The following is a 72,089-nucleotide window of genomic DNA, read 5'->3' as shown; positions in this document are numbered from 1 at the left end:
CACTATAAATACCCAGATATGACATAATATATACATTATGTTGACATGTTTTTATATGTCATTAAGTATGTGGCAATATTTTTGAAATTACCTTTGAAAACTAAAAAAGTAAAATAGCAAAACAAAACCAAAAATGATGATTATGAATGATTAACATGCTCCCGCATGGGGCCAAGAAAAATTGCAGCATAGGGAAATCGTGATGGGGAAAGAAAACACATCCATCTTGGGGAGACCTGCTAATACAGAACATCACGGGTGGATATCTTCTTTCAATTACTGTTGGTGCCATGAGCCAAAAGATTCCAAGTTTGTTTGAACAAAGCCACAGAGGAACTGCTGTTGGGAATCAATTTCAGGCTCTGGAGAAAGCCCTTCAAAAGCCAAAGAATTTGGTCTCATGCAGGGTATGGGATTTTGAAGGCATATTTTGTAGTGTGGGAATGATTTTATACTGACTTGCAGGAAATGGGGAGCAGAGGGAAAGTATTTTTCCTGCGTGCCAGCTGACTTCAGTAACCCGATGCTTTCGCGAATCAGTGAGATACAACACGCCGTATCTTCACATCACTTTGTCTCTCAGATGATTAGGCCCCCTTACCGAATGGATTTGCGTTTTAAAATGCAGTAAAATCTAAGTCAACTTGGTTGCTGTAGCCAGACTTTTGTGTCTGAGCCTCGCAGTCAGCTTAGTTCATTTGTCCCAGCCAAGCTCTTCTCCTTGGGAATGACTAGCAGTCTGATGCAGGGAAACTCAAGTAATATTTACTTTTGCCTAGGTGCTCATTCTTTGAAAAAGTAAGTCTCCTTTCCAAGAATAACCATTTTCTCTGGATGCAGGGAAGCCTGTAGTTTTGGAGACCCTTCTGGCTTCCTTAAGTTTTGGCAGACATCCCGATTTGCTCCCCGGTACACTTAAGAAGTGGACCGAAGAGAGATTAAAGCGTTTCAGTTAAGTCCATGGCAAACAAAGACCAATGACTCACTAGACTTGGTCCTGCAGCCCTTCGGCACGTATGATGCACACATTTCAGTGTTATGATTGATTTGCGACGACTATAATTTAAAATCCCCAAAATGCATAGCATGCATATACTGGATATAAAAACTATCTTTAAATGGAGTGACAACTAATTGAGATATTCAAAATGGTCATAAATTATTATACTAGTGACTCCATTTTATCCTCTGTAGACATTCTTAGATACTGCAAATATCCACAGGAGAATTTTTGGTGTTTCTCCAAAACCACAGAGTCCTTCTTTTGTGGAGCCTCATGAAAGATTAATTCCAAGAAATATTCTTTGGAAAACACCGTTATCAGAAGATGTGACCTTAACGCAAATGAATACCGATGCAAACGTGTGTCTCTAAATTAATCTTTCAAGAAATTAGACAAAATCTCCAAGTGAAATAGCCAAAGCAAGATGTATAACAAAGCATTGAGTAAAGAACTCGGTTAAAATATCTCTTTCTTCCATGACCTCTAGAAAATGTAATCCATATGTCTACCAGTTTTATATTAAATCCTTCCTCTAATATCACAAACTCTTTGTATCTTTTTGCTCTGAAGTAAGATGAAAAGTACAATATTATTGGCTGATGGGAGATTGAGCTACCCGAGGTGTTTCCATCACACTAAATCCAATAAAATACCAAGTAAAATATCTGATGTTACCACCACATGATAACCAAAACCAATATATATATATATATACACACATATATATACACACATACATGTATATATGTATACATATATACACACATGTGTGTATATATACACATATATGTGTGTATATATGTATACATATATATACATGTGTATATATGTGTGTGTGTGTGTGTGTGTAAAAAAGTATAATAAAGAATTCAGAGATTGTCAATATGGATACATATTCTTCCTTTTATCTTGCATCAATACAGATATTCCTAAATGCAATTCCCATAATGTCTTGGAGTATGAAGTAATAATCTCGAAGCCCTGAATAATTTTTATTTTTTCTTTCTAGTTTTCTTTCAGTTTTTTTTTCAATGAGCATGCATCTTGTATAATCACATATAGATTGCATTTCTAGGCATCAGAGTTTAAAACATGTATTACAAAAATTTTATGTATCTCAGTTGGGTACCACACCATATTCCAAAAGATAAATAGCAGCTCTCTCTGTGGTAGGGATATGGTTGAACTTTTAGGAACTGTTTTTTTCATATTGTTTATATTATTTTTGTAACAGAAAGCCATATCTGAGTGTTTAAATATATCATAATCCTTGTGTGGATGGGCTGTGAAGCCCAGATTTCTAAGGTTTGAACCCTGTCTTCCCTACTTCCTCCCTGTGTGATCTTGGGCAAGTTACTTAACCCTTCAGTATCTCAGTTTTAACATCTGTAAAATGAGTGAAAATAATAGATCCACTCTCATCATAGGTTGGTGTGTGGGATAAATGAATCAATATGTTGAAAGTAACTGGAACATGGTTAGTAGCCTGAAAATGTCAGCCAGGACAAGGATTATTCTTTTTAAATTCCTAAAGCATTTTTGTGGAGGACTGGGAAGAGTATATTGTCCCAACGAAACACAATTTAATCCTGGAGGGAACCAATCTCTCAGAAATAGTGTCCTGGGCCTTGGAGTTCTGATTCTGCTTACGCTTGTTCTTTTGTCTTTTATTTTTGGAAGACAAGTTCTTTTTTTAAGTGCTTTTGTAGGCAACATTATTTCTTTAGTTAACAACTCTATATTGTGTTGCATTGCATACTGTCTGGAACACTATGTATTCTAAAATCGAAATTTAGAGTCACCACAATCCCAACCTTATGGGGGCACTTGGACAATTCCTTGCTTCAGATCTTAACTTAGAAATACTTCCTGCAGAAAAGCATCACTGACTCCTGAAGTTTGGATCCTGTGGTCTCGCTGTGGCCTTATAGCTTCCTAACAGAAGCATAATTCAATTCACTGTAATTGTCTACTTAATGACTTAATGTAACCGATGCGGTTGGCTGTAAGGCTGGTCATGATTCTTGGTCCCCACTGGGTTGCACCTAACATCGCATACATAATAAATGCCTGTTAAATAAACGGATGCCTTTAACTTCACATGTAGAGAATCCCAGGCTACTTAATTAATTTATCAGGCTTTGGTCTCTGCCTTAGTAGATTTTGAATAGTCACACAGTGCAGCCCCATTCTGTCAACTGGTGAGTCTGGAGGAGAGATTTTCACAGGATGGCCCCCACCCAGAAGTATGATCATCACCTTGGAACTTGTTAGAGTTGCCTATGCTCACACCGTACCCCAGAGTGAATCAAAACCTGGGGTGAAGCCTGGTAATCTGCGTTTTAACAAGCCCCGCGGGTGATTCTGACCCACCTTAGGCCCTAAAGAATATGATCCAGCAGGTCGGCTTGGGGCCCTGGACAAGCCCAGACCACTGTACCACCAGAGGGAAGCAAAGGGCCACAGAGCAGGAAAGGCAGGCAGTCTCTGGCCAAGGACGTTCCAGGCCAAGTGCAGATGTAGCTTAGAGAGGGAGGTGATCCCCAGGGTAGAGCCTGAATTGCACATGGACACTGGGTCAGATTGGGGACACAGGGTGTGGGTGGACCAGGAGAAGCAGAGGTCTGAATGAAGGATGAGGAGTTAAGAGGAAATCAAATGTGATGTAGATGTCAACTAATCAAGCAAAGCACAGCAATGATGGAAGGATGCATTGGACCCAAGTCAGACCTGCCAGAGTTTCCCCCTGAGGGATCACTTTATAAGGCTCATAAACCCAGCTGCAGAATTTGTATTTCTAATTCTTAAATTTGCAGATAATATCAGAGCAGGGTTTTGTCATAATGTTCTGTCCCTGTTCTCTGTTACTGAGTCCTTTACTTGGCCCTTAGTTTTTTAGCACTAAGCATGGTAAAGGTTGTGGACAATAAAGAATACTGATAATCTGACTTGTGCATTCTCTATTTTAATAAGTCACTTCTCTAAGCTAAGGTACTGTTTTTCTTACTGGGATGTTTATCAAATGATATAATGGATGTAAACATTCTTGTAAATTATATACACTATTATTTTTACTGGGGCTTCCGTGGCTAGATTTTGGGTACCTATGACCCCATGACTGGACCACAGGCTCTTTTGAAAGGTTCGTTTATTTTGTGAAAGGCAGGGTGGTTATTAGGCTGGTCCTGGCCTTTGGAATATAATAGGTTGGTTCAACTCTAGGCCAGTTAATTACTATCTACATGACTCTGGGCTGGTTGCTTATTCTTGTTAGCCTCTAGAGTAAAATTGCGATCATAAAATCCATCACCAAGATTAAATGTGACAATGGACATAATCGCCCTGGCAAAGGAAAGGCACACAACCATATTAACTAACGTTGTTTTGTTTAACTTATTTTTATTTTTGAGAAAGATACAGAGAGCAAGCAGCAGAGGGGCAGAGAGAAGGGGAGAGAATCCTAAGCAGGCTCCACATTGCCAGTGCAGAGCCGGAGGCCTGGCCAAACTCACAAACTATGAGATCATGACCTGAGCGGAAATCAAAAGTCCCACGCTTAACCTACTGAGCCACCCCAGCGCCCTGCTAACATTCTCTTTTTTAAGAAAGAGACAACTCAGTCCAAGGAAGGGCTCAGAACAGCAGACCAAAAGCAACAAAGTTGCACTGTGTGCTATTCCTCCATTTAGAATCCTCTAGGAGCTTCCCATCTTGGTTGGAGTAAAAACCAAAGTCCTGAAAATATCCTCTGAAGCCATACGTTTACCTAATTTGGCAGACATACTCTATGTTAGCACTAATACAGTTTCCCTTGTCAAATCAGCCTTCCCAGGCAGGTTTGATGAGTCAGTTACCCCCAAGGAAGAGGCGTGTCTGTGCCCATCACTCCATGGGAGCCACGGCTGTAGGCACGTGGGTTTTGTCAGTGAAAAAAAGAAGAGAAGATCCCTTGCCCTCATGGAGGAATGGGTTACAGTTAACTAGAAACTCTGTGACCCCTTTTAAAAAACACATATTTTTAGGGGCGCCTGGGTGGCTCAGTCGGTTAAGTTTTGGACTCTGGACTTCGGCATCTCCCTTTGGCAGCAGTGAGCTTGAGGACGGAACGCAAGCCGGTGTGTCTTGCACGCAGGGCCAGCAGGGAACACGAGGATGGGGCTCCCTGGAAGTTTCAAATTTAATCCAAACGTTTGGGAGGGGAGCAGGGATGGGTGCGGTGCATAGATCTCGGTTCTGAACCGACTATAGATAAATCAAGTTCTGTCTGGTAAACCATTGTCTTTGGGCCCCAAACCCACCGGTCTACACTGCTTTTGTCATCTTTGTGGGCTATGTGCAAACTCACTTTCTACTTTGCAGGTTGGTTCTTCTAGGTTGTGCCACTAGGGGGCACTAGAGACAGAAACCTGGGAGGCAGGAGGCGGGCAGAAGGGACTGGGTGCAGTGGTTCCCTTGTGACACCCTTGCAATGACGCTGTGCCCAAGAAGCAGCGGTTGGGGTCAGTCTTCCCGGAAGGGACCGCACTGCGGTCTCTCAGAAATCTCAGCCCACTAACCTGGGAGGCCTGACCCCAGCTCCCCGAGGGCGGACTCAGGAGGCTCAACCGTGCTACCCAGGAGAATTCAACCCCAAGGGCCCAGATCCTTGAGGCTGACAGGCCATTCATCAGACCGCGCTTCTCGGCCTCAGCTGCACATTAGAATCCTGGGGAGCTTTGGAAAACCCCAGTGCCCGACCACCCCCAGCCTAGAACCAGACTCCCAGGCTGGAACTCAGTCTGTCGCCCGGGCTGAGAACCACCCAGGAGGTGGTCATTCAGGAACCAGGTCAGCAGGCTGCTTTAGCCACAATAAATGGTACTCTAGGGAGAGATTCCCTGGGCGTGTTTTGAACCAACTGCTTAGAAATAACTGCCTGACGCTCCCTCGTCCAGGCCTGGATGCCCAGAAGTCGACACGGGCTCAAACCCAGAGGAGAGATGAAGAATCCACCTGGCGGAGCAAAGGGGTTTTCGGCCTGCACCACCCAGCCAGGAGCTGCCAGAAAACAAGCATTACGTCTGCTCTGGGTGGCTGGTAGCCTCAGTCTCCTCGCAGAGCTGCAAATGGCTGAAACCAGCGGCTTATACTGATGGACATTTAGCTGTGACCAGAGCCAGGTCTCCGGCCACCGACCCGTGCCGTCTCGGCTGCGTGGTGCCCACTTCAGGTGAGATTTATGTCGTTTTTCTGGAAGAGAATCGCTCCCCTCACTCACCCAGGCTGAGGAAGCAGCCTCCAGCAATCACCCCGCGCCGTCTGGCTGCCTCCCCCGCCCCAGGACCCCCCTGCCGCTGCCGCAGAGTCCTCCCTCCTCCCACTGGCCCAAGATCCTCCTCCTCCGCTGCACTGTCCTCCCTCCTCCACCCCCAGCCGTCGGGTCACGGCAACTGATCCGCATGAGAGCGCTATGACCCGGGTCGGCAGCCGCTGACTCACTCCTGTACTAGGGACGAGTCAGAGTCTCCGCGCGCCTGGACGCCCCCGTTTCTAAACCTGCAGCCGCCACCGAGCTGTCAAGGTCCAAGCGCCGCCGCAGGAAAGGCCCCGGATGTTCTCGGAATTCCCTCCGGGCGCTGCAATGATTCCCCTGCCCCGCCAGGCAGAGTTGCAACCCCGCCAAGCGGGCGGGTGTAAGGATCACCTCGCTCCACCGCATTCCTAGGAAAGACACGGCGCTCGAAGTGGGGAGCTTTTTCTGTTTCGTTCGGAATAGCACTACCGCTTTTCCGATTATAGAAGTTAATACATTTTGCTTGCTTAGAAACTCAAATGCATATATAAAGACACAATAATTTCTGTAACTCTCAACTTCTGAAGATAATTTCTGACCACGCGCGTGTTTCCTTTCAGGCGGACACACACAGATGTGCTTTAAAAGCAATGATGGGGGCGCCTGGGTGGCTCAGTCGGTTGGGCGTGGGACTTTGGCTCAGGTCATGATCTTGCAATTCGTGAGCTCGAGTCCCATGTCGGGCTCTGTGCTGACAGCTCCGAGCCTGGCGCCTGCCTCGGATTCTGTCTCTCTCTCTCTCTCTCTCTCTCTCAAAAGTAAATAGCATTAAAAAAATAAATAAAACAATAATGGTTTAAACTTTTATTCATAGTGTTTAATTGCTGTACGTGATTCCATCTGCTGTAATCTTTTAAATACAGTTTTGCAAAAGTACTCACTGGTGACTTCTAACATCTTTTCTCCTTTATACCTTTTGTTATTTTTTGACTCTTTGAGAATTGTGTTATGTATTTTGATGGATGTAGAGTGGATTTTTTATTTTTACAGATATGTATTTATTAATCAAATAGCTTCCACAGTTTGCTTGTTTTCCCTCTTGGATTGTTTGCTGGTTAAGTGGTTTCCTTTTTTCTTTAGTATATTCCACCTTCCCATAAATCAATTGAGTTGTGGCCATTGATGTAGGCTTTTCTCCAAATTTGTATTCTGAGTGGTCTCCTCTGTTTCTGCTTCCTCTTCCCCTTCTTCCTGACAGCTCATTCTTGCCACCTTTTTTAGTTTTCTGAGTTATCTGTGACTTTTATTGCCTTCAATCAAAAGAACAAAGAGCACAGGGAGTTAATATGGGCATGAGATGCTTCAGCCTTTTAAACAGACTTATCATTCAGGCTCCCCTCTGCCATGATTTTTTTCTTTCTCCTTTTCTTTTTAAATTGTGGTAAAATATACACAACATAAAATTTGCCATCTTAACCATTAAGTGTACAGTTTAGTGGCATTAACTGCATTCACCTTGTTTGCCACCAACATCACTATTCACCTCCAGGACTTTTTTTTTTTTTTTTTGTCTTGCAAAGGTGAAACTCTGTCTCCATGAAACAGTAACTGCCCATTCTCCTTCCCCCCAGCCCCTGCACCCACCACTCTGCTTTCTGTCTTTGTGAATGAGTACTTTAAATGCTTTATATAAGTGGAATCAGACAGTATCTGTCCTTTTGTGACTGACTTATTTCATTTATCATGATGTCTCCAAGGATTATCCATGTTCTAGTATATGTCAGACTTCTCTTTCTTTAAAAAAAAATTTTTAATGTTTATTTATTTTTGAGAAAGACAGGGTGCGAGAGGGGGAGCGGCAAAGAGAGCGGGACACACAGAATCCGAAGCAGGCTCCAGGCTCTGAGCTGTCAGCACAGAGCCCGACGCGGGGCTCTAACTCACAAGCCGTGAGATCATGACCTGAGCTGAAGCTGGACGCTTAACCGACTGAACCACCCAGATGCCCCACTTCCCTTCCTTTTTAAGACTGAATAATATTCCATTGTTTTTGATAAGGCACATTTATTTATCCATTCATCCAGCAATGCACACTGGGTTGCTTGCATTTCTTGGCCATTGTGAATAAGGCTGTTATGAACATTGGTGTATAAATATCTGTCTGAACACCTGCTTTCACTTCTATTGGGTATATCCCCAGAAGTGAAATTACTGGGCCACGTGATAATCCTATATTTAAGTTTTGGAGGAAATGCCATACTATTTTCCATAGTATCAGTGCCATTTTACTTTCCCACCAAGCACAAGGGCTTTCATTTCTCCACATCCTTGCCAACAATTATTATTTTCTGTTTGTTTATGTCTTTTTTTAGTAATTGCCGTCCTAATGGGTGTGAGGTGATTAGAAGATGTTTTTTGGGCAAGACGAGCCTTATGTGTTGATGAAGTAAGCAGAACGTAGATAGCTATCTGGGGGCTGGTGTCTAAATCGCCAAACCTACAGTGTTTTCCTCTTGACACCTGCAAGTATCAACTGGGCTCCAGAATAAGTGTCTTTGTAGCCTCCCCTTCTCTGTTTTGCTCCAGGTTAGAATTGGTCAAAAGAGAAATTTGGGTGAGATCTGGAGGGTGAAAGGAATGTGGTTAGTTAGCTACCTGAGAGAGAGAGAGAGAGAGACAATGGCGTGGTTGTTCCAGCTTGGCAGCCCTCTCCCTGCACCCCATCTTCCCCGCTGGGGCCCCTCCTGAGCAACAGCGACCAGACCCGCCCCAGGTACAGATTTCTCTGCCTTCTCACCTCCACAGCCTGGGTCTGCAGCCAAGAGGGCCTTGATCCCCAGATTTCCCTGCCAACTCCAGCTTGGCCGCCCATGACAGGTCTTCAGGAGGGCTGGTAGTTACTTCTCTCTGACGCTACAGTTTCCATTTCTGAACTTGACTTAGCCAGCTCCTCTCACAATATGTGAAGTCTAATATCTTATAATAAATCTCTTGTCCTTAATACACATAGTGGATCAACCTCCCTTTGTAGAACCTTGGCTGATGGAATAGCTTCTTCTTAGTTTGGTTAGAAATTACCTTGACAGGAGACAGAATTCTGTCCTTGCAAGATGAGAGATTAGGCTGTAGGTCAATGACTCTCAATCCTGTACATAAAAATCACCTAGAATATTTTTTAAAATATTGATGCTGAGCCCCATCTTAGACAAACTAAGTCAGAATATTTAAGGGTGGAAGGCTCAGATATAGGTACATTTTAAATGATTCTAGCATGATTCCAATGAGCAGCCAGAGATGAAACCTACTTCTTTGAGTTAAATACTTTTAAAACCTTGACACCACGGATTTAATTCACACAGAAGTAGAAATGATTAATGCCTGAATCTTGCCTTGAATATGGGCTGTGCTGAGTAAGCTGGAAGAGAAAAGCATGATTCTAGGGGCATGGGGAATTTAGGTGGGGGACCAGAGCGTGTAAAGCAAAGGTTTGACTTTCTTTTAGGAGAAGTTGCATATAGTGAGCCCAGGAATGAGTGAGAAAGAAACCTCATTTATTTCATTATTTGATAATTTTACCATGGGCTAGATCTATTCCATGAACAAGAGGTTATGGGAGAGAAAATAGTAAATCAGAAGACAAGAATACCTAAAATAAAATAAAAGAGGAGACAGAAATTCAATGGTTGCAATATTCAAAGTGTTTCAGGTCGCTATTTAGCTGTTCATCCTATGGCTAAAGGTTGGCATCAGATACAGATCTAAGTTAATTTGAAAGTTAGCCTTTTTTTATGACAAAATAAGAAAGACTTTGCCTCAGGCAAATCACTACATGAGCAACGGGACTCTGCTGAAAAACGATAACTTGGAAAGAAATTTGGCATTTTGGGGGACAAAATTTACAATAAGAGAGTAAAATTGTCCTTAGAAGCAGGGTCCAAATATGTCCTACTGGATTTGTGTGCTCAAAGAGTCAATCTGCTTTCCCAGAAGTCTCAGATCAAAAATAAATTCTGATCTTTCCCACACTCAGTAGGTTGCAACCAGATTGGAAATGTGCTGCCCATAAATACAGGAAGTTCAAGCATAACAACAATATAATATTCTCTCAAATGACATATTGAACGTTACTTTTCTACCTAAAATATTACTTCCTAAAATTAATAACTTAATGACTTCCCCAGAAGAATGTCCTTTCTTTCTTAATCTTTTTATTTTATAATTTTCCATATCTTTCCCATTTCTATACTTTATTCTCTGCCCACTTACTGGCTTATATCTGTCAGCTTCATGTCTATTATGGCTAATACCTCCTGAACTTTCTTCTCATTATTCTCCTGGCCCTGTTATTCCGGGTTTTGATCATTATTCTAATCACTCATTCACTTGACTTTCATGAAACTTACTGAGTGTCCGTTCAGTCTGGAGACAGAGGAGAGAAGTCCTCAATCCTGAGGTGGGGGAAGATCATGAATAAATAACCAAAAAAATGGGCAAGGTGACTTCAAACACTCGTCAGTATCAGGAGGTAAAGGAACAAGATGATGGGACAGAGAACCTGGCAAGGGATGAGTGAAGGTTGTTTAGATAGGATGGTCTGGAAAGATCTCTGTAGAGGTGGCATTTGAACGAAGAACTGAAGGCTAGGAAAGACTCAGCCACAGAAGAGACTTGAAATATCACAAGAATTAAAGGGAGACCAGAGTGGGCTGGTGTGAATGAGGTTTTGGTTTGTTTGTTTGTTTTGTGTATGTGGATCCACATTTATTCCACAGGCCACTTGCAGATTATTCATATGTAGCTTTTCCTTTTCTATAATAACCTTTGTTTCCACTCCCAAGCCTCCCAGCATCCAACCCCCAAAGGCTGCTTGCTCATTGGTTCCCCTTTAGCCTTCTTGTACCCCACAGGGCAAGGTGAATAATCCTGATTCCTGCAACCTGTGAACAGTCAGTTTATTGGGAACAGACAAGCCCAGAGGCTCATGGCAGAGGCGGTGGCTCCCTAGATGGGTGAGGCTTCTGCCCGAGGCCGCACTAGCCTCTGGGGAGATGGGGTCAGCGCAACACCTTCTTCTGCGCAGCCCCTGAGCCAAAGCCTTCAAGGTGCTGGGCAGCCCCCCCATCATTGTAGCCAAGAAAACACATTTATAACAGACCCAAAGCAAGAGAACCTAAAAGGAGAAGGAGCAGGACCCTGGTTGGCATGGGGGAGGGCGGGGCTGGAGGGGCGGGCCCGGTGGGGGTGGGGGGGCGGGAAGGGCTATATATAGAAGGTGGGGGAGGGGCTTGATTCAATTGAGGAAATAAATAGTGAGTCACTGTAGAAACAGGGGCAAAGAAAGCCTATTATTCCAGGTAAAATGTTTTAAGAGTTTTAAGCTTAAGAGTGATACAGTATTTTTAAAAAGAGAATGATACAACATGATTATTATATTTAAAGATAGTCCAGGGGCGCTTGGGTGGCTCAGTCAGTTAAGTCTCCCACCGACTCTTGATTTTGGCTCAGGTCATGATCTCAGGGATGTGGGATGCAGTCCTGCATCAGGCTCTGCACCACCAGTATGGATTGGGATTCCCTCTCTCTCTTCCCCTCCCCTGCTCATTCTCTCTCTCTCTTTCTCAAAAAGAAATAAAATAAATAAACTTAAAAAAATTTAAAAAGATGGTCCAGTCTGTTTTGTGGAGAATCATTTGTGTAAACTTTCACAGTTTACAAATTTCTTCCCATTCATTTTCTCCCTTGATCCTCACTCCAGACTGAAAAAGTCAGCCCTTCCCGTTCGCAGGAAGCTGCCTGAATGTGGTTCACCGACTCAGCAAAAGTCGCAGCTCAGGTCTTCTGATCAAAGTTGTAGGCATCTGGATGTTCTCAGGTTTATAGTTACTTTCTTGCACACACTTAAGGTTTTGTTCTTTCCATTAGAATTTTAGTTATTTAAGTGAATGGACAAAGCATAGGTCAAATGTCTGCTACCTTAAGAGAACCGTCTTAAATACCGTGTAGAGAGTTTGGTATAAGATAGACTCCACCTGCTTAACCTATTTGTTGTCTAGCTGAGACACCGTATGTATTTCCAAACATGGTTAATAATGTGAGGCATTAAGGCTTTCCAAACATGATTAACAAGGAGCATTAAGGAAATCACTAAAGATTTTCAAGAGTTATTTGCAAGGAGTTAAGACCTGAGGTAGGCTTTATAAAATGAGTAGGCATCAGACAGGTAATAGCATTGAGTGCATTTGGGAAGATAAAACTCGGTAGCCACACCATAGGACAATCTATAATAAAATTTAGCATCTGTAACCCTGTACTCCATAATCATCATATCTGTAGATTACCTCCACACCCAAGTCCCAAAAAATGGAGCTACAATCTCATAAAACCATTGTGTTCTCTTTGCAACTGTAGCTTGAAAAAGCCCTCAGCTCTTCGAATCAGATGGCTGTCCCTCCTTTACAGAAATTTTGCAACTTCTAGTGGACAAGTAGGAATACTTAAAAAAAAAAGGTACTGAGGTTGGAATTTGGAACATGCCATTGGAGGATGGTGGCATTGGTAAAGTAGGCTGAGAACCTTACACTTTGAGGGGGTCGTGAATGGAGCTGTACTTTGGGAAGATTCAGTTTATAGCAGGGACAGTTTGAGGTGTAAGAGACAATGGAATCACTCACGGGGATAAGAAGTTTCCTGGAATAATCCAGGTTAGTTAGGATATAAGCAAGGACGGGGAAAGAAAGAACAAATTGGAGAGCCTGTTATGGTCATGCAGAGATGAATTGAGAAGGCCTGCCAATCAACCATGTTACTACTTGACATTCAGTTTTTCTTAGACAAAAAAAAAAAAAAAAAAAAAGCTGTGTTGGTATGTTGATTCATGCTTTATGGTGGCACAAGCATGTATGGAGCCTGGAACTTGCTCCTTCAAAGCAGGCTGGTTTATAAGGATTTTATTTTGGAGTTTAAAGGAGCATTTTGCACCATAATAGAATCCTTTATAACATTTCTTAAATAGAATTATGATAACACACACACACACACACATTCATTTTGCTTCAGAAACACTAGGATTCATTATTTGGTTCATTATTTAGATTATAACTCAGTGTTGTTAAGTTTTGAACTTCTTGCCAAAACTTAAGACCAAATTCTGCCTTTGGATACAATGATAGATTCCTATTTGTTTTTCAAGGACCAAGACTGAAAGAGCACTTATCTAAACACCATTAGAATTCTTTCATAAACATACAGTGTGTTTTTTCTTTTATTTTAAAACTGTGCCTCATTATGCTCATACAGATCTTTAATTTTGACTTGAAGAGAAATGTGTAGTTTATGGTGGTATGATGTGAGGGGAGGGAGGCGGAGACCGTTTTGAGAGATATAGCCCAGAGAAGAAGCTTCAAAATGTCAGCTTGGGGCGACGAGCTGTGTTAAAATCACCCAGAGAGATTTTTAAAGTAACTATTCACAGAGATCCTGTCTCGATGGGTCTTGGATGGATCCTGGGAACCTATATTTTTAAAAGCGTGGTAGACAATTCTAGATGCTTACATTTTTCCAAAGGAGGTATGTTCAGCTACCCAGAGTATCATGTTGACAATATCCTGCTGAAGCTGTCCTTGGAGACTGTTTTTGTTGTTGCTGTTGTTTGTTTGCTTGTTTGTTTTGTAGACCAAGAAACTCTAGTTTTCTAAATTTCTTAAGATTTGCTAAAACCATTTTTTAGTCTGGACCAAGTCAGGATTTCTGCCCAGGCAAAGTGTTGCTATTTTTTTCATCTATTTATTAAACAAATATTTATTAGCAAGGTATTTTTTAAAGATACAATGGTAACTAAGACACATTAGTCACCTTCATGAAGTCTATATTCTAGTTGGAGAAGACAATGATAGTTTCTAAACAGAGAGACAGATAAAGAGGAGAAATGAGCCTAAAGGAGATACATGACTCAAGGAGGACTTATTTTCAAAGGAAATGTTTGCAAAAGTATGTGTGAGAGAAACTGTAGTTGTTAATGCAGTAACCCAGGGCTGGAGACAGTCCAGTTCTTACCATATGTAGGTCTGTAGGGGTAAGCATGGATTACTTGAATCTAGAAAGAAGCAGGGTCCTGTAAAGGTGACCATTTTCAAAGAAGCAATGACCTTAGTTAGAGGGACACAGCCAGATATAAACTGGGGAAAATATTCTCAGCACATATATCTGACAAAGGATATGTATCTAGAATCTTCAAAGACTTTCTATAATTCTGTAATGGGAAGACAAATAACCCAATAAAAATGGGCAAATGTTTAACTAATAAGTACATGAAAAGATGCTCAACATCATTACTCATCAGAAAAATGCAACTTAAAATCGTTATTTACCAACTGTAATGGCTAATTTTTAAAATCTGATAATAACAACTGATAGGATTGAAGCAAGGAGAACTTCACCCATGGCTGGTGGGAATGTAAAATGGCACAACCACTTTGGAAGGCAGTTGGTCAATTCTGTTAAGTGTAACATACACTGAACAAAAGTCCCACCCATTCCTTGCCAAAATACTTACCAGCCACATCCCCCTAATGAATCCTCTGTCCCCATAAAGACTTAAGTTAAATGTTCATAGTAGTTTTATGTATAATAGCCCCAAACTGAACACAACCTGAATGTCCACCAACAGGTGAATAAATAAATGGTAGTACATTCATACAATACAATACTAACCACCGATAAAGATGGAAAAAAAAAAAAAACCTTTTAGTATATTCAAGCCCATGGATGAATTTCAAAAATATTTCCTGAGTGAAAGAAGCCAGATATAAAAAAGCTTTAGATGGAATTTTAGTCCACAGGATAAGACAGATTCTTAAAGGGAGATTAGCAAGATAAAGAAGAAAACGAGCCCAATATTAAGTCTAGAGTCCTCCAGTATTGTCATGTCAAGGAGAAAAAGGTCTAAGAAATGAGTCTAGATGGGAGCAGCCTGTGAGGTAGGGGGAAATCCAGGAGAGAATAATGTCATTGAAGCCAAGAGAAGAGAGTGTTTTGAGGGGGAAGCAGTGGTCTTCTTGGTCTATTATTGCTGCGAGAACAAGCGAACAAGAAAACCAAAGTGACCATGGGACATAACAAACTGGGGCACACTGGGGGCCTTGAGGAGAGTTACCACAGTGTGACGTGGGACAGTAGCCCGACTGAAGACGCTTACAGAGGAAATATGAAAGGCAGAGTAAAAATATCAGTTCTCAACAGTACTAGCCAGGTGTCTGCAGTGACGGCCTGCATACAATAAAGCAAAAGCTTGTGTGGAATCAAGGGAAGGTTAATTTACTTTTAATCTGTTTTGTGGGTGTTGTTCATTTTAAGATTGGAGATACCAGTCCATGTTTGTAGACGCGGAGTAATCTAGGAAAGAGACAGAGAGGGAAGTAGATGAGTCAGAAGAGAGGCTAATTGCAGAAGAAAATGAAATTGCAAAAATTTGAAGTTATTTAAAAATACATATTTTCCCTTTAATTTATTGATTGCTAACTATTTACTTGTTACAGTATTATATCAAGATTCCCTTCATCACTCATCTGCCAGGGAACTGGATCTCAGGTACTCTTGCATTTATTCCATAAACAACAATTTGATTTTACTTGCTCAGACATTCATAATTTATAGTCTGACATACTCATTCTGAGATATGTATGTATGTGTGTGTGCATATATGTAAATATGACACATATATTATATAAATATCCGACACCAGGTTAAAGATTCATACAAAACTGAAACTAAAATATCCTCAACTCTAAGGACCATGACATTCTAGGTTTAGTTATACTTTGTTAGTCTATAAGAGACTTTGAATATTGTATTAAGACACATCAAACTGCTACCAAACTGTTTACTTGAGAATAAGTAGGAGAGCAAAAGGGTCAGAAAATGAATAAAATGCTAGGGCTTTTGTGGAATTAATAAGAACGGGGAAGAACACCACCAGAGAACTAAGCCAAGCATGCCTTTCTCAAGACAAAAGGGAGAGGAACACAAAAAGATAAGTTGAATTAAAACCAGGGGACACAGAGGCACCTGGGTGGCTTAGTCGGGTGAGCATCGGACTTCGACTCAAGTCATGATCTCAAGGTTCCTGAGTTTGAGCCCCCCATCAAGCTTGCAGTTATTGGTGCACAGCTGGTTTTGGACCCTCTGTCGCCCTCTTTCTGCCCCTCCCCCACTTGCACTCTCTCAAAAATAAATAAACGCTTGGGGTGCCTGGCCGGCTCACTCGGTTAAGTGGCTCACTCGGTTAAGTGTCCCACTTCAGCTCAGGTCATGATCTTGTGGTCTGTGGGTTGGAGCTTGTAGCTTCGCGTAGGGCTCTGTGCTGACAGCTCACAGCCTGGAGCCTGCTTCAGATTCTGTGTCTCCTTCTCTCTCTGCCCCTCCCCCACTGGCGTTCTTTCTCTCTCAAAAATAAATAAGCATTAAACAAATGTTTTAAAAAAAATAAATACTTAAAAAAACTAGGAGACATACACACGAGTATACCAATATTAGCAGTCATTACTGGTGTAATATTTTATGCAAAGATCAAAATGCAACAAAATTAGAAATTAATAATTAAATATTTAAAATAAAAAAGCAAGCAAAAACAAATTTAAAAGACAAATGACAAACTAGAGAAAACTGTAATCCACAAAGGGATAATAAACTTATAAAAGCTACAATAAATACGAAGAAATGGAACAATTTTAATGGGTAAAAACGTGAAATCACGTGTTTAAAAAAAGGGAGGAGGGGTGCCTGGGTGGCTCAGTCAGTTAAGTGTCCGACTTTGTCTCAGGTCATGATCTCGTGGTTTGTGAATTTGAGCCCTGCATCAGGCTCTGTGCTGATAGCTCGGAACCTGGAGCCTGCTTCTGATTCTGTGTCTATCTCTCTGCCTCTCCCCTGTTCACACGCTCTCTCTCTCTCTCTCTCTCAAAAATAAATAAACATTTAAAAAAGGGTGGGAAAGTAAGCATCAAAATATTAAAAAAAAAACACTGGCAGCCAAAGAAAAAAGTTAAAATAAAAATGAAATATAAAATACACAGACAACTTTTTAATAATTTGATTGTGGACAAGAGTGGGGGAAAAAGGTGTTGTAATTTTGCGTAAATTTTCTGCAGGACTAGTTGCTAAGATGAATCAAAGGCTTTCAAATGCCCTTAAAAAATTACCCAGTAATTCTACTTCTAGAGTTTTCTCACCGAAGTAATTAGATACCCATAATGATTTTATGTATAAGGGTATCTGTCACACACAAAAAAGGGAGTAAATACTCCAAACATTCAATAAAAGGTATCAATTATATACATTACTTATCTTTTTTACCCTCCCTCCTACTTTTACTGAGAAATAGCTGGCGTACATCACTGTATAAATTTAAAGTGTGCATCATGATGGTTTGATTTACATATATTGTGAAATGATCAACAGAGTAAGTTTGGGTAACATCCATCATCTCATATAGATAAAATGACAAAAAAAAAAGAACAAAAAAATAGAAAATAATTTTCTCCTTATGACTAGCAGTCTTAGAATTAATTCTCTTAACAACTTTCCTGTATATTGTACAGTGGTGTTCATTATAGCCATTGTTGTTGCACATTACATTGTAATTACATCATCATTCTCCATTACCCCCCCCTCTTATTTATCTTATAACTGGAAATTTGTGCCTATTGACCACCTTCCTCCAGTATCCCCTTCCTCTCCCCTCTACCTCTGGTAACCACAAGTCTGATCTGTTTTTCTATGAGTTCTTTTTTTTTTTAATTTATTTTTTTTTAGATTTCACTTATAAGTGAGATGATACATTGTCTCTGTCTGACTTACTTCACTCTGCATAATGCCTTCAAGGTCCATCCATGTTGTTGCAAATGATAGGATTTTCTCACTTTATATGGATGAGTTATATTTCATTATATATTATTACCACAACTTCTTTATCCATTTATAAATCAATGGACACTTAGGCTGTTTCCATGTCTTGGCTACTGTAAATAATACTACTATAAACATGAGGGTGCATATATCTTTTTGAGTTAGTGTTTTCACTTCCTGTGGATATATTCCCAGGGGTGAATTAGCTGGATCATATGGAATTTCTCTTTTAAAGTTTTTGAGGATTCTCCATACCATTTTCCATAGTGGCTATGCCAATTCACAATCCCACCAAGAATGCACAAGTGTTCCTCTCTTTTCTCTACCCCCTCACCAGTATTTGTTATTTCTGGTCTTTTTGATGATGGCCATTCTAACAGATGTGAGGTGATATCTCATTGTGGTTTTATTTTGCATTTCCCTGATGTTGAATGATGTTGAGCATCTTTTAATGTCCTGTTGGCTTTTCATATATATCCTTTGGAAAAATGTGTATTCAAGTCTTTTGCCCATTTTTAATTTGATTATTAATTTTTCTGTGATTTAGTTGTATGAGTTCTTTATGTGTTAGAAATTAATCCCTTATCAGATATATGCTTTGCAAATATTTTTTTTTCCCATTCCATAGGTTGTCTTTTCACTTTGCTGATGGTTTCTTTTGCTGTACAGAAGCCTTACAGTTTGATGTAAACTCACTTGTTTATTTATGATTTTGTTGTTTGTACTTTAGGTGTCATATCCAAGCAATCATTCCCAAGACCCTTGCCAAGGAGCTTTATTGCTATATTTTCTCCTAGGAGCTCCATGGTTTCAAGTCTTACATTTAAGTCTTTAATCCATTTCAACTTAATGTTTATGAGTGTTGTATGAAAGGAGTCCAGTTTCATTCTTTTACATGTAAATATACAATTATCTCAGCACCTTTTATTGAAGAGACTATCCTTTCTCCACTGAGTATTCTTGATAAGTATTCCCTTATCAAATATTAGTTGACTATATGTGTGGGTTTATTTCAAGGCTTTCGATTCTGTCTCATTAGTCTATTTGTATGCTTTTATGCCATACTCTTAAAAATAGTGCCATACTATTTTGATTACTATAGCCTGAAATCAGGAGGTGTGATGCCTCCTGTTTTCTTCTTCTTAGTATTTCATTGGCTATTTGGGGTCTTTTGTGGTTCCATATAGATTTTAGGAGTGTTCTACTTCTGTATAAAATGCCACTGGAATCTTGATAGGAATTACATTGACTCTATCGATGGCTTGACATTTTAACGATATTAATTCTTCTAGTCCATGAACACAAGATACCTTTCCATTTATTTGTGTGTTCTTCTCTTTCTTTCATCAATGTCTTGTAGTTTTCAGGGTAGAGAGATATTGCACCTCCTTGGCTAAATTTATCCCTAAGTATTTTATTGTTTATAATGTTATTATAAATGAGATCAATTTATTTCTTTTTTAGAAAATTCATCCTTAGTGTATAAAAATGCTACTAATTTTTGCATATCAATTTTGTATCTTGCAATTTTATGGAATTCATTGATTAGATCAAACAGCTTTTTGATTGAGTCTTTAGGATTTTCTCTATATAAAATTCTGTCATCTGCAGAAAGAGACAGCCTTACTTTTTCCTTTCCAATTCTAATACCGTTTATTTCTTTTTCTTGCCTGATTGTTGTAGCTAAGATTTCCCATACTGTGTTGAATAGGATTAATAAGAATGGGCACCCTTGTCTTTTCTGATCTTAAAGGAATCACTTTCAACATTTTGCCATTGAATATAATGCTAGCTGTGGGTTTGTCATCTATAGTCTTTATTTTGTTGAGATATGTTTCTTCTGTTTAATTTGTAAACAGTTTTTATCATGAATGGACTTGAATATTGTCAAAAACATTTCTCGCACCTACTAAGATGATCATATGATTCTTCTTTCATTCTCTTCATGTGATATATCACATTGATTAATTTGCATATGTTGAACCATCCCGTGGATAAACCTCACTTAATTATGCTGAATGATCTTTTTAATGTGCAGCTGAATTTGGTTTATTGAGAATTTTACATCTATACTTATCAGATATATCAGCTTATAGTTTTCTTTTCCAACAGTGTCCTTTTCTGAGTTTTGACATACAGATAATGGTGGTCTCATAAAATGAGTTCGGGAGTATTCCCTCCACTTTGACTTTTGGAATGGTTTGAGAAAGATTGGTGTTAATTTTTAAATGTTTGGTAAAATTCGCCAGGGAAGGCATCTAGTACTGGTGTATTGTTGTTGGGAGATTTTTAATCACTGATTTAATCTTCTTACTAGTAATTGATCTATTCAGATTTTCTATTATTTCTAGATTCAGTCCTGGTAGGTTGTAAGTTTCTAAGAATTTTTCTGTTTCTTTTAGGCTCTTCATTTTGTTGTCATATTGTTGTTCATAGTAGCCTCTTATTATCTTTTGAATTTTTGTGGTGTCAGTTAAAATGTCTCCTATTTTATTTATAATTTTGGTGATTCGGATCCTCTCTCTTTCTTCCTTGGTTAGTCTAGCTAAAGGTTTTTTAATTTGTTTATATTTTCAAAGAAGAAACTCTTAGTTTGGTTCATCTTTTCTATTGTTTTCTGTTCTCTGTTATTATTACATTAATATTTATTATTTCCTTTCTTCTTCTAACTTTGGACTCAATTTGGTCTTCTCTTTCTAGTTCTATAAGGCATAAGTTTTTATTACTTAAGTTTTTATTACTGTGCTTCTGAGCATGTCTGCTGAAAATGCCTTTGGGCAGAGATGCCTATATCCATTTTTGGTCAAGCCAAATGTTTAACCTCTCATGTTGGTATGGGGTGGGGGAGGGGTGCCACTTGCTGAGAGTATCTGGATAGGACTGCTAGCTTGGGTTCCCTGCCCACATGAAACTGTAGGATGGGATCTATGGTTGCCTGGATTCTCTGGTCAGGCTCATTAGATGGTTGGGACTGGATACAATATTTAGTAGTAGACAGGACTGTGAATTAGCTTCCCTGCACTGGCAGGGCAGTAGGATGAGATGAGACCCAGGGTCTGTATGGTTCATTGTCTGGGAATCTGTATCAGGTAAGAATGTACACTGAACTTCCTGGTCAGGTGAGGCCATCAGTTTTGCTTTGCAGATGGAGAAGCTATGGATTGTGCTCTTTGCCACTGTAAGCAGGGCTATTGGATGGGCTGCGTAGCTTGCCATGTGCTCTTGGGTAGGTTTCCTGGTCAAGCAGTTGGAAAGCTATATTTGGCATGAGTGGGCCTATGAAATAGTTTCCTTGCCCAGGGACAGAGGAAGAAGCAGCTCTAAAGCTGGTAAAACTCCTTGTTATCTTAACTTAAGTCAACTTGCACCCCAAATTCCCTGGACAAATAGGTCCACTGGTTTTGCTTTGCAGCTAGTGGCTCTACCTGCCTTTCTCTTGTCTGGGGCACTGCTGGGCAGAACAGATTCTAGGTGTTCTGGCCACCTCTTCTGGTCAGATGGAGCCAGAAGCCACAGTGGTTTCCTTGCCCAGTGAGGAAGGGTAGGGGTCACTTCAGGCTGCTCTTAATGTCACAAACAGCCTCTTCCAGTTGGGAGTGGCTGGAAGCTACCCTCTGTCTTGGCTATGAATGAATCCTTTTGACTGTGTACAGGAGGGAAACTCTCCACACTCAGTACTGGCTTTGCTCTGGGGGCAATCACTCTCTTTGCCTGCCCCTTGACTGGAGTTCCACTGGGCCACATTGTTTCAGGTGTTCCCACCAGCCCTTCTGGTCTCATAGGCTGGGAAACACTCTTTCTGATATCTACTGGTATTTTCTTTCTCATAGTTTCCCTTTCAACACTATACTTTTCCCTAATGCAGGGAGTCATTTTTATAATCTTTGTGGAAAAGGCTTGCTGTTAATAATTTCCTTAGCATCTCATAGGAACTCTCCTCCTAAAATAATTTTTTTTCATCTTTTTTGATATCATATGGCTTTCCTTAGGCAAAGAGTGCAGATGGCCTGCATGCATGTATATGGTAGACAGCCAAGGGAAGTACGGAATATTTATCTCAAAAATAGTTGTGTCACCAAAATGTAACTGAGTAGCATACATAGAAAACTGGAATTGACACCCCTTAGGGTGGTTGCCCCATTGCAATTCTCCCTTCTCTGAAAACTATCCTACTGCACAGTGGCTACTGTCAACAGTCATGTCTGTGTTAAATGACCCTACCACCATGCCACAGTCAGTGGATATTTGACTCAAACTGGCCCAAATCACAGCTAATGCAGGAATATGTAGTTTGGGGCAGAGAATCTAGAGACTTATTAAGGTACACAGGCGAGTTTGTTGGCCCAATGCTTAATTAATGGAAGCACTCTAGAGAGAAAGTCTTAAACTACTGATGCCAAAGACCTTAGGGCTTCCCTTTCTCCAAGCTTTGGTTATCAAGCTCTTCCATGGGTTCTGTGAGATATTTCAGTATCTTTTCTATAAATTCCCCTTTTGCTTAAACCATTGTCAGTTTTCATTACTTACCGTGTAAACAGCATTGATTAAAAAAAAAAAAAATCATAGCACAACCTCACATCCAAATGCAGGATAAAAAAATCTCCAATGAAACAGCAAAGAATGTAACTCAACCAAGTATTAATTGAATTATGAATCTGGGGTTAACTTGGTGTCAATTTCTTGTTGCCTAATTTATCTTCTATTAAAGTCCCACAGAAAGATGTATGCCATGAACATTCACAAGAGAAGAATTAGCAACATTCTTAGAATTCGCAACTAGAAATTGGAGCCTATCATATGTCAAAATCAGGAGAAAAAATTAGTAACTGAATCATCAATGGGGATATATAGAAAAAATACATTTTGGGAGTTATGCACTGGACTCTCTGAACCAGCGCAATGTGGAGGCCGGGAAGGTTGATAGGGAAAAATGTTAGTATTTCCCTGCAGGCTGAAATATCCACTGAACAGAAAAGTAAGCATTCGGCATCCCCTACTCTTCAGAGCAGTCCTCAGAGTTGGCCATAGTGGTGACTTTTTCTATTCATGCCACCCCACTGGGAATACTACTGTCAGTATTCAAGTAGATGGGTTGGCAGAGAGCGGGGGTGGGAGGGGGGAAGGGTGTATTCCTGCCCAAGAATGCATAGCTGGGAACTGCAATTGTGGACAAGGCCAGGAAACACTATGTGCTGGGTGGGCAATGCAGGCTTTCACTTCCCACCCCTGTCAAAGAACTGCCGACTGCCTTGAAATTGGTAGCACAGTTAGGGACTTGGAAAAGAGTGGGGGGCTGGCCAAGATCCCACTGCATTGCAGCACACTCCAGCTGGGGAAAGAAACAAACCGACCAACACAAATGGAACCAGGGAGATGCAAACCAGCCTATTCTTCCTGGCGTTGGTAGGAGGGAAAGAGCCTCTGAACAGTAGTACAATTGGAGACGTTGTGCCCACCCTATCGGAGACTCAGGGCTGAGACTCAGGGGGACCATACAGCTTATTTTCTAAACTTGGATACTTTGCAAGTGAAAGGGGATACTCTTATTAATTATGTGGGAACAGGTGGTGTTGTCTGCACAGCAAGACAAACAGTCGCCCTACAGAGACTGTGCCTGATGGATCTCCCTCAGTTCAAAATCTGTAACAGAAATAAGCCAATCTGGACCCATCAGAAAGATAGAAAACCAAGGGAAAGGGAAGGCTTACAAATGATGATCCGATCTAGGAAAACTCATCTTTGAAGAGGAAGAAGAGAATTCTGGAACGTACCTGCTTGGAGTTTTCAGAAAGATGCAGGAAAATGTAACATCCATGAAATGAATACAAAACAGGAGCATAAGGGCCAAACTGAAGGCAGATATGAAAAGGGAGTTGGAAGTTTTAAGCCTCTTTGGCAGGAAGGGCTGCTTCCTGCTTGGCATCAGAGCTGAAAGTGGACACTCCATTGTTCAAGGTCATTTCACTTCCTTTAAATGAAGCTACACATCCCCTGGCCACAGAGGTCTGGGGTGTGAGCTTTCCAATTTCAGATCCAAGAATCTGTGGTTTAGACACGCACTGGAATAGGTGAAACTTAGAGCCACGGACACAGGGACAAAACACAGAGCAAGGCTGTGAGGCACACTGTTCAGCTGCTTCCAGAAGGCTCTGCGCTCAGCAGGAGCCCCAAACTCTCCAACTTCCTGCTGCTCCATGAAAGATGGAAAAGTCTCTTGGGAGGAAGTTCTCTGATGAAAATGATCCATAAATAAAACAGAAAAAGTATGCTGTTAGGATAATTCAGGTGAAGAGGACGTTACAAAAATGACTGGCTGAATAAAAGGTATGGTTTGAGACAAGAATACTGGCTTTGTTTTTTTTTTTGTTTTTTTTTTTTTCTGTAAGTCATTCCCATTCAAGAAACCCTGCTTTAGAATCCCATAGCAGATAAGTAAGACATATAAGTAAGTAAGATATGTAAGTAAGATAAGTAAGATACGTAATAATAAAATCAATTTTGTAATAATAGTTACACTTTTGATAAAAATAATAATATTGAGCGTTTATTCTGTGCCAAATACCTTAAGCACCCTATTTCATTATCCCATCTTTCACAGTGATGGTGACAGGACAGTATCTCCATTTTACAAATGAGTACCTTGAGTTTGCCCAGCCAGTGAACGGTAGAACTGGTTGGAATCCGTGTCTGGCCAATCTGAAGGCCATGGTATTAATCATCATGGCAAACTTCCAGAGGAGTTCTTAGCTCCGACAAGCATCCAAACAGAAGCTTCTTAGAGTCTGCAATCTGAAGGATTCCCAGGGCACCCAATAAATACATTGGCCTGCAGGATAATTCAGGTGATCTGCGAGGCAGGCATTATAGGGCACTGTGAAGAGGATTGCTCCCTGGGAGATTGTTCCTGTTGGGACATAACTCCAAAAGCAATGGGCACTTTATGGCAATAAATTAGAATATTATTTACAATAATTAACCCAGTGCATACCCATTGCTAGCTGGCTTTCTGCAGAGATCATTTCATAAGTTTTTTTTATTTTTATTTTTTTATTTATCTTGGAGAGAGAGAGACAGAGCATGAGTGTGGGAGGGGGAGAGAGAGACAGAGAGACAGAGAGAGACAGAGAGAGAGAGAGAGAGAGAACCCGAAGCAGGCTCCAGGCTCCACGCCGTCAGCACAGAGCCAGACGGGGCCGGAACTCACCGACCATGAGATCATGACCTGAGCCAAAGTGAGATGCTTAACCGACTGAGCCACCCAGGTGCCCCTAGGTTTTATTTTTTTCTTAAATACACTTCCCCCCCCCCCCAGGAATCTACATCTAATGTTAAAATATATTAAGCAGCTACCAAGCAGTAGGTTCAATTAATCTGTAATTCAGAAGGATGGTAGAACTTTCTTTGTATTCGGTGTAAATAAACTAAATATGGTTTTCCAGTCCCGTGTAAATGGCTTTTCCCTACTTACACGGAACAAGTAGACAACTGGTAAGCACACCACGTATCGCCACTTCATGAATTAGTGAGAGCCAAAATTTAAAACTCCAGCCCACGGAATATATACACATTCTCACTCGGTCAGTACACTGCAGTAAAGGTATACCACTCTGATAATGACATCCCCAGAAACCTATTTACATAGAGCATTGTATGGAATGACAGAGGTCGCCCAGAAGTCGGGCCTCCTCCTTTCTTTGGTAATGGGAGGCAGCAAGAGCCGAAGTTCTCACGAGCAGCAGACTTATGGCAATCCTCCCTGGAGTTCCAAAGACTCGAACCAGATGGGGCACAAGCTTCCCCACGCAGCTCCTGCGAACCTCTTTCGCCGCTGACTCGTGGTGCATTTTCAGTGGGGATTTCCTGGGCTAAGAACACAGGGAGGCAAAATAAATAGGCATCTTCCTTTCATTCCTTTCAACATATTAAACAACAATGAATCATGTGACGGGGTGGCTGCAAGTCAAGGTCGTTCACTTTCAAAAATGTGGCTTTTTAAAGGGAAGGTGAATTCGAACATCTGGAAACATTTTTGACAATAAATCACTTCTTCACTGAAACATTAAATGGCATTTTTTTTGGCAACTAGTGTATCAGCATTACTTGGAAATGAACTCTTGGCAAACCACGAACTTAATGCTCCCCTTATGAGATCAGCACATAATTTGTTATATTCTTAGAATTATTTTTGCTTGAACTATTTCAAGAGTTTTGCCTAGCAGGAAATGAGTTTAGGGTGACAAAGAGATGAGAGACACTTCAGTTTCTGAGAGCAGAATTACTGATCGATATGCACATGTGTAACAGCGTGGAGTCAGCAAATACTACTGAGAATTGTCTTCGCTTACGTGGTTAAGAATTTTATTCCCACAAAACCACACAGTCGAAATCTGTGAACAACCGTATCTGAGGATAGACGAGAACTCTACAAAGAGAAATAGGAAAACAGTAGAATGGCATTAAGCACACACATTATTTTATTTGAAAGAAAATCAAATGACTGTGTGAAGACCTCATAGGATGGGAATCACTTTTTTGCAGCAAAAAGAAATGCTCGCTGTTTTTAACTTTCATTATGGTTCCATCAGTCTCTGTATGTATAGAAAATGTGATTTCTAGTTATTCTGCATATTTACGATGAAGGCACAATATCTGTGTGTGTATCTGTGTGTGTGTGTGTATGTTTCTTTTCTGTGAAATGCTTTTGTCAACACAAAAAATTAACATTGCAGCAAAATCTTTGTGTGTGTGCATGTGTAAAGAGGAAAAAACTAATGAGATATTATAAGTAAACGGATACTAATCATAATAGCAATGATAAATAGTAAAACATACTTACATAAGTATATCAGTGAAAGGATACTGATAAACAAATGAACCATGAAACAAATTACAGTAACTTTATTTTGTTTATGTATTTTATTAATAGCTTTTTAGAAGACCTTAAGAATACTCTTTAGACTAACATGTATTCTGGGACTTCCTCTGAAAAAGAACTCTGATCAACAAGAATTATAGGCGCTTTCCTGTCTGCTAGGAACATTTCTCCAATGATTCATTCCGTTGTTTTGGTAGGCTTGCTTTGAATTGGTAAGAAAATATTTAAGATGGATAAGAATTCATTTTCTTAGGAAGAATGAAACATTTCCCCAAATTTGGAAATACCCATTAGGCATGCGTAAGGAAGTGAAACAGTCTTCTGAGACATGTATCCCAATCTGAGTCAAAATGGCAGTCTGTTCTTGGTAAGCGGTGGCAGGCAGGATTCCTACATCACCTCTGAGGAAATGCCTCACGCTCCAAACTGTCTGTCCCCCTTGGTAGAACATTCAACAGTAGCAGCAATGATTGGTAGCATTTGCATGATAATCTAACTTCAGAGAATGGTGGAATTTTTTTTGTGTCCCTAAGAATATCTTTATTTTAAAATACAGATTTTTTTGTAATGTTTATTTATTTTTGAGACAGAGAGACAGAGCATGAACAGGGGAGGGTCAGAGAGAGAGGGAGACACAGAATCTGAGGCAGGCGCCAGGCTCTGAGCTGTCAGCACAGAGCCCGATGCGGGGCTCGAACTCACGGACCGCGAGATCATGACCTGAGCCGAAGTCGGCCGCTTAACCGACTGAGCCACCCAGGCGCCCCTAAAATACAGATATTATAGTAGTAATGTGAATGGACATACTCCTTACAATTGCTGGGACTTTAGAGTTTACCCATAAGTTCGGAGAAAGTATATCGAGCAGTGATTTTACTTCATGAAGTTTTCACATCTATCCCTGGTGTTCCACCAAAGACCACTGAAACAGAGACAAAAATCTATTTAACATGTAGGGGAAAAATAATTTTGATATAGTCTCTTTCATTAAAATCTTATTGTTTTATGTAACTTGATGGTTCTCAAACTTCACTGTGCATCAGAATTGCTTGGAAGATTTGAGAAAACACAGATCACTGGGCCCCTTAGACTTTCGGATTCAGTAGTTGTGAGGCGGAACCTGAGAATCTGCATCTTCTAACCAACTCCCAGGGCATGGTGAAGGTGCTTATCTGGGCACCAGGCTTTGGGCTAATTTGACTCTTTTTTTAGCCTCTCTAAAAGGTAATAGAATAGTGATTACAATGTTACCTGTTTCATTTGGGTTGATTTCTTCTCTGCTTAGGTATTACCTACTTTCTTGAAAATCTTTGTCAATAGAAATGTTAACTAGCATTCATTGAACGCTTAACCAAAGAATAACAAAATTACTTGAATTGAGTGTTGAATTTATCCAAGACAAAAAATAGGACAATAAATTTATAATGCTCATTGCACGGTTTAAAAAAACCTTGCAGACAAAAAGCATATTCTTGGCCACATCCTTTAGAAGAATATTGCCACATATACGTTGCACTCAACAAATATTTGAGTGCCTATTTGTACTGAGTGCTACTGTAGGCAAAGGAGGCCACATCACTGTAAAAACAGGTAAAACTCTGGTGCTCTTGGATTTTTGTAGAGAGATGGAGATGACTAACCAACAAGAAGTAAAATATATTGGATGTCAGATGGTGATTCGTGTTATGGACAAAAGTTACAAGAGAAGTGGTATAGGGTGAGCGGTATTGGTTGTCCTTGGCTTTCTGAGCAGATAATTTCCTAAGGGGTGGTACCAAGGATACAAGTGTGATGTGGCTAGAAAAGCAAGACAGAGAAGAGAGAAAAGTCAGTACCGTGTGCATTAACACATTGGTTATACAACGTGCACAAGTGGAGCTCAGTCCTGTCAAGCCCATTCACGCAGATCATGTCTTACCAGACGAAGCCACTGACTCCTGTCCCCAGGGGTTGGACTGTCCTGGGCAGGCTCTGTGTCCATCTCTGGGATTCTGTGAGTAGCCTCCTCAGAGAAAGCCCCACAGAAGCTTGGCAGAGAGACACTGGTGTAAATGTAAGGTGGGGCCATGCCTGATGGGATGTGGTGCAGTGTCTGCCTCAGAAAAGAAGAGTTATTAGGAACTCTCTGGCCAGTCCAATGTTTTTTTAATTAAAAAAATGTGTTTAATGTTTATTCACTTTTGAGAGACAGAGAGAGACAGAGTATGAGCCAGGGAGGGGCAGAGAGAGAGAGGGAGACACAGAATCTGAAGCAGGCTCCAGGTCTGAGCTGTCAGCACGGAGCCTGATATGGGGTTTGAACTTAAGAATCACGAGATCATGACCTGAGCCAAAGTCAGATACTCAGCTGGCTGAGCCACCCAGGTGCCCCTGGCCAGTGCAATTTTTAACAAACAAACACAACAACACAGACAATGTGACCCCAGAGTTGACAGTATATTAGAAGAATCCAGGGGCCTGAACAATCTGTCCATTGCACCTGCATAAAAGGGAGTCAGAAGGGCACACACAGACAGGTCATTTTATTTGTGCAAAAAACTTTGAAATTTGTTTAAATATCAAGAATACTTTTTTGAAGTTGTGATTCCATGTCACAGGACATAGAAGAATTTCACTTCAAAAGTTTTCAAAAAATTGCAGATTTTTGTTAGCTTTGAATAGAACTAGATTTTCTCCAGCATCTTAGTAAAAACCTCATTAAAAATACACCTCAAATATGAGAATGAAGGGTGCCTGGGTGGCTCAGTAAGTTAAGTGTCCAATCTTGATTTCGGCTCAGGTCATGATCTCATGGTTCATGGGATCGAGCCCCGCATCCGGTTTTTCACTGACAGTGTGGAGCCTGCTTGGGATTCTCTCTTTCTCCCTCTCTCTGCCCCTCCCCTGCTCATGCTCTCTCTCTCTTCCAAAAATAAATAAACTTAAACAAACAAACAAATTACCAGAATGTGCTCATGTGTTGAATAAGTTAGTTGCTGTTTTATGTTGGGAGACTCTGGAGCTCAGACCTCACCCCCTTCTTGTTTTTGTCTATAGTCACAAATTTGGTGATGGCTCTCCTGTGTTGGACTTAAATACCATTCCTCTGTCTGCTACTATCTATCTAGTGAGTCTGCCCACATCTTTTCTGACTTTGATATCACATATTAACTGCCTATTTAATAGTTCCATTTGGATGTCTACCGATCAATATTTCCAAAACTGAAATTCTGAACACCCCTCCCAAAACCCACTCCACCACAGCCTTCTTGTTTCAGGTGACAGCAGCCCTCTCCATTGCCCGGTCTGTGGACTGTGCTCGCTCTTTCACATCCATGTCAACTCACCAGCAGGGTCTGTTGGCTCTGCTTCTGAGATATGTCCAGAGTCTGCCCACTGCTCAGCTCTTTACGAACCACCAGCCCACCCACAATGTGCAGGAGAGGCTCACACACACAAGTCTAAATATTTAAAAGTTGCAAGTGAAATTAACAAACCATTAAGTAAAAAAATTCTCTCCCCCTGTTTAACAAATATATCTTCCGAATGAGGTGGGAGGCCAGTATCTATAGAATTCTGGGACCCAAGGAATATCCGTGATAGAATGTGTCATCAGGAGGGACCGTCCTGACCCACGACCAGCAACCCTTCCCACCCTGGTTCCCTATGCACACATAGTGACATATGCAAGCTCCACCCACACTTCCTCCAAACAGCTGTGTCCCGAGAATGCGCACTGACTGCATGGTCTTCCCTACATTATATTCATCATGTAAAGGTTGGTTCTCTCACCTTATTTCATACATTCTGTTTACTAGACTTTATTTCTATTTCCTTTTCTTAATTTAAACTTCAGTTAGTTAACATGCAGAGCAATACTGGTTTTAGGAGTAGAATTCAGTGATTCATCACTTACATAACAACACCCAGTGCTCATCACAAGTACCCTGCTTAATGCCCATCATCCATCTAGCCCATCTACCACCCACCTACCTCCATCAACAAACACATATTTTGTTTTCTATCCTTTAGAGCCTCCTGTGGTTTATTTCCCTCTCTGTTCTGTCCTCACCCACTTCCCATATGTTCAACTGTTTTGTTTCTAAAATTCCACATATGAGTGAAATCTTATGGTATTTATCTTTCTCTGACTCACTTATTTTGCTTAGCATAATATTCTAACTCCATCCATGTCATTGCAAATGGCCAGATTTTATTTTTTTTGATGGCTGAGTGACATTCCATGTTTATATGTACCAAATCTTTAAAAAAATGTTTATTTATTTTTGAGAGAGGGAGAGAGAGTGCACGTGAGTGGGGGAAGTGCAGAGAGAAAGAGGGGGAGACAGAGGATCCGAAGCAGGCTCTCTGCTGTCAGTAGAGAGAGCCCAATGCAGGGCTCGAACCCACCAGCCACAAGATCATGACCTGAGCCAAAGTTGGACACTCAACCAACTGAGCCACCCAGGAGACGTCACATCTTCTTTATCCATTCATCAATCAATAGACAGTTGGGCTCTCTCCATAGTTTGGCTATTGTTGATAATGCTGCTATAAACATTGGGGTGCCTGTACCCCTTTGAATCTGTATTTTGGTATCCTTTGGGTAAATACCTAATAGTGTAATGGCTGGATCATAGGGTAGTTCTATTTCTAGTTTCTTGAGGAACCTCCATATTTTTCTCTAGAGTGGCTGTACCAGCTTTCATTCCCACTAACAGTGCAAGAGGGTTCCCCTTTCTCTGCATCCTCACCAACACCTATTGTTTCTTGTGTTGTTAATTTTAGCCATTCTGACAGGTGTGAGATGGTATATTCTTGTGGTTTTGCTTTGAATTGCCTTGATGATGAGTGGTGTTGAGCATCTTTTCATGTGTCTGTTAGCCATCTTTGAAAAGTGTCTATTCATGTCTTCTGTCCATTACTTAACTGGGCTACTTGTTTTTTGGGGGTGTTGAGTTTGATAAGTTCTTTATATATTTTGGATACTAACCCTTTATTAGATATGTCTGTAAATATCTTCTCCCATTCCATAGGCTGCCTTTTAGTTTTGTTGATTGTTTCCTTTGCTGTGCAAAATGTTTTATCTTGATGAAATCCCAATAGTCATGTGTTCTTTGGTTTCCCTTGCCTTTGGGGATGTGTCTAGTAAGAAGTTGCTGCAGCCTGTGTTCTCCTCTAGGATTTTGGTTTCCTGTCTCACATTTAGGTCTTTCAACCATTTTGTGTTTATTTTTGTGTATGGTATAAGAAAGTGGTCCAGGTTCATTTTTCTGCATGTCACCATCCAGCTTTCCTAGCATCATTTGTTGAAAAGACTGTCTTTTTTCCAGTGGATATCCAGTGGATATTCTTTCCTGCTTTGTCATAGATTAGTTGACCATATGGTTGTGGGTCCATTTCAGGATTTCTATTCTGTTCCATTGATCTGTGTGTCTGTTTTTGTGCCAGTACCATACTGTCTTGATGACTACAGCTTTGTAATATAGCTTGAACTCTGGGATCATAATGCCTCCAGTTTTGTTTTTATTTTTCAGGATTGCTTTGGTTACTCAGGGTCTTCTGTAGTTCCATACAAATTTTATGATTGTTTATCCCAGCTCTGAAAAAAGGCTGGGGGGATTTTGACATGGACTGCATTGAATGTGTAGATTGCTTTGGGTAGTATAGACATTTTAACAATGTTTGCTCTTCCAATCCATGTGAGTGGAACGTTTTTCCATTTCTTTGGGTCCTCTTCAGCTTCTTTCATTAGTGGTCTAGAGTTTTCAGAGTACAGATCTTTTACCTCTTTGATTAGGTTTATTCCTAGGTGTCTTATTGTTTTTGGTGCAATTGCAAGTGGGATCAATACCTTGTTTTCTTTTTCTCATGCTTCATTATTGGTGTATAGAAATGCAACAGATATCTGCTCATTGAGTTTATATCCTTCGACTTTGATGAATTCATGTATTAGTTCCAGCAATTTTTGGTCAAGTCTTTCAGGTTTTCTACATAGAGTATCACATCCTCTGCAAATAGTGGTAGTTTTACGTCTTCATTGCTGATTTGGACACCCTTCATTTCTTTTAGTTGTCTGATTGCCTGAAGTTAAGATTTCCAGTACTATGTTGTATAGTAATGGTGACAGAAGACATCCTTGTCTTCTTCCTGACTATAGGGGAAACATTCCCAGTTTTTCCCCATTGAGGATAATATTAGCTGTGGGTCTTTCATATATGGCCTTTATGAGGTATGTTCCATCTATCCCTACTTTGTTGAGGGTTTTTTATCAAGAATGGATGATGTATTTTGTCAAAATGCTTTTGCTGCATCTATTGACAGGATCATATGGTTCTTACCCTTTCTTTTATTAATGTGGTGTATCAAGTTGATTGATTTGTGAATATTGAACTAGGCCTGCAGCCCAGGAATAAATCCCACTTGATCATGGTGAATAATTCTTTCAATGTACTGTTGAATTTGATTTGCTAGGATCTTGTTGAGAATTTTTGCATCCAGTTTCCCCAGGGATATTGGCCTGTAATTCTCCTTAAAAGTGGGGTCTTTGTCTGGTTTTGGAATCAAGGTAATGCTGCTTCATAGAATGAGTTTGGAAGCTTTCCTTACATTTCTATTTTTTGGAACAGCTTGAGAAGAATAAGTATTAACTCTTCTTTAAATGTCTGGTAGAATTCCCCTGTAAAGCTATCTGGCCCAGGACGCATTTGTTGGGAGATATTTGATTACTGATTCAATTTCTTTGCTGTTGTGGGTCTGTTCAAATTTCTATTTCTTCCTGTTTCAGTTTGGGTAGTTTGTGAGTTTCTAGGGGATGTGTCCATTTCTTCCAGATTGCCTAGTCTCTTGGCATATAATTTTTCATAGTATTCTCCTATAATTGACTTTATTTCTGTGGCATTGGTTGTGATCTCTCCTTTTTCACTTGTGATTTTATCTATTTGGGTCTTTTTTCTTTTTGATAAGTCTGGCTAGGAGGTTATCAATTTTATTAATTCTTTCAAATAAACAGCTCTTAGTTTTGTTGAGCTGTTCTATTGTTGTTGTTGTTTGTTTCTATATCATTTATTTCTTCTCTAATCTTTATTATTTCCCTTCTTCTTCAGGCTTTAGGCTTTATTTGCTGTGATTTTTCTATCTCCTTTGGTTGTAAGGTTAAGTTGTGTATTTGAGGCCTTTCTTGCTTCTTGAGATAGGCCTGAATTGCAATGTATTTTCCTTTTGGGACCGCCTTTGCTGCATCCCAAAGGGTTTGAACTATCATGTTTTCATTTTCATTTGCTCTCATGTATTTTTTTTTCTTATTTCTTTTTTAATTTCCTGGTTAAGCCTTCATTCTTTAGTAGGATGTTCTTTAACCTCCACGTACTTGAGAGCTTTACAAATTTTTATCTTGTGATTGACTTCTTCAAGTTTTATAGTGTTGTGGTATGTAAGTATGCATGGTCTGATCTCGATCTCTTTGTACTTGTTGAGGTCTGATTTGTGACCCAGTTTGTCATCTATTCTGGAGAATGTTCCATGTGCACTTGAAAAGAATGTGAATACTGCTGCTTCAGGATGACATGTTGTGAATATATCTGTTAAGTGCATCTTGTCCAGTGTGTCATTCAAAGCCATTCTTTCCTTGTTGATCTTCTGCTTATATGATCTTTCTATTGCTGTAAGTGGAGTGTTAAGTCCCCTACGACATTGTATTATTATCAATGGGTTTCCTTATGTTTGTTATTAATTGATTTATATATTTGGGCACTCCAAGTTGGGGGCATAAATATCTACAATTGTTACCACTGCTTGATGGATAGACCACTTAATTATGATATAATGTCCTTCGTCTTTTATTACAGTCATTGTTTTAAAGTCTAATTTGTCTGATATAAGTATGGCTACTCCAGCTTTCTTTTGACATCCATTAGCATGATAGCTGGTTCTCCATCCCCTCACTTGCAATCTGTACATGTCTTTGGGTCTAAAATGAGTCTCTTGTAGACAGCATAGAGAGGTATCTTTTTTTTTTTTTTTAAATCCATTCTGCTACCTTATGTCTTTTGATTGGAGCATTTAGTCCATTTACATTCTGAATGATTATTGGAAGATACGAATTTAGTGCCATTGTGTTACCTGTAGAGTTGGTGTTTCTGGTGATGTCCTCTGGTCCTTTCCAGTCTTTGTTGTTTTTGGTTTTTTTATTTTCTTTTTCTCCACTTAAAGAGTCATTCTTAATATTTCTTACAGGGCTGGTTTAGTGGTCACAATCTCCTGTAGTTTTTGTTTGTCTGGGAAACTCTTTATCTCTCCTTCTATTCTGAATGACAGCCTTGCTGGATAAAGAACTCTTGGATGCATATTTTTATTCAGCATGCTGAATATACCCTGCCACTCTTTTCTGGTCTGCCAAGTTTCTGTGGACAGATTTTCTGTGAACCTGATCTGTCTTCCCTGGTAGGTTAAGGACTTTTTTTCCCCTTGCTGTTTTCAGGATTCTTTCCTTGCATATGTATTTTGTGAATTTGACTATGATATACCTTGGCAATGGTCAGCTTATGTTGAATTAAATGGGAGTTCTCTGTGCTTTTTGGATCTTGATGACTGTATTCTTCCCCAAATTAGGGAAGTTTTCAGCTATAATTTGTTAGAATAAACCTTCTGCCCCTTTTCCTCTCTCTTCATCCTCTGGAACTCCTAAGATGCGAATGTTATTATGTTTAATAAGTCACTGAGTTCCCTCAGTCTGGACTTTGTGATCCATGACCTTTGTTTCTCTCTTCTTTTTATCCTCATTATTTTCCATAATTTTATCTACTATATCACTAACTCACTCCTCTACTTTGTCCATCCTCACTGTCATGGCATTCATTCGAATTTGCATTTTGGTTATAACATTTTTAATTTCGGTCTGACTAGATTTTAGTTCTTTTATCTCTGGTATCATCTATGCTTTTTCAGGCCCAGCTAGTATCCTTCTAATCGTTGTTTCCAATTCTAGTTCAGACATACTATATCTATATTGATTAACTCCCTGGCTGTGAGTTCTACTTCCTATTTTTTCTTTTGAGATGAATTTCTCCATCTCATCACTTTGTCCAGAAAAGACAGGAAGAAAGAATAAAAGCCCAAAAAAACAAACAAACAAAAAAAACCCAAAAGCAACAAAACAAAACAAAACCCCAAAAGAACCACAAAAAAACAAAAGCTAGATCCTAGGTGTGCTTTGGTCTGCTTGTTAAAAGAATCTAGATCCAAAAAAACAAATAAAGAAAAATAAAATAAAATAAAAATAAACAAAAAATGAAAAAATATAGAGATAAATATATATAAATTAAAAATAAAAACCAACATTAAAAATAAAAAGGAAATTGAAAAAACAAGGAAATAAATGGAAAAAATAAAAATAAAAAATAAAGAATAAATGTAAACAGGAAGGTAGATCCTATTTCCCCTAGAATTGAAGCTTTGTAGCACCTATGGCCAGTAGACTTGGCGGAAGAAAGTTCTTTTTGCTGGCCTTTTGGGGGGAGGGGCTTGGTTGGTTGATTCTCAGGCCAACTTCCTTCAGTGGAAATGCGCCTCCAGGGCGCCTGGTGGGGTAGGGCTTGGTATAAGTGGCTCCAGCCTCCACTAGGTGACACTGATTTGCTCCCTGAAGGCTTTCAGTGCTGATGGGTGGATGAATATGGTGGCGAGAACTTCTCTAGCCCCAGAGCTGAAAGATTGCCCGCCTCCACACTCTTCAGGGAACCCTCACAGAGGAGCAACCAGTCACCCCTCTTATGTTCCTGGTTTCTGTCAGAACCCTGCATTCACCCTGCCTATGTCCCAACTCTTTTATCTCAGGTGCCCGACTGAGTTTCAGAACTCCAAATTTTAGGGACTCCTGCACTGTGGACCCACTCTGTTCCTCTGGGGGAGGGTCTTGTCAGTTTTTGCCTGCTTGTGCAAGGAGAATGGTCACATGACCATGCAGAGTTCAGAGCTTATGTCAAAACAGAACAGCAAGCCAGCATCCCTGCTTGCTGCCCTCAGCCCAAGATCCTGCTCATATGCCTGGAAACAGTGCAACATGTTGGTGCCACACATCCTTCTTGTGACGCAGGGGATCCTCTGACCCTGCTGTCACTCCTGGGATTCCACCTCACTTCACCACCTGTGCACCTTTAGGTCAGGCACACCCCCCACTGTAGTGGACTTCTAAAAGTTCAGATCTTGCTCTCTGCTGCTTCTAATACTTTTTATTTAAGAAAAAAAAATTAACGTTTATTCATTCTTGAGAGACAGAGAAACAGAGCATGAGTGGGGGAAGGGCAGAGAGAGAGAGGGAGACTGAGAATCCAAAAAAGGCTCCAGGCTCTGAGCTGTCAGCACAGAGCCCAACGCAGGGCTCGAACCACAAACCGTGACATCACGACCTGAGCCAAAGTGGGAAGCCTAACTGACTGAGCCACCCAGGCACCCCTTTTGCTGCTCCTAATACTTCTAATACTTTGAGGTAGCCTCCATAATCAGGCTCCCTCCTCGCTGCCGTGCCCTCAGCTATATCTCCCCCAAGTCAACTCTCTGCACCTCTTACCTTCCAGAAGGTGGCCACTTTCCTACTTACAGACTTGCAGTTTTGTTCTCTCAGACCTCCTACTGATTTTCTAGGTGTTCAGAATGATCTGATAACTATCTAGCTGTGTTTGAGGGATGAGACAAGCTTGGGGTCTCCCAACTCCTCTGCCATCTTAACAACCCCCCCCCCAACGCTCTTCTATTTCTTTTTGCCTCCTTTCTAATATTTGAATTGATGAAACTTTCTTTGCTACCCATAAAAGTTATACATTCTTATTCTTCTTATATTTACATCTGACTTTTTCAGACTTATGGTTTTATTTCCCCTCCCACTCTTTCAAGATTGTCACTATTTATGTCTTTTCTCAGAATAACTGAAGAACCTTAGCACTCTCTTATATAAAGGGTAAGAGTCCAGGGATTTGGGTTTGGGATGATAGATTCGTGCTCCTCATTTTTGGAGTGTGTGTATGTGTGCGTACCAAGACCCCTATCCTGTAGGACGTGAACACCTCAAGTTCCATGTCAGCCAAAAACCCTGGCAAATTTGTCAGTACACAGGACTGAGTGCTGTCCAGCTCTGACTGGGCCTCAACCTTCCATTTCCAAGGAGTCTCTCCTGGAAGAGGATCCCTGTAGGCAAACAGGAGGGTAGCAGGTGCACAAGACAGAACACTCAAGTCCACTCCCTCTAGGATCTCCAGTCTCTTCTACTCAGGACCCTCTTCTACTCAGGCACACATTCTCTTCCCATGCCCATGGTTGGTTGGGATCCAACCTCCTCTCTCCCACCTTATTTTATTGGCTTACTTTAGGAACGTGCAGTGCTCTGAATTTATGAACTGCTGTATCTCTCTCCTGGAATCCAGAGTTGGGTTGAGGAGAAAGACGTGGCTTTTTTACTTTTATATCTCTCCCACACAAGCATTTTATATATTGAAAGTATGTGGTGCAAAGGGAATTGGGAGTGAAACTATTAAACAGTATTACCTCCAAATTACTGCTATCAGTTGGGGAGAATTTAATTTCACTGTCCAGGAAGTATTATCGAAATCTTGTTTTGAGAAATTTATTTCAAAATCAGGTTTACTCAAAGGAGATCAAAATCCCCACCCCTCCAGACACACACACGTCCTGAAAGTGTGATGGAAAAGATCAAGATCATGAAATATATGCTCTAGATTACAGATACAGACTTCACTACAGCAAAACACAGACCCACCCAGCTAGTGGGAAAAACAGAGAGACGAATTTTGTAGGAACACAGAGCCTTCCTGCTAATATCGCTGACAAATGCTACTCTAAATGGATATTTGAGGAAGCGCATATGCAAACACTAAGGACTTTCTAGAAATAGTTACAAAATTTTTCAGTTTTCTCCAGTAAGTCTAGAATTGAAACAAACTGACCTCCCAGGTTCTATATCTGTCTGGACTGGCAGGATTCTCCCAACTCTTGGAACTCTAGCTTGGGAGATCTGATCAGGCAATGCCAGATGACCAGCACACCTTAAAGGATACTGTCTTTGCAAAATTATGTAGCCTGGATGTGCTGCACATTGTAGCACAGTGTTAAGCAACACACATTTTAATTAAAGCGGAATGTTCCGTGCAGCATCAAAATGAAAGGTGTTGAGATAAGCAAAACAGGGCTTTATTATGGAAGTTTGTGGAAGGTGTGTACTTTGCATCAATTTTAAGAAGGTGGAAAACGATACAAGAAACAAAGCCCGTTGCATAAAGGAGAGAGCCTATTTATGTGTGACATGCTATGGTAGTCACATCATAGAAAGGAGTTTATTAGAAACGCTCACTTCTGAGAGCTCTGCTGACAGCTCAGAGCCTGGAGCCTGCTTCAGATTCTGTGTCTCCCTCTCTCTCTGCACCTCCCCTGCTTGCACTCTGTCTCTCTCTTTCTCTCTCAGAAATAAACATTAAAAAAAAAAAAAAAAAGAAAAAGAAAAAAAAGAAATGCTCACTGCTGAGACTGGTTTGGCTCTGGAATGACCATGTACACTGGGGAACCCTTATCTGTGTACACTTAACAGAGAATCATGGACATCTGGGGTCAATGCCACACCCAGGGTTTACTGGAGTCAGCTTATACATTCACACAGGCTCAGGCAAGCACCAATTGTTAGACACACAGGAATTTTGTGAGCCAGTAGTTAAACTGCCTATAGCTTAATAACAGCCGTGGCTGGAATATTCATACCACGGAAATGAGTAAATGCTACAAATCAGAGTTGTTGTTGTTGTTGTTTTAATTCAAAAAGCTCAAGTTTTCATATGAACTAATATCTTAGCAGTGACTCCGCCATCTTTCTCCCTTAGAAAGAAATGGATTGTAATGAATCGAACATTGGAACATTGTTTCCAAATTGGAAACGATTTGGGTATGGAAGAGGTAGCTTGCTTTTCATCTGGTTGCTTCAAGACCTAAAAGTACACAGTTTGTTTTTTGTTTTTTTTTTTTACTCAATATGTAAGACTAGATTTATTCTACTAGTCTTTATTTCCACAATACTTTATGATAACCGGTCTAACAACCACCCTCTTTAAAATAGCATATTTTCATTTAATGATTATAAATCACTTATAAGGAAAAAAATTAAAAATAAAAAGCCCACTTACACTACAGCACCAGTCTTTAGGAAAAGAAATGCAAAAGTTAGAGAATTATTACAGGATGATCACACTTCTCAGGGAAGTAGGAGAAAGGGAACACATCAAACTTGTCACCCTCAGCTTATCCAACTCACAACAAAATACCATGAGAATTTTGGAAAGGTGCTTAGTAACGTTTTCAAGTCTATGGATGTGAGGATTCAGATCTAACAGTTAAGGGGCACCTGGGTGGTTCAGTCAGTTAAGCGTCCAACTTCGGCTCAGGTCCTGATCTCACGGTTCTTGAGTTCGATCCCCACATCAAGCTGGCTGTCTGCTGTCAGCACAGAGCCTGCTTCAGATCCTCTGTTCCCCCCTCTCTCCTCCCCTGCTCTCTCTGTCTCTCTGTCTCTCCCTCTAAAAAAAAGAAAGAAAGAAAGAAACAGAAACAAAGAAAGAAAGAAACAAAGAAAGAAAGGAAGAAATTTAACAGTTAAAACTGGATTATTAGATTGGATTATAAACTGGATTATGAAAATTTCACATTCTGCATATTTTATAGGATATTATTTCCAAATTATAGGAATAATTTCAGCGTGAGGTTTAAGTCACCGTTTGGTTTCCCATTATTTCAGAAAAACTTTCTCTGCAACCTTAATGTGCTTACAAAGTACTGCACCTAACAGAGGAAGAGAAAAGCAGCAGGCAAGAAAGCTGCTGGTTTAGAGAAAGTCTGTCAGCAACCCTGAAGCAAGTCCTAGTCACTTCCTCCCAGCTCAGACTCAGCAAGGAGCAGGAGGGCACTGACTGAACATACCGGAAGGCCAGCTTAGGTATTTACGGAAAGAACAGCCAGTCAGTAGCTTCCCAGCTGAGATGTGAGTCAGTGAAGGACAGAAATATGCTTCTTCTGACTCACCTGCAGGGTGCTAAGGCCCTAACATCCCACACCGCTCCGTGCAGGGATGGGCTTGACACGGAGCGAAAATTTGGACACAAGAGCACATGTAGGAGTTACCCCACTTAGTTCACACATTTTTCTGGTCAGACAGGCCTCAATTTCAAAGCCAACACTCAGAGGAAAGTTGCAGCCAATACAAGTGAGTGAATAAAATGGATTTACAGACTTTACGACATCAAGAAGGACCCTGGGCCTGAAGACCCAGAAGGTGTAGAATAATTATCTGAACAAGAGAGGTGCGCAGGTTAGACTGAGTGAAGGGCATAGAAGCACCGAGTTATAATCCAGAGCCAATTGCAAGAAAAATTAGGTTAATTATTTAGGTCATTTTATTTCCAGTAGAAATCTTTACATCCTGAGTAATGTCTGATACGATGGTTCAAGTTTATTCTGGGGGTGGGGGGGGAGGGGAAGGAGTTTTGTTTAGGTAGCAAGGGAAAGACGTGGTGAGGGACTGAAGCAGAAAATAACCAACCCAGGTGTAAAAGAGATGGTCACAAAAGACTTTGCCTCGGCACATCCTCCTGTGTTGGAGAATAATTCAACAAATTATTGTGGAGCACCTGTTTTTGTGACACTCTACCAGATGCTAGAGTTACGGAAATCAAAGAAACACATTTATTCTTCACAAAGGATTTAGAGACTGCATCGGGAGACACTTAAAAGGATTATTACAATATGATCTGTATTATTACAGTACAGCTTAGTGAGTGCAATGATAAGGTGTGCACACAATGACAGAGTACAAGGCACATTTACATAACATGCATTGTTTTCACATACAGGAAGGGTATCTTAGGCAACTGTAAAGTAGTCTAGTAGCCAGGTAATTAGACATGGAGAAAATTAATTATTTAGCTACTATAGATGTATAGATTTAGAAGGAAAATAATAAGAGGAGGGGCTTTAAGAAATTTATATACCTATAAGTGAAATCATATGCGATCTGTCTTTCTCTGACTGACTTATTTCACTTAGCATAATACCCTCCAGTTCCATCCACACTGTTGCAAATGGCAAGATATATGTGGAATTCAAAAAACTTAACAGAAGACCATAGGGGGAGGAAAGGAAAAAAGGATACAAACAGGGAGGGAGGCAAACCATAAGAGAATCTTAAATACAGAGAACAAACTGAGGGTTGATGGGGTGGGGGGTCTGGAGGTGGGGAAACTGGGTGATGGGCATTGAGGAGGGCACTTGTTGGGATGAGCACAGGTTATTGTATGTAAGTGATGAATCATGGGAATCTACTCCTGAAGCCAAGACTTCACTGTATGTTAAGTAACTTGACAATAAAAAAAAAAGAAATTTATATACAAAAAGCATCACTGGAATATAGAGGGGGACCTCCCACAGTCTGTAGGACTGGGGAGAATGTTCTGTGGGGAGGGATATTTTTGTTGAGTCTTAAAGTAGGAGTTGGCCAGAGAAGTGAGAAGGGATAGTCAGAGTGGCAAGATAAAAAAAAAAAAAGAAAAGTGGTTAGAAGTGGCCTGGCAAGTTGGGGACCACAAACAGTTCTGTTTTGCTGGATCACAAAATGCAGGGCAGAGGGGCTCATGACAGGCTGGAGAGGAGCAGCCTTGTGAGCCCTGGATGGTCTGGTGATGTTTGGACTTTCTTCTGCAGCAAGGCATTAGAGGTTTTAAGTCTGTGACATTTTCATTTTAAGGTGAATGCTCAGACACCAATGTGAAGGGCAGACTTCAAAAGGCAGACTTGAGATCCAGAATTATTTGGGAGGCTGTTGAATTGTCTAGGCAACATTTAATAAAGGTCTGGATCAGCATAGTGGGAGTAGATATGGAAAAGAGGAGCAGGTTGGAGAAATACTTATAAAGTAAAATTGTAAGACTTATTATAGTGACCTGATGTGGCCATAAAAAAAGATGGGAAAGATAGAGCTTCTTGGTTTTGAGCTCTGATAATTGGTGTTAGGTAGCACTGTCCACCCCCTCCCTGGGCTGCATAGGATACACAGGTGACATGGGTTAAAGAGGTAGAAGATAATTTCATTTTTGACACCAAAGAAACAAGCGGTGATGATATTCAGAACACACACACAATTAGGTATTTATCACTGAAGCCTGGGGACAGGTCGAACTAGAGATGAAGAAGATTTGACAGTCTTCATAAATAGGTGGTATTGGATCCAAGAAGTGTTCATGACATCAGTTAGGTGTGCAGAGGTGAGCAGAGGGCCAAGAACTTAGGGTCTGAGGCAGAACAAGAACCCATCTTTAAATGAGATAAGCAAGAGTAAAGAATATCCGGAAGAGAGAGTAAACCACAGGATGAGAAGTTGACTGGGAAAGAAGGTCCTATAGATAATGTGGGGAGGGAAATAGCTAAGGGCAGGCTTTACGGATTTGAAAGACAATGTGAAAATATGCAGAGGTGTAGATCCAGTTAAAGTTAGGGCCAGGTATGCCAGATGTTGTCAATTTCCTTTAAGAAGTAGGATGCAAAGGGGGCACCTGGGTGGCTCAGTCAGTTAAGCATCTGACTCTTGATCTGGGCTCAGGTCATGATCCCACAGTTCATGAGGTTGAGCACGCCCCCGCCCCATCTGGAGCATGCCTGGCATTCTATCTCTCCCTCTTTCTCTGCCCCTCCCCATGCTTGCGCGTGTGTGCACACACATTATCTCTCTCAAAATAAAATTAATAAGCTTCAAATAATAAGTGGGATGCAAGGTAACCTGCTAAAAATGATGAGGGGTGTTGAGCAGAAGGCTTAAGGAGAATTTTTTAAAAACCTAACCAAAGACAAGAAGAATTAAATGAAATGTGAGGCCAGCTGGATTTTGAGATTATGGATTTTTAGTGGCATTGTTCTACAATGCTATGTAATTATTGTTTCCCACATCAGTACTCACCTACTCAGATTTGGAATAGAGTTGGCAGATTTGACCATGGATATGTGGTTGAATTCTATTGGACATGTGTGTCCAAGGAGTGACAGGAAACCAAGAATGCTATTGGGTCCAGTGTGAAAAAGAAGAAAAAGAGACCAGGCCAGGCCTAATAGACTCTTGGAAAATAGAGATTTAAGGCACAAGACATCTCTATGATGTTGGATCCCTGGAAAGTGAAAATATAACAACTAGTATTTTATTTTTTTTTTTTTTTTTTAATTTTTTTTTTTCAACGTTTATTTATTTTTGGGACAGAGAGAGACAGAGCATGAACGGGGGAGGGGCAGAGAGAGAGGGAGACACAGAATCAGAAGCAGGCTCCAGGCTCTGAGCCATCAGCCCAGAGCCCGACGCGGGGCTCGAACTCCCGGACCGCGAGATCGTGACCTGGCTGAAGTCGGACGCTTAACCGACTGCGCCACCCAGGCGCCCCAACAACTAGTATTTTAGAGGTTGAGTAGTTTTGGGTCATAAATTCAAGTATATGGCCACAAAAGTAAAGAAAAAAGGAGATAATGGTTACTGGAGTTGAGAACTGTTTAGAAGAAAATGCTTATTTTCTTCATCCTTTTGCTCACTTAAAACAAGAGGACTTTTGCTTTACTCCCCAGTAGGGAACACAATTAAGAGGAACATTCTGGTCACTTTCCTCTTTTTCCTTACTTGCTCTTCTCTTTGGGAGGAGGAGGGTCTTATTTGATCTCTGAGATCAATGGAAGCCAAGTTCATTGGTCATTTCCAGTAGCAGCCTTGCTGCCTTGAAATGTGGGCAACACTGGTCCATATTCTCTGCTCTCTCATGGTACCTGCTCTCTGGCATCACACATGACAGCGTCTGTGTTTGGGTGACTATGTCAGGATCATGCTATTCCAAGATCTTCACTTGTGTTGGAAAACAGAAGCCAAAGTATAACTTTAGTCTACTATAAGTAATGGAGCCAAGATAGTTTAGATCCTTATTGTTTAGAAACCATGCAGAGAAGGGATGGATGCTTTGTCTTCTTGGAGTGTCAATAGGGAGTTCAAGGCACTCTGAGGCTAGGATTCAGATGGTGATCCATCTGAGGAGTGATGGATCTTGACACCCAGAATGATGGAAGGAAAAAAAAAAAAAGACTTTGAGCCAGATACCAAATTTTCTATAAATGCAACCAAATTACGAGGAATTTGGTAAGTGATAAAAAATGAGAAGCAAATGATTTGCTTTTTTTTTTTTTTTAATTTTTTTTTTCAACGTTTTTTATTTATTTTTGGGACAGAGAGAGACAGAGCATGAACGGGGGAGGGGCAGAGAGAGAGGGAGACACAGAATCGGAAACAGGCTCCAGGCTCTGAGCCATCAGCCCAGAGCCTGACGCGGGGCTCGAACTCACGGACCGCGAGATCGTGACCTGGCTGAAGTCGGACGCTTAACCGACTGCGCCACCCAGGCGCCCCGAAGCAAATGATTTGCTTATGATGGTCAACATCCTCAAAGGAGCAGAAGTGTCCATGAGAATGGGCAATAAGTGACCTTATGGTAACATTGGGGATAACAGAGAATGCTGACCTCACCTTTTGGCTCTGAGTGTGGGAGAATGAGTAGCCTCTACTGAAATTGGCTGCGAGGGACTCGTCACCTTCAGGACAGAGGCAGGTTTGAATTAAAGCCAGAGGGTGTCAGTTCCACAAAGAGTTTCTTGATGCAGAGGAGTTTGTTGACCACAATTGTGGTTCCAGAAGGCACACTGAAAATTTCTAATTGCCTGTTTAACAAACTTTCTCTCCATCTTTATACTCTTAAGAGTAGAGGGCCTGAATTTTTATTTTTATCCTAGTGCCGAAAAAATACCAGACACATAGTAGGCACTGAATGAATATCTGCAGGATGAATGAATGAACCTATGAACAAAAAGCACTAAGGAGAGTACAGGATAGAAGAGGTGAACACAGGCTTACATTAACAAGGAGACCATAAATGTGAAGTGTGGACCCAATATTTTAAACAGAATTGATTTAGAACCGCTTTGGTGTGAAAAGTGGGGAGGCCCATGGAAGGAGACTTTCTCTACAAGTGATGAGGCACAAGCAGGAGCTCTTCGAGGCTGAAGGTCCTTACGCTTCCTTGAAAGCAAGAATCCCACGGCTCCAGATTCAACTATTCAACACTCGGGGTGGAAAAGGGCTAGCCAGTAAATAGCCAGACAATGGAAGGCTGAGGATCTATAAACACAATGTAGAGCATCAAGTCCAAACAAGGATAGACTGAAAAAGGAATTTTAAGCAAAGGAAAGCAAAATTGGAATCAGTGATTTGGGGGTCCAGGAGAGTTTCTCTTGACCAGTACCCCTTTTAGAGAGGCCTATGGCCATGCCCATGGATAAGGAGGGAGTTACTGGGCAAGTTCAGATACAGGTCAAGAGGAACTGGGGCTGTTGGTATCAGACCATTCTTTTCCAGTAGATTGGGTTCTAGATCTGGTGTGACCTCATCAGAGCCCACAATCTCCAGAATACAATACTCTACTCTCCACTCAATGCCACTACAGTAAAAATGTATTGCAAGAAAAGAGGAAGCCTACTAGAATTAGACAAGCCCCTGAAACTTGTGATTCTCATTGCCTTGAAGAATCCCTGGAAATTAACGTCCAGCTTTGAACATGAGCAGGCATTACATCAATTGCTCAAGAAGAGCCAGATGGCATATCTGAGAACCCGAGACCAGTCAGCATGATGCCTTTGCTCCTTTCCCAAGAGGAACCTACACGGGAAGCCATGCTAGGAAGCCCTAGAACTTAGGGCTTCTGTTTGAATAGGAGAGCTGTGGCCAGAGCTGGCAAGGGATGAAGTGTTCTGGGTAGGGGAGTCAGAGCGTTGCATTTAAACTAGGATGTGGCAAGATAGATGGAGAAATGGCAACACAGGTACTCTTTAGGGGCCCAAGTGATAAACTCCACTGGAATTAGGGCAGAGAGACAATAAATGACCGTCGCCCAAGAAAAAAAATGAGGGTACCGATTAGGAAACAGGTGTCCAGGGGAAGAAGTTCTTATCAGTAACCAGTTCGGAAAAAACTGAAGAAGTGGATAAGAAGTAGGTAAAATGGTTCAGCCAAGCGCTCACCTTAGTAAAGAATTCCTCCACTACTATCAGAAAAGGGTCATGGTCGTACAAGGTGAGCAGACTGAAGGTTAGAGTAGTTATTTCACAGGAAAGTACAGAAAACAGCAAAATCCAGGGTACCAACCAGTACTTTGAAATGGGCTAATGGGGTTCTAAATAGAAACTTTCCCTTAGGATAATGGAAAAGAATGTATGGAAACAAAATTATTTTAAAAAGCAGTGCAAACACAGAAAATAGTTTGGAGGTTAAGATCTGCCTTATATCTTCAGTTACTTCAAAGTATTTGGTTGGCAGTGTTTATGTATTAGGCGGAAGGAGGCAGACGCGTGATAGGGTGTGGAAGGATTAGAATCAAGAGGCTCTTGCCTTATTCCTTTCAATGGTATTCTTTTTAATGGGCTGAGTTTACTGGAAATGTTTCCTTCATTCATATTTGACTTCAAGACTCAACCTATGCACTTTTCCCACAGTTGATTCATAGCTGAAAAAGTTGCTAATAGTTATTTCATTACTTTTATCTATGATTATTTTTCTTTTATCTGGGTTATCTCCCAAACATCAAGTTGCCTGATACATAAAAACAATTCCATTCTATCTTACCCACCAAAAATGTTCTGAAGAAGTGATGAAGTGTTCTACCTGACAGAACATAATTTATCCTATATTATTGTAATCTAATTCAAGCCATTTCATGTTGTACCGGCTATGATTACACAAAACGTAACAGTCTACTTGGCTTAACTCCTCCTATGAAAGAAATTGAAGACACTTTCCTTGAGGTCAGCAATTCCTCTTGCGTCTCATTCCTAAATCAAAGTCTGAGGAAAGTTCAGAAGAGCAGTCACGAGGGAAGGGGGCAAAGCAAGTTCAAAGCTCAAAGAGTGACTGAGAAAACATTCTGGTTTCTAGAGACTTCAGATTCCAGACATAAATGAACAGTTTTTCAAAAGGGAGGGAGAAAAGAGAGAGCAAGGGGGGCAAACCGAGAAACAGACTCTTAAGTCTAGAGAATGAACTCATGGTCACCAGAGGGGAGGTCCCGGGGTGGGGGGGGGGGGGGGGGGGAAACAGGTGATGGGGATTAAGGAGAACACTTGTTATGATGAGCACCGGCTGTTGTGTGGAACTGTTAAATTACTATATGGTACACCTGAAACTAACATTACACTGTGTAACTGGAATTTAAATAAAACTTAAAAGATAAAGTTGAAGTTTTCACCATCAAATGGACAAACAAAATGAATAGCTTTTCAGACTCTGTTCTATGGTGCGGGTCTCTGCCCTTGCATGTGAGAAGAGGCACGGGCCTGGCAAATGTTCTCCCCCGAATATACCCCCTCGACTCCTCACACTAATTCAGGAATCCACGAAAGGGTGGATGCTTTCTAAATGTGAGTATCTTGTCAGTGAGTTTAAACCTGCCGGTTATTTCTACTTCAGTGTGAATGAATCAGTTAGAAATGTCAGCTTTCTTTCTTCCCAGCAAGTGGTTGATCCATGAGCTCAGAGAGGATGTGATACCGGGTAGAAAAGTAGCCTTTTCTCGGTGACACACCAAGAGGCCAGACTTGGCTGAGGTGGGGCTGAGGTCCTGGAAAGGAACCATCCCTTCCGTGGGGGCAGGGAGGTGACAGAGAAGTGGGAGAAGGGTGCAGAGAGCAGGTGGGGGTAAATTCTATAATTTGTAATGCTGCCTTCAGGGCCCGGTTGGCACACGTCATAAAGCATGTGCAACTTAATGTGGGACTGTATCATTTTTCTATCAGCATAGGCCCACGATCTGTTGGTTTTTAAAAGTGATCTTGGACCTAGGAGAGAACAAAACTGAATTGTCAGAAGCTAAAATGGCATTGAGCTTGTTAGTGCCCAATGGCCTCAGTGGCCTGCCCAGTTTGTGAAGTGTTCCCAAACTCTCTGCCATGAGTCCCTAACTTCACACGGGACAAGGAACTCTGCACATCAGGCTTCGTCCTACTGGCAACAAGACTGGGCAAAACTGTAAAATACTGTGCCACTGCCCTTAATGCTTCTATATTCCTAATACTTTCTTCCCTTCCCACTTGAGCAACCTTACCGAGCTTTTGGTTTAGTACTTGTGTCTTGACTCAGATTTCAGTGGTTAGTATCACCCTAGAGCAGGTCGTGCCTTGCTGCCATGATGTGCACCCAGGGCTGGCTGTTTTTTTCTGTTAGCAGCCTTTAGATTGGCTTTCCCCAAAGTATGGTGCTCACCCTGGCCACCTTGGCAGAGACACACAAACCTAGATGAGGTGAATTATCTAGATCCTGTCCTGGAAAATAGCTCATTCATTCACTCATTCATTCATTTTGAAAACATTAACTGAATGCCAGCCTTGTGCCAAGCACCATGCAAGGCCTGAGGGATGAGAAGATACACAGGCAGTGGTCCTGCTTTGGAAGCCATCAGTCTTTTAGGAAGCAAGGATGGTAGTGACAATTGATCCCTATCTGCATTTGACAATGCAGTCTGGTAATTCCGGAGGAGGGAGGAGGGAGATGATATCTTTACTAATGCTCCAGCACAGATGCTTGGTGGGTGGGGGCGAGGGGTGTAAGTGCAGTGACTGAGGCAAGGAAGTTAGTAAGTAGAAAAGGGAGAAGTCTAACATAGTCCGACGCTGTTGTAAACTCTACTTCCTTGGTGCTCAAGATACTGAGTAGAAATGGTAAGAGGCAGGCATCTGCTCTGTTGGGGTATAGGGAGTTCAATAGCAGCTTCTTTTTTTTTTTTTTTTAAATAATACAGTGATGAAAAATGGGAAAATACAGGTTTTGGAATGCCCCTGACTCTGGCTTGCATAATTCTGGAAAAAAAAAAAAAAAAAACTTTCTTAAACAGTGTTCTGGCATGTTTCCTTAATAACACAACCTTGTTTATGAAGACTATTTGAGGTATGGCTTTACACCCTTGAGCAAATGAATGTAATTTATTTGCAAGTCTACTAAAATTATTTGGTATGATGCCATTGGCCAAACAAATACCTTAATATTACAGCACTTCTTTGGTAGGAAAATTTACTTCAAACGCAGGACTTTTCCAGAGACATAAATGAAAGGTGTCACACTCAGGCTCAGTGTAGCCTCGTAGAGATGGAACCCTGCAGAGGACACAGCTTCCTCAGTTCTTCCCTCTCTGGACACTGGGGAGCACCTCACCCAGACACCACTGACAATGAAACAGACACTGTGCTCAGCACATGTCTAACATGGGGCACACTGAGAATCTGGAGTTCCTTGAAATGAGTATTGTCTTTGTCCAGTGCTCTCCTAGGGGAGGAGGCTAAGTGCTGCTTGGGGAAGAATGGGTACAGGTTGAACCCCATCCCCTCCCTGCCCCCACCGGGAGACCAAACCTGCCTCTCCAGAGGCAGATTAGTGACCTGCTGGTACTCGAGCATGTCCCTCATTGAGATTCCTCCGCACTGGCCTATCAAAGTATTCCTTCCAAACACATGAGAACTATCCTAAAAGGCTTCTGATAATCACACTAAACAAACATTTTGCCTGCTTTCCAGTGATGTGTTATTTCTCACTAATGGTTTAGTGTCCCAAAGGGATGGCACCATAAGCTACTTAATCCAATACTGGTATGAAAAGTAATTTTCTGCTTGGAGACAGAGCTGAAAATACACCCTCTGCTTTCTCAGTGCCCTGGGGAGCTTCGAGTTACACCAGTACGTAACCTCCCATCTCTGGTAAAGAGCTCCACAGAAGTAGCCCTGGGCATTATTTTTTAACCATGTCTTTCCCAAGATCATCCAAGCATTGACCTTAAACAGTGGATTTTTACATTGCAACTTTTTCACTATTTCCAAACATTTTTCAATATTTTGTTATTTCAAAAACATGAAGCCTTGTATATAGCAGAATCTCCAAACACATTTGCAGATCGATTAATAAAACCAACTTACATTTTCAAAAGAAACATCCAAGAATTAGGTGTGCTACTGCTTTAAAGATATAAATCAATGTTTCCACGAATGTGGAAAATGATAATTACAGTATTAGAAAGTACACTATAACATTTGTGAAGGGCATGTGCAGGGGACATGTCCTTCATGGTAAAAATCTCAGAAATATGAATGCAAGGTGGAGTTGGGTTGGCTAAATGAGTCTGAAGAATAGGCATAGAGGCCAGAGTCAGTCATGCCCTGACCTCTTGTGTGCACTGCTGTTGGGAAACATGATTTACCCTATGACAGAGTGTTGACAAGATGATTATTGTTGCTACTCCAGTCTTTATCCACAAAACACACACAAGAGTCCATTGACAAATGGACAAATACATTTCTCAGAGAAATCCTAATTAATATTCCTCAGTGTTTAGAGAACACTGAAGCAGAACAAGTGGCTTCAAATACAACAGAAAATGTTTCATTTAATAAAAGCATCTGGGGGCGCCTGGGTGGCTCAGTCGATTAAACGGCCGACTTCGGCTCAGGTCATGATCTTGCGGTCTGTGAGTTCAAGCCCTGCGTCGGGCTCTGTGCTGACAGCTCAGAGCCCAGAGCCTGTTTCGGATTCTGTGTCTCCCTCTCTCTGACCCTCCCCCGTTCATGCTCTGTCTCTCTCTGTCTCAAAAATAAACTTTAAAAAAAAATTAAAAAATAAATAAAAAATAAAAGCATCTGAAGAAATATAGGAGCCTTGCCTTCTTGGCTTAGAATATCTTCAAGACGAAAATGCACATCTTCCTGCCATGGTTTGGAGAAGGGGAGAGTCGGCCTGAGGAGGAAAAGAGGCCAGAGGAGTTAATCTCTCGGGTTCCTCTGGTATTAAAGTGCCCTTAATCCTTTTTTAATTGGGTTTTTATTAATGTAGCTTTCAGTGGTAACAAACACCTTCCCAAGTTGTGAAGAAGCTACTCACAGAGTAAAGCATCTTCATCAGCAAAGCACCAACTCTGGTTCCTTGAATGCAGAGGCGAGGCATCACTAGGTGCCCAACAGGTGGCCTGTGAATACAAACGTAGGTGCTTAAGACGCGGTCTTTTCAAAGGTCTTGAAATCCAGAGGTAGTTTACAAACTGTAGCGTCTTCGTAAGTGCGTGTGGTGGTGGGGGGGAGGGGAGGATCAGTCTCAAAGATGACTCTGAAGCCACTGCCTCCGGGAATTTTGTTGACAGTGCTCTAAGTGTTGGATTCCCTCCCGCCAACATCATTACCTCTTAAGTCTATATCTTCTTTGCTGAAGTTGGAAGGATCTCCCACAACCGTGAGTGCGACTTTTCCCAGGAAACGCACCCCAGGGCCACCAGACACACGAAGAGCTCCTTCCTCTCTGCTCACAGAGCACTTCTGTGCCCTGCAGGTGTCATGGCATTTAAATGCCTTGTGGTGGGATGTCTGTGTGCTGGGCTCCAGAAGGAGTCCCTAAGCTCCCCGGCAGGCCTAGCCTCTTAACTTCTCACTGTGTCCCGGAATTCCGCATCATTTCTGTAATTGTGGCCAGATAATACTTATAAAACTGAATTAATCCAACACCTCTCCTCTGCCCTCACTTCTTCCCTACACAATGTGTGATTTGACTTGTCACATTCAGGACAAATTCTAGAATTTCCTGTCTCTTCCAGTTCCTTACCACAGGAACCTTTCCTCAGGCTCCCTAATCTACCATTTAGGGTGATTCAAGAAAATACAGGAATGGTGCTGGATTAAAATGGCCAATGATCCCATTTTAACACAAAGGCCAGCATTGTGTTTACAGTCTGCTCCTCTCTCTTGATTATTTTGGCAACAGACTGCACAAATAAAGGATTTTGGAGTGTGGGATGATGTAATAATGTTTTAACATAAAACCGGAGAGTAACACTGTAATGCATTCATGTTAACGGGATGTAAGTCAGAAGATAGTGACTGCCAGCGTTTGATACTTTATTAGTATGTAGAACCTAATTAAACTGATCGTACTATAAGCATGGCTTCTTATTTCTATGGACTTCACTCTGCCAGACGGTGTCAAATGTGAAGTCTGATCTAAACTGGGGGCTTGCAATGACATTTACTTTCCCGACCTGCACAGCCAAATTAAAGTTTATATAGTTCTCCTGTAAAGCCAAAAGAAATATAAGTTTGAGTCAAAATTGCTTTTACGACTCTCATACGAGGAGCCCAGGCAGGGTTCATAGAGTTGAGGCATGTCCCGAGGGCGCTGCTCTTAAATATGGAAATGGAAAACCATTTCCTTATCCAGAGCCCAATGTCGGCCACAATGAGATTATACTGGGCATCAGAAAATGAAGACTGGGCACCGGCATCTTCAAATGAGAACATTCATCCCCAGGACTTTCGGGTCTTTTTTTTTTTTTTTTTTTTAGTGCTTGGATGTTTATTTCTATAAACATAATAGAGAAAGAGAGAGGGAGGCAATAAACTAAGACAAATTTAAGAATGTTAGTTAGGGAGGGGCTCCTGGGTGGCTCAGTTGGTTGAGCATCTGACTCGTGATTTCAGCTCAGGTCATGATCTCAGGGTGGTGAGATCGAATCCTTTATCGGGCTCTGGGCTGGGCATGGAGCCTGCTCAAGTTTCTCTCTCTCCCCCTCTCTCTCTTTCTCTCTATACCTCCATCCCCACTGCTCATGCACTCTCTAAAATAAAAAATTTTAAATATATGCATAAAAAAAAAGAATATCAATTAGGAAAAATACCACATAACTTGGGTCTCTGAAAATGAAGAAAGATTCAGGCATAAAATTAAGGCCCTGAGCAACTTAGTCTCTAAAAAGAACTGGGAATCTTTGTCAGGAGTTATAACCACTGGGCCCCAGGCCAAGAGTCAACTTGGCACCAAAGTCAACTTGAAGAAGTGACTCACTTGGCCATGAGAGCACTGCTGTGTGAGACCTTTGGCCTCCTAAGTGAAAGTACCTGGGTTCTCTTATCACTTAATAAAAAGCACTGGAGGCCACCCAAGGGTGCTGCTTCAGATGAAAGCCATAGGAAGAGGTTTGAACCAAGGTCGAAAGGGCACAGACAATGCACTGAAGAGCAAAACAGGTAAGCACCAGAGAAAAGCAATGTCTGCCTTCTCACAGGTAAGATAGTAACCCATGGGATAGTGGATGTTCTTGTTTAAGGGTTTTAAAACATCAATTAAAAAAAAAATAACTTCAATCACTTTCAAGGCTATCTTGTAACATTCGGGATATAGAATATACAGGTTATTGGACTCCATTTCAAGATTGTTTCAGAAAGTGTCTGGTCAGAAGATTTCTTGATTGACTAGTTTTGGAATAAATTTCATGTGAGGTATAGTTAAGGATTTATCAGGGATGGGATACTTTGAGACTAGATTGTCAGATGGCCACTCTCCTTGCTCCTTGATGGTAAGAGCTAGGGGAGGTCTACAATAAAATGGGTGGGAATACTCAGCATTCTCTCAAACCCTGGAACCCATCCCAATGCTAATTTTACCCTTTGCTCCTAGGTCTATTTCTCTTGGTCCTACACAACAAGATTACCCACTCTTCCCTATGACTGCCTTTGGCATTACTGAGGATGCTTGTCAGCGTCTCTGAGTTCTCTCTTGTTCAGTGAAAATATCCTCAGTACCCTCAGTGTTTCCTCAAAGGACTTTGAATCCTTCAATTGTCTTCACTGCTTTTTCCCTGACTGTGTTAGTTTATCAAGAAATATTGGGCTCAGGATTTAACACATTCATTCCTTGATAAACAGTGATGGAAAGCATCAAATAGCAGGGCTGAATTCTGCAGAGAAGAGCAGAACCTCTGTGTGCAGGCACCTCTACTGGTAGTCTATGATGGGCTAGCACTTACAGAGCTGTATTAACAGCCGTGTGATTGATCCTCATGCATTCTTCTTAACCAAAAATAAACCTAATTCTTAACTGTCCCAAATTGGAAGGAACCAAGATGCCCTTCAGTAGGTAAATGGATAAACAAATGGTAGTACTTTCAATACAATGGAAATTTATTCAGTAATAATAATAATATAAAAAAGAGCTATCAAGCTACAAAAAGATATGGAGAAATCTTAAGTGCACATTATTATATAAAAGAAGCCAATTTGGGTGGTTACCAGAAGCAGGGGCTGGGGAATAGGCAAAAATGGGGGAATGTAGCCAAAAAGAACAGTAGTCCTGGGGATGTCATGTACAGCATGCTGACTATATAGTTAACAACACTGTGTTGTATACTTGAAAGTTGCTGAGAGATATTAAAGTTCTCATCACAAGAAAAAAAAAGTGTAACTGTAAGTGATGATGGATGTTAACTAAACTTATTTTGGTGATCATTTCACATATATCAAATAACTGTATTGTACATATAAAACAAATACAAGGTTATATGTCAATTATGTCTCAATTAAGAGGAAAAGCCACCAATTTGAAAAGACTCCATACTATATGATTCTAACTACGTGCCATTTTGGAAAAACCTATAGAAACAGTAAAAAGATCAGTGGTTGCCAGGAGCTGGGGGGAAGGAGGAAGGTAGAATAGGTGAAGCACAGGGAGTTTTTAGGGCAGTGAAACTATTCTGTATGATACTATGATGGTGGGCACATGCATTGTGCATTGTCAAAACCGAAAAAAAACGTGCAACACAGAGTGAACCCTAATGTAAAGTACAGATGTCAATTAGTAATAATGTATTGGGGCACCTGGGTGGCTTAGTCGGTTAAGCAGCTGACTTAAGCTGACTAAGTTGATCTCAACTTAGGTCATGATCTCACAGTTCATGGGTTCGAACCACCCATCGGGCTCTGTGCTCACAGCATGGAACCTGGTTGGGATCACCTGTCTCCCCCTCTCTCTTCCCCTTCTCCACTAGTACTATCTCCCTTTCTCTCTCTCAAAATAAACAAAGATTAAAAATAAAAAATAATAATGTATCAACACTGTGTTCATTGATTTTTAACAGATGTACACACCAAAGCTGGATGTTAACAAACACAAAATAGGAACAACGACAACAGCAACCTTCAAACAAATCCTATTTTTCATAATCCCTTCTATCATGTCATTTCACCCTATAGTCTTGATTTTCCACTACTTTTTGCACCCAAAGGTAGGCTTTTTATTCAGTCCTTATTAAACTGCACTGCTTATTAGTCTGATAGCTGCTGACCTTGATTCTATCACCCAACATATGCCCGTTCTCTTGTAGGTACATGGATACGTGGTATCCAGAAATCTAGTGGCTAGGTACTTTATTCATGTAAATGCCACACATAAAAGTGGATGAAACAATTTATTCAACAGCAATGTGTTAAGTGGTATGTACCAGACATTGCTTTGGGTATCAGCCAATGAAATGGATGTTAGCCTCTGCTCAGTGGAGCTACTATATTCTAGTATAGGGAGAGAGACAATAAGCAATGATGTCATAAATGAGTTCTAAAATAGGTGAGAAGACGCTGAGTACCTGGGGAAAACCAAAATGGGGTGGGGGTGGGGGGTTGGTCTTTAATTATTCAAATGCCCTGAATCTGAGGCTGGAAGGAATAGGGCAGATTTGAGGTAGTGTGAAAAGGCCGTCTGTGATGGACATGTGTGCAGAGCCAGGAACATGAGAGATGGGGCTGCAGGGACGGTGAGGGGCCAGATCATGCTGGGATGTGTAGGCCGTGGAAGGATTTTTAACTTTATGCCATCTTTTCCCTCTCAAATAGAAAGCCATTCCATTATTTTAAACAGCAGATAAAATGAGCTTTTTGAAGAGAACGGACAGGAGGAAGGTAAGAGGAGAGATGGAGAGTCCAGATGGCCATGATGGCAGCAGCAGGGCCCCTGGGAGGAAGAACTGAGGTCCAGGATCCTAACATTTGGGTGGATGGTGGAACATTCACTGAGAGAGCAGACCCTGGACCAGGAGGAGAAGTCCGGGGCACGTCTGTAAAGTTTGAGGTGCCTATGTGACACTCACAGGCTGGTGGGGTGGTAGGTAGGTAGATTCATGGGTTTGGACATCAGGCACGAGGAACTGGAACCAGCAGACATTCATTCAACAAGATCTGAATTTCCACGGCTACAGGCTGCCCAGATCTGGGCTGGGATCCTGCTTCCACCACTGGTAACATTCTCTTGAGTTTGTTTAACTTCTCTGAGCTTTAGCTCCCTCTTCTGCAAGTTCAGGTCATTACTTCTGTGAAGGATTTCTGCCAAGCTTGAAAAAGAAAATGTAAGAACTCTAGCAGATTGGTTTCTTTTGGGGGGGAGGGGGGGTGGGGGATAAGAATCCTCAAGTCTCTCTCTCTCTCTTTCTGTCTCTGCCCCATTCTTTCTCCCTCCCCCTCTCTCTTTTTCCTTCTGTAGTTTCCTGTTTCCTATGTTAACTAATTTTACTTTCAAAAAGCAAATTTGTTCTTACATGCCCTGTTCCCAAGGCCTGCAATCTCCTAGTTGGTGACTGACATGCCTCTGATAATTGGATCTAGAATTTTTAACACTGACTAAAAGAAAGTTGTAGATGTGAGAATGCATCATATTTTCTTTGTCAAATCTTCACCTACATCTGCCAACTCCAATCTGCTATCACCCCTACACAAATCCCAAACACTCAACACCAATTTGTCGTGTCAATCAGCAGTCACTTGATTTCAACCTAGCTGCAGCAGGCAGCAGAGGAGGAGAAACTGAGGACAGACGGGTTCCTCTAGAGTTGAGTTGGCAGCACAGGCGTTAGTGGAAAGACAAGCGAGTAAGAAAAACGAAAAGTTGATGGTACTATTATAAAATGACCAATCATTTTGCACAGCCAAGATGACTGAGAAACTAGGATAAGTACTCCCAATGATACAAAGATCAGTGCTACTTGGAATAAAAAAAGAGGGTAAAGAGAAAGAATGGGATTTGCGTTTATTTCAGTGGTGGGATAATCACAGTGCTGGTCTTGCTTAGGGTGTGATGAAAAGAAGAAATTGCCTAAGTGGCATGGGAGTGAATATTTCACGAAAAAATATAACGAGAAATAAGTACCTATGCCAGATATCAAAACATACTGTAACATTTCATGTTTAACGCAAGGAAATATGGATGAGAAAAGGAAAACTTAGGAGTGGAAAAGTATAGAAAGCCTAGAAATTTAGCTGGGTTAGTGTGGGATTAAAACCATGTTGGATAATGAGTGGGAAATAGAAAAAACTCAATGATATTAGGTTAAAATTAGACAGTGTTTTGGAAGAAAAACCCTAAAATATAACCATGTTTAAATAATCTCTGGATACATCAAAGAACAAAATATTAGGGAAAACATAGATGAGTTACCAAAGAGGCAGAATTTGTTAGAGCTTGAAGTGATAATATATATGAAGCATTGAGAGAAAAAAGTAACAGATTCAATTAAATAAAAATGTAAACTTTTTTAAAGCAAAAGTAAGATTAAAATAGACATGCAATAGAAGATTTGGTAACATATACAAGTAGAATGCATATGTATAAAAAAGCAAATGGTATAAATTGGCACCTAATGGAAAGTTAAGTGGCTGTGAGCACATTCATATAATTTAGACCAGTATTCTAGTGTCTAGAAATTTATCCTTAGGAAATCGTAGAAAGGAGAAAAATCTAGGTCCATATAAGTATTAATTGCAAGACTATCCGCTACTGTAAAATAATGAAAACAAACCAAATATCCAACAATAGGGAGATGGTTAAGGAAATTGGGACATAGTAGCACAATGTCATAGTTATTAAAATGATAATTTGCAAGACAATGTAATACCATGAAAAATATTTGAGATAATATTGGAAGCCTATGGCTACAATTGTTTATATGATTGTGGACAAATACTAAAAAATCTTAGTGTCTGTCCATAAAAAGTTAAGGACCCTGAAAAGTTAACACAGTTCTTTTAGTGAGCTAAGATTACAGGTGATTTTCTTTTTTCTTTTTTCTTTTCTTTTCTTTTCTTTTCTTTTCTTTTCTTTTCTTTTCTCTTTTCTTTTCTTTTTTAAATTTCATTTAAGAGTTAAAATATTGTATGGAAAATTCAAACAGAAGACAGGTACAAGAAAGAGTCCGTGAGCAAGGATCCAGGTGTTGCTGAAACTAGAATGGTAAGTCACCCAAGCGAAGGGCACAGACTGCAAAAGTTGTAGGTTGGGTCTGAGGCTCTAAGACCATTTCCTTATCACCTTAATTCCCTACCCAACACTAGAGTTAATTTGTGTTACTCACAGGAAGTACGTTTGCTTGGATGACTTACTTAATGACACCAGCTGTGCCTCCTCCCTTATCCATTGCCCCTCCTAGTAACTACACACCACCGACATTTTCTAGGCAATAATAATTCAGGACACTCAACTTGAAGCTTCTTCAATGCATAAAAACAGACATTTTAGAAGTTTTGACTTTTAAGAAAGCTTCCTGAATCTTCTCAAAGCAACAGGGACCCATAAGGACCGACTCTGTTGATATGTCCCTTTCTGTGAAACCAGACAGAGCATGATTTCTGTGCATGTGTGTGTTCTTCATTGTAATACAGTGCCTCTATCACACAATTTGTGAATCTTTTTTGATGATGAATGGCCAAAAAAAGGGAGAAATGAGGAGAAAGTAGACCTGAGACGAAGGGGGAACTAAGAGGGGGGAGGGGCACTACAAAATAAGGCCATGGAATGAGAAGAGAAAGTAGGGGGTTTGAGGGGCTTCAGGGGCTGGTGGAGTTTGTCACAGGAGAGCAGCTCTAGGGCACAAAGACATTGGGGATTGGATGAAGGGACTTTAAAGAAGTAGTGGTCTGAGTTTTGAGCCTATCATTTAATGTCCTTTGCAAGATGCATTGGAATGCCTTTTCAATCAGCTTCGTGGCAAACTGTGCTTTTTATACACAAGCTGTTAATATCAGAAAAGGGGCCACACAGGAACTAAGAATTTATAAGCCTCTTCCTCCTCTTCCATTGGATAAATACCAAGACATTCTAGATCTTTTTTTAAAATTATTTTTTATGTTTGTTTTTATATGAGAGAGAGAGAGAGAGAGAGAGAGAGAGAGAGAAAACACACAGGCAAGGGAGGGACAGAGAGAGAGAGAGAGAGAGAGAGAGAGAGAGAGAGACCAAGACAGAACCCGAAGCAGGCTCCAAGCTGTCAGCACAGAACCCGACTAGAGGCTCGAACCCAGAGCCATGAGATCATGACCTGAGCCGAAGTCTGATGCTTAACCAACTGGGCCACCCAGCCACCCACTCCTGGGACATTGTAATGCCACTCTGGAGAAGAGGCCTTGGGCTCTTCAGTGCTTCTCATCCTGAGAGGATGAAGTTCCTCAAGAGAAAGCCCTGTTGAATGGCTAAGGGGAATTTGCATTGACAGTTCTCTCTGTTGGGTGTTTCGGCCAAGGAGGGAAAGAGAAAGCAGAATCTTCAGTATCAGAGCTAAATGATAAAAGATACCAAAACAGTATTTCCATAGAGAGAGAGATAGTGCCTCATGGAAATTCTTCTCTGGAGTAAAACAGTGAAACATAGATTTGTACTTATGCCACATTTTCACTATTAGTTCTTTTAAGGGCTAATATTTAAAATATTTATCCACTGCCTAGGGTATAGATACCAATCATTAAAGCCAAATAGACATTTGGGTGCCTGGGTGGCTCAGTGAGTTGAGTGTCTGATTCTTGATTTTGGCTCGTCATGATCCTTGAGTCCTGAGATTGAGCCCTGCAGTGGGCTCTGTGCTGAGTTTGGAGCCTGCTTAAGATTCTCTCTCCCTCTCTCCCTCTGCCCCCTTCTTTTTCCCCTACTCACACACACACACTCTCTCTCTAAAAATACAAAACAAAAAAAACCACACACACAAACACACACACACACATAAAACAAAGAAAACCCTAAACAGACATTAACTTTCTTTTGCTGGAAAGAGGAGGTGGTGGGATTGATGGGGGCGTTGTGAAGGGGGCTGGGCTTGAAGCAGTGACCGTTCGCCAACCAGTTGAAAATATTTCAACATTTTAAGAAAAAGTATGACCATGTTGGTACTGATTATCAGCCTTGGTCCTTCCTCTCCTCTTTTCCCCTTGGTAGCTGTAGCCTTTTTTGTCCTTTCCTTGCCTTCGCTAACGTGGGGTGATCCTCCCTCACTCTGTAAGTTACTCCTTGTGCTTCATGTCCTGAGTGAATCTGTGTGTGAGTGACCAGGATCGTAAAGGTAGACTTACTCATGGGATGAGAAGGAAGCTATGTGGCATCCCTGTGATACCTCCATCGCCATGGGAGCCAAGGTGGGTTATTGGCAGGAAGACAGAGAGTGCCCATGGTGGAAGAACAGTGTTCACGTGGAGAAGCGATTCTACGACAGATGCATGAGTTCAGGTGATCACTAGGAACACCCTTGTAACCACCATGAACCTGGATCGTCAGCACTCGGTCTTCAATTCCAGCCCAGCAGCACTGACGAAGGAAGCCCATTGCTAACATTTCTCAACATGGTACATGCCAGGCAGGCAGACCAAGTGTCAGCCCAAACCTCTCTCTGATTTCACACCCGGCCTGGCACGGTTGGTAATGATCCAGACATGGGCTCTGAGCACAAGGTCTGGGACAGTGTATTGCGTCTTCCACTGACTGCCTGAGTGCTTCTTGCTTACGTCACCACTCTAAACCATCAATCTAAAATGGGGACATTAACTGTTGTTAATTCACAGGGCTGTTGTGGAAATTAAAGGAGTTAGTGTTTGCGAAGAAGCCAGCATGGTGCCTGGTGCATAGTAAGTGCTCAGTTTTTAAAAGTACTGTTATTGTCATTTTCCTTCCTTTCCTCTATGCAGCTGCTGAGACTAGCTTGACTCCCTAACACCAATCCTATTTCTCGTTTATACTCATATCCAAATTTTGAAAATAGCTTAGTTTGTGCTAAGACACTGCTTCTCAACTCTTTAATTCATGAACTTTTGATAAACATAAAAATATTATGCCCAACTCTCCAAGGAGATTTTTAGTGGGACTTGCCTCTACTACCCTAACTCCCTATTATTCCTCTTGATGATAATCAGTGAACTATAGCATAGTTTTTTAACGACACAATTGTTACTTATCCAATTTGACTATGTCCAGTAAATTCCCAAGCAGTTAAACAATCTGTCCAATGTAGGCTGTTACTCCCCCGGAGGCAAAGCATTAGGAAACGCCTCAGCAAATGTGTGGGGATTCACAGAGCTGGACTTAGAAGAAGGAATGTGTGGTGAAGGCTATGATGGTGAATTTGGACTCCAAATTCAGAGGACTGAACAGAGTTGAAAGTTAAGAAGGAGGTCAAGTTTAACAAACCAAAGAGAGACAATGGAGTACTGAGCCAAAACGATGGAAAGCCTGGGACTTCAGATACAGATTTACTCTAGTAATAAAGGTTGGAATCTAGAATCAAAAGAGGAAGAGAAGGAAAAACAAAGAAGCAAACCAACAAACAGAGGATCAGAGATAAGCAGGGAGTGACTACCTGGACTACTAGGTACTGTGTCCAGTGACTGGCTTTCGTACGACAGCCAGGGAGTGATCTATAGTGGGTAAAGCATCCAAGACCACCTAAGGGTTTAATGGTTTGAGGAGAATTAACTCCTTGATTTGCTCAAGTCCCACTGCAGATTGCGTACTCATATGGCACTTGTAAAGTTAAAAACAAAAATGACCCTTTGACAGATACAGGGTGGTAATGGCTTTAGGCCAAAGTCATCAGTAAGGGCTAAAATCGGGGGAGGGGGGGAGGTGAATGTGATGAGAAAGAGGATATTTGCATAGGTCAGTTTATCTCCCCAGAAGATACTTAATAATTGCAGAGGGAAAATAGTGACTTTATATGGAGACATTTGGGAGACTACCTTAGCCAAAAGATCAAAGTTAAAATCACCGGTATGGGGAAATATAGATTATCATATGTCTTCTGATGCCGTGCATTTAGAAAGCACAAAAGTGACGTTGGAGGAGACTGAGGGAACATGACAACCAAATGCATTGTGCAGTCTGGGCTGGATCCTGAACCAAGAGGAACCTCAGTGGGAATCTGACATTTGAATATGGTGTACAGAGATATTAATAGTATTCTGCCAATTTGAGTTCTTGATTTGAATCATTATACTATGGTTATGCGTGACATCGGCATTTTAGGAAGCTGGGAGAAAAGAATATGCGAACTCTTTGTAATATTTTTACCAACTTTTTTGAAGTCTAAAATTACTTAAGCATTAAAAGCTAAAAAATAATTTTTTAAAAGATCAAAACCTATAATAGCATTCGGAAAAATAGTAGGCAACTGCTAAGCCCACAATAGTTACTTAATGAAGGTGGTAGTGATAGAAATTTCCATAGTGCCATAGAGCAAGGCTGAGAAGTCCAATAAGAAGCACACAGAAACTGCTCCAAAATCCAAGAACTTGACTGACCTGGGGAGAAACAGGAAGAAGCATTGGCCCTCGTGGAAGGGACTGTCAGTTGCTCCGCTCACCGTTACACGAGAAAGGGGATGTGACGGCTCTAGCTTCGGTAGCCACAGTATGGAAACCACACATTGGAAGGGGAGCTTCAGAAGCAAAGGAGGTAGGACGTAGATGACATCGCAGAGCTGCCACACCAGCCCTAGACCGCCCCTAAGCAGACTACTGCCACAGGAGAGGAAAATACACTTCTATTGTGCTTTACCTATTGTTACTTGCAATCTATTTCCATTAGCTGAAGCTAGTCCTACCTGGGTTTCCAACTTGCTCTAGCTCTAAGATACAGGACATGACTCAGTCGCAAGCTATGTCCCTCCACTCAATGACTTCTGAGTGGCCAGATACATACCCCGTCCTCTGACCTCACCTGCACTATTCCTTTTATATTGTTTCCACAAATCCCAAAGATTAGGCCAGGCTTATGGGGATAAGTGGTGTCACACTGCTCTTCCAGAGGTGCAGTTATCACAGGCAAAGTCCTGGGGCAAAGACGGGAAGAGCCACCGCATGGCTTTCAAGGTCCTTCAAACGACCCTTCTATATTCTCACACCTCCCCCTTCACTGGTCCTACCCTTGTTCATTTGTGCCCCAGACCCAGTGTTCACCTGTGCTTCCCTGTGTTCTGTGATGTCTCAGAATCTTTCCACATACAATTTCCTCTTCCAAGAACATCCTCTGTTCTACTTTTCACCTGTACAACCTCTTTTATTCTTTAGATTTGTGCTTAAATATCACATCGTCCAAAAATCCTTCATGACCGTGGAAGATGGGGGTAGGCCACTCTGGTGTGTCAACAGCTGAACTTCATCTTACCCCTATCACATTGCATTATAATTACTTGTTCACTTGTCTCTATAGACATAATGATACTGATTTTCACCCTTCGTCCTTTCTCCTGTCTTTTCCCTTCCACTAGGTAGCTGCAGCCTTTTGTGTTCTTTCTTTGCCCTCTCTCAAAAGGTGTGATTCCATCAAAGCACATCTCCAGAACCAAACAGAATATCTGGCATATAGTATGGCTTCAATAAATAATGGATGGATGAATGGGAGACTTTTTTAAAGGTTTATGTTGGTCATGACTTATGCCGGTGTGTAATATTGGATGGCACAGAACATCTCTAACCTTCTCAAAGTCCAGATACGGTTAGCTTTTATGAGACCATCCAGACCCCCCACAGAGCCCAGCTGCAGCACTGTTTCATAGCAACTCATTCCCCAAACAAGTCCCCTGGAAGAATTCCCACAGGAGGGGTTGGGGTGGAGATGGGCAGGACTTTCCTGTGGGCTACATTGATTTCATTAATCTCGTTCTCACTACTCAGCCAGTAGAACAAGTAAGTCAAGTTATATGTACTGCTGCCTCCAATTCGGGCTGGAAAGAAAAAAAAGAAGCCAGTGTTCCACATCATAAAGAGAAGCAAAGGAAAAATAATGAGGCTTTAAAAGAGGTTGATGATTTTAACACCTCTAGATCTACACTCATTTGCTCAATACAGCAAACCTTAGTTAGCAAAGTAAGACAAAAAAAATGTCCCCTTAAAGAAGCACACAGAACATTTGCATTTGAATGAGTGAAATTCCAAAACCTCAATACTGTAAAGCAGCAGCTGTGGGGCGGTGGAAAAAGAGTTTTGGACTAGGATCTGGGCTCCAGGCCTGGCTCTGCCACTCCATAGCTGCGTGACTGTCCAACTCAGCCGGTCTCAGCTTGGGTTTTTTTCTCCAGTAAATGGAACACTGCACTAAATGATCCCAACAACCCCAAACCAAGTGAAAACCTCTCTTGTCGTTGTGTGTAGCAGACACAAATGACAGTTTCCAATCATCCTCACCCTCTGGTCACCTAGCCCACAGCTGGGTAAGTCTGTTGGTCCAAGAATGGCATCTGGAGAGAAGGTTTATTCATCTATAGTTCCCCCAATGCCTCTGTTAAATAATTGATAGCGGCTGGAAAATGCTTTCAAATTTGGACGTTGCTAGGCAGAGGTGAGAAGTGAGTCTAGCCTGATTTTATTTAAAGACCATAAAAATCTATAAACCTTTTCTTGCTCTGTGCAGCAAAATCTTTTTTCAGAAGCTAAGGAGTCAAACAACATTTTGTGTGCGATCCTGCTCTGTCTAAGGTAAGGGTTACCTGCCTATAATCTCTGTCCATTCTAGATATCCTGGGGCCTTCAAGAATGGCTGCCAGAGGGGCGCCTGGGTGGCTCAGTCAGTTGAAACTCGGTCAGTTGAACCTCCGACTCTTGATTTGGGCTCAGGTCATGATCTCATGGTTGGTGGGTTTGAGCCCCGGTTTGGGTGCTGTACTGAAAGCATGGAGCCTGCTTGGGATTCTCTCTCTCCCTGTCTCTCTGCCCCTCCTCCACTTATGCGCGCATATATCCTCTCTCAACATGAATAAATAAACTTTTTTAAAAAAGACTGGCTGTCAGCACTAATCTTTGGCAGCTACTGTGTATTTCTTTATGAAGCCAGTGTTTTTTATAATGTTTATTTTTGAGAGAGAGAGAGAAAGAGAGGAGAGAGAAAGAGAGAGATCATGAACAGGGGAGGCCACACAGAGAGAGGGAGACAGAGAATTCCAAGCAGGCTCTACATGGTCAGCACATAGCCTAATGTGGGGAGAATCTGACCTGAGCAGAAATCAAGAGCCAGATGCTTAACCAACTGAGCCAGTGCCCCAATAATATTTCTATTGTTATCTCCTTAAACTGTTAAAGTATGCAAGTCCTACACTCCTAAGTATTAACAGTATTTCATTTGGTAAGAATGTACCGTGTGTAAATTTCCAAATGGAAACTTCACATAAAACATTATTTAACTGTCAAAAAGCCCCTTTGAATGAGAAATGAGATATCTCCATTTTACAGGTAAGGAAACCGAAGCTAAAATCATATAAGTATCTTGCCCACAGTTAAACCAAGGGTGGAGTTGAAATCTGAACCCAGGGCACTTCAACTTTGCTTTTCTACTCATTCCCCTGTCCTTCTGAAGGTCAGGTGCATATCTTTCACTTCTGTAGTTTTTATTTCCAAAGACTCACACATTCTTTATATACAAGAAATATTTAGTAGCATCATTTGAGTGCATCCCATATACTCCCTATAATTTCAGTATAATCAATTTAGAGCCTTATTAATAGCGAAGAGGTCACATTTCGTACAAGACGCTCAGGGTGGCCTTGAGGTAAATCCTAAAGAGGCCTGATGGTTCAGGACTGCTTCTTCCCAGGCTGCTGTGAACGTGGGGTGACTGATAAGCTTCAGAGAGGCCACCCATGAAGTTATAGTTATTCTGCTCCGAATGAAGATGCAGAGAAATGAAAAGATAGGGAAGACTTTAGGGAAAGACGTAGTACTAGACTCAATGGCTGAATATGGAAAGCAGTGGAAATGGACTCCTCTGCTCACAGACTGGAAGGTGGATGAAGTTCATCCTAACACTGGGATCAAGAAAACACAAAGTGCTTGGTGGTAGGGACAGAATGGATTGTGAGGAATGTGTAGGGCAGTTAAATGGACATGTCCAACTTTACATGTGGCTGCAACGTTTATTCAAAGTTTGGTTTGAAGCCTACAGTTAAGTGAAAGCTGAAGCTATGTGACTAGACAAGGTGGAAACAAACCGTGAAGCATGAGAAGGTGGAGGGATTGACAGGAGTTGCACTGATGGTTAGGAGGTGATCAAAGGGAGGAAAAAACGTCACTAAATGGCCCAAGAAGAAACAGGGAGAAAGTAGAACGAAAATGGGGGAAAATGTTGAAGGACATTTTTAGGAAAAAGTAACCAAAGGTATAAAATTTCAGAGAGCTTAAGATTGTCTTAAACTAATCATGAAAGAAATTGCCTTAAAATTATTGCAACAGATGACTTGACTTGTAGAAATTCAGAGTGAACTAATTTGTGTAATTTCTCCATTATGTGTCATTCTTCAGTCCCTAAGAGCCTTGAAAAACAGATATTACACTGGTAGAGAAAAATGATTCCAGGATGGGTCATGGAAGAGAGTGCTAAAAAAATTTGTTTTGCCTACTTTATAGTTTTGATTGAGATTACAGAAATAAATCTTATTAATTTTACAAGTCAATAATATCCACCCCAAGGATTTATATTTATGAAATAAGTAAAACTCGAATGCTGACTTAAATCCCAGGGTGGGGGGGGTGGTTCTTATAATGAGAAATCCTCAAGAGATGAATTTGATTGAGTGCCTGCTGAGAATTTTACATTGTAGTATTAGTCAGACTTCTCAGGATTTAGCTCATCATATACTTTTCCTTTATTAAATTTTTTTTCTTACTTTGGTAAGCATTCCAAAAATCGATTGGGATGCAGTTAGCATTACTAATGTTGACCTTATTATAGTGGAAATGACCTCATTATCACTCTTGATGCCAAACAGAATCCAGGACAGATTGTGATCTTGGTCTGAGATGAACAAAACAATATGAGAATGAAAAAAAGAAAGACACTTGGAACCAGTCTCTCACAGAATCCTAATCTGATACTCTTAAAAAAAAAATCATGAAATTTTGGTTCCGATGCCAGGGTACACCACCGATTTAAGAGACAGCACGTGTCACGTTGATAGAACTCCATAAATGAAGTTGTCACGGGTATGTATGTAAAACAATGGAAAAATCCCTATCTGCACTCATTTGACCAGCGGCTTCTACTGTCCCTTATGCTGCAATAAATTTAGACAGCTGTCTACCCAGCAGTACCCCGTCCACCACCAAGACACAATTTCAAGTATGGCCTTTCCTGCTATATTTCAGTTCCCTTTCATCATTTACTCCATTGCTACTCATGCCATTTTTCTTTCATTTGCTCCACAAATATGGTGACCACCTTTCTATGTTTCTGGTACTATTTTAGTGGCAAACAAGACAGACAACCACCTCTATGATGGTTGTATTTTAATGAGGAGATGGAGCCAACGGCCCTGGATGCTCATGTCCTCCCCACTTTTGGCAGCACAGCAGAGACCTTGGAAAGGAGATCTGAGTTAGTTGAACAGGCTAATTACTAGTTTATCAGGCTAATGACAAGTCGCCATGTTCTGGAGTATCCCTTCCAAGGCCACCTCCCCGACCAGGGATCTTGTGGTATGGATGCTCATGGATGCTTTCCGACCTAGCCCCTCTTCTCAAAAGGCACACCACAAATACACAGAACATCCCCAGGGAATGTCCTCCTTTATTGGAACCTTGGCCATGGGACATGCAGACCACCTGCACCCGGTATAAGACCTAACAAGTAACAAGAGTTAGAGACAATGTATATGTTCTATTACTTCTCTGAATGTTTTTCTCCAATAAACTCTATATCTGAAGTGGATGGTGTTGCGATAGATAAACAGATAAAATCCATTTCTTTTTAAGACCAATTTTTTTAAGTTTATTTATTTATTTATTTATTTATTTATTTATTTAGAGCATAAGTGGGGAAGGGGCAGGGAGAGAGGCAGAGAGAGAGGATCCCAAGCAGGCTCTGCACTGTCAGCGTTAAGCCAGATGTGGGGCTCACACTCAAGAACTGTGAGATCATGACCTGAGTCGAAGTTGGAGGCTTAACAGACTGAGCCACCCAGGTGCCCATTTTTAAGATGAGTTTTGACAGTGATAAGTGCTATGAAGGAAACAAAACCGTGCAATGGGACAGGGGGGTCTGATCCTAGGTAAGGCCTACTATAGTTAGGACGGGCAGGAAGGCCTTTTTAAGGAGACAGTAATAGAAGCAAAGCAGTAATAATAAAAGGCAGGTAGCCAGGCAAAGAAAGAACATTCAAGCACAGGAAACAACAATCACAGCAGATTGGATGAGCATAAGTTTGAAACGTTTGTGAGACAGAAAGCCAGGACCACAGTGACTGAAGTGATGAGTATTAAAAGTGATATCAGAAAGGGGTGCCTGGGTGGTTCAGTCGGTTAAGTGTCCGGACTTTGGCTCAGGTCATGATCTCATGGTTCACAAGTTTGAGCCCCGTGTTGGGCTCTGTGCTGACAGCTTGGAGCCTGGAGCCTGCTTCGGATTCTGTGTCTCTCTCTCTCTCTGCCCCTTCCCCATTCGTACTCTGTCTCTCTCTCAAAAATAAGTAAACATTAAAAAAAATTTTAAGTGACATCAGACAAGTAATCAGAGGACCTGTAAGGAGATTAGATTTTTTTTCTCTAACTACAAGAAGCCATAGGAGAATTTAAAGAGAAAGATTATAATATAAATTGATAAACGTATTTAAAGGTTTAACTCCTGGGTTTGGAGGAGAATGGCATAGAGGGCACATGAATGGAAGCCAGGAAACCAGGTAGAAGGCTAGTGCATGATCCAGGTGAGAGGTAAGGGCAGATGAGCACATTCCAGTTAGTCTGCAGGACCCGCACATGAGCACTGACTGGATGGTGGACGTAGGAAAGAAGAACCATAGAGGACTAACGCCATGACAGTGAGAGACGGTAGGCCTTTCCATAACTGGTGCACATGGTCACTCAAAATCATGTACATGTAACCACTGAGAAAAAAAATAGGAGGTGGTGGAAAATGAGGATTAATAAAGACTAGAGATCTAGTGTAAATAGCAAGTCAGAAAGGCCAATGTTTGAGATTGGGCCAGTGGTGCTGAAATATGCTCGGGAAGTTGACCGCTCAGTTTGTCAGGGGGCAGCGGCCACCTGGGGCTTCTCTTGGGGAGCCTAGCAAGCCAGTGCTCACTGCAAAAATGTGACAGCTTATTCTTCAAACCTGGATTTCAAAAGGGGGACAGATGCCAAAGGCTTGTGAGAAGTGAGCTCACGGTCTTTTATGAAAGCTCAGGACCAGAGTCTCAAGCTGATTTGGAGGTCTGCCAGTAGAGTTTACCTCAGAAATTGAGAATCGGTCACAAGAATTCACGTAAACCAGAAAAAGAGGTGGGAAGAAAATTAATCACTTCTTCAACTCCTACGTGCTAGGAACTTCACACAGGTTTCCTCTGTTCGTCCTCAAAAATAACCTTGTGAGAAAGGCAGAGTTTCCTTCATTACCTGGAGGAACTGAAGCTGCAAGAGGTTTATGTATAAGCTCAAGGCATTACAGACAGTGGTCAGGATTCGGATCAGGGTGGCCCAGGACACTCGTCTCCCCACGGCACAGAGAGCCACCGTCAAGTAGTAGGGAAACACGGGGATGCACTAGTGTTCAGCCTTAGCCACCTGAAGTTGCCTCATGTGAGCATGGTTGAGGGGTGAGCTAGCAGGTCGACCTTCTCTGGGTCTCTTTTTCTTCCCACCTCCTTTTCATGTTCCAGTTACTCTGGTACTTCTGTCTTGTGCTTCCTCTAGCCAGTAAAATGAGATCTACTATCTGAGTGTCCACCAAAAACACGGCACGAACTGGGGTCTGTCGTTTGTATAAAAGTCAAAAAAGTTGAAATTTGCTAGGTGCCTTCTTTTCTCCTGAGTGTCTTTTCCCCTCCAGAACCTGCCTGATTTCTTTTCCTTCATGTGGCTTCCTGCAGTTCTGAGTCCAGAGATTATAGTTCTCCTCAGGAGGGTTCATTAATAGGAACTACTTTACTACCGAGAAATAATGTTTTAAACAAAAGAATTCTGAATCAAATAGATGGTTTCTAGAAATGTATTCACTTTCTTCACACTCTTTACTTTTGATAGAATGAATGTTTACTGGTGCTTATTAATCATCTGGTTATAGTCTCCTTTTGTAGATCTGCTTGGTTGCTGCACTAAAAACAATTCTCCCAGACCAACCACCAAAGACTTCCCTCGGCTTCCCCCGCCCCGCGTCATTCATGAATGATCTTAATTATGCTTCTGGATTGCCCTCTAATGGCTGAATGTCTGAACTACAAATGGGAAGTACTGTTAGGAAATGTACTCTTTGTAGAGGTAAGGCAAATAAATTTCTCAGTTCACTAGGTGAGTAACAAATTGTAGTGGACATATGTCTCCCCAGTAACAAAATACCCTACTCGCTGTGAACTATGTACCACCTTGACTATTATTAACTGCAGTAGAAAAACAACAACAGAAAAAGATTCTTAAAAAGCTCTTCAGATGTTTAAAAAAGATCTGTGGCATGGTTATTGAATGAAGACAATAATTAAGTATATAATTAATTAATAATAAGTACATTAGATAAGTACTGGATAAGAAAGTACTGAGGACAATAACTTGTTCTGAGGACTAAAGAAAGACCTGTCAGGTGAACCGGGCTTGATTTGGAGACTGCACACATAGACTTTCTTGAAGTAACACCGCCACCTTGTGTCTTTCTGAGATACTTGTGATAAAAATATGCAAACCTTTGTTTAAAAAATGTCCTCTAATAAAAGAAACTTGAAAATCTGCTTCAAGGTGCAAATAGGAGAACAGGAATTTATTTCATTTCATCTCAATTCCAGTGTAGCTAACATACAATTTTATATTCCTTTCAGGTGTACAGTATAGTGATTTAAGAATTCCATGTATTAGTCATTGCTTATCAAGATAAGTGTACTCTTCACAAA

This window comes from Lynx canadensis, chromosome A2, assembly GCF_007474595.2.
Source record: "Lynx canadensis isolate LIC74 chromosome A2, mLynCan4.pri.v2, whole genome shotgun sequence".
NCBI classification, from domain to species: Eukaryota; Metazoa; Chordata; class Mammalia; order Carnivora; family Felidae; genus Lynx; species Lynx canadensis.
This window is presented reverse-complemented; position numbering follows the sequence as displayed.